Source organism: Lissotriton vulgaris, chromosome 7, assembly GCF_964263255.1.
Source record: "Lissotriton vulgaris chromosome 7, aLisVul1.2, whole genome shotgun sequence".
In the NCBI taxonomy this organism is placed as follows: Eukaryota; Metazoa; Chordata; class Amphibia; order Caudata; family Salamandridae; genus Lissotriton; species Lissotriton vulgaris.
In genome coordinates this window covers 1,373,253,089-1,373,325,177 of record NC_141695.1, presented here as the reverse complement: position 1 = coordinate 1,373,325,177, position 72,089 = coordinate 1,373,253,089, and positions in this window count along the sequence as shown.

Below are 72,089 nucleotides of genomic sequence, written 5' to 3'. Positions count from 1 at the left end.
CACCACGTACATGTCCACCACCACCTCGTCCACCACATCCACCACCACTATGTCTACAACATCCACTGCCACCGCATCCACCACCACCACTTCCACCACCACCATGTCCACCAACACCACCATGTCCACCACCACCATGTCCACCACCACCACCACCACATCCACCACCATGTCCACATCCACCACCAACACCATGTCCACCACTACCATCACATCCACCACCACGTCCACCACCACCACGTCCACCACCATCACATCCACCACCACCACATCCACCACCATGTCCGCCACCATGTCCACCACCACCACATCCACCACCACATTCACCACCACCACATCCACCACCATGTCCACCACCACCCACATCCACCACCACCACGTCCACCACCACCATGTCCACCAACACGTACACCACTGCCACCACCACCTCCACCACCACCACCACCACAATATCCACCACCACCACCACATCCACCACCATGTACAACAGCACCACCACGTCCACCACATCCACCGCCACTATGTCTACCACATCCACCACCACCACCACTGCATCCACCACCACTTCCACCACCACCATGTCCACCAACACCGTCCACCACGTCCACCACCGAGTCAACCACCACCACCATGTCCATGTCCACCACCTCCACGTCCTCCACCATGTCCACTCCAACGTCGACCACCAACATGTCCACCACCATAACCATGTCCACCACTGCCACAAACTCGTCCACCACCTCCACTGCATCTACCACCACCACCATGTCCACCACCACATCTACCACCACCACCATGTCCACTACCACCACGCCCACCATGTCCACCATCATGTCCACACCACCACATCCACCACCACCACATCCACCACCACCATGTCCACCACCACCACTTCCACCACCACACTACCACCACCACCACCACATCCACATCCACCGCCACCAGGTCCACCACGTCCAGCACCATTGCATCCACCACCACGTCCACCACCTTCACATCCAATACCACCACCTTCACATCCACCACCACCATGTCCACTAGCACCACCACATCCACCACCACCCCGTCCACCACCACAACATCCACCACCACCCCATCCACCACCACCATATCCAACAGCACCACATCCACCACCACCGCATCCACCACCACCCCCACCACCATGTCCACCACCCCCATGTCCACCTCCACATCCACCACCACCACATTCTCCACCATATCCACCACCATATCCACCACCACCATGTCCACCACCAACTCATCCACCACCACCACCTCCACCACATCTACCACCACCACCACCCCATCCACTACCACACCAAGTACACCACCACCATGTCCACCACCACCACGTCCACCACCACGTCCACCACCATATCCACCACCACATCCACCACCACTATGTCCACCATGTCCACCACCACTTCCACCACCACGCCCACATCCACCACCATATCCACCACCACGTCCACCACCAAGTCCACCACCAGCACCACATCCACCACAACCAAATCCACCAGCATCACGTCCACCACCACCAAATCCACCAGGACCAAGTCCACCACCACCACATCCACCATCTCTACCATGTCCACCACTACCACATCCACCACCACTTCAACCACCACATCCACCACCACCACGTCCATCACCACACCACACCCCGTCCACCACCACCATGCCCACCACCACCACCATGTCCACCACCACATCCACCACCATGTCCACCACATTCACCACTATATCCACCACCACACCACATCCACCACCACCACCATGTCCATATCCACCACCCCCACGTCCACCAGCACTATGTCTACCACATCCACCACTACTGCATCCACCACCACCATGTCCACCAACACCACCACGTCGTCCACCACCACCACCACATCCACCACCACCACATCCACCACCATGTCCAGCACCATATCCATGTCCACCACCACCACGTCCACCACATCCACCACCACTATGTCTACAACATCCACCACCACCGCATCCACCACCACCACATCCACCACCACACTGTCCACCAACACCACCACGTCCACCACCACCACCATGTCCATCACCACCACCATGACCACCACTATGTCCACATCCACCACCAGCACCATGTCCACCACCACCACCATGTTCACCACCACCACCATGTCCACCACCACCACTATGTCCACCACTACCCACATCCACCACCACCACATCCACCACCACCAGGTCCACCAACACGTCCACCACCTCTACCACCACCACCATGTCCACCACTACGTCCACCACCATGTCCACCACCACCACATCCACCACATCCACCACCACTATGTCTACCACATCCACCACCACTGCGTCCACCAGCACTTCCACCAACACCACCATGTGCACCACCACATCCATCACCACATCCACCATCACATCCACCACAATGTCCACCACCATGTCCACCACCACGTCCATGTCCACCACCACCACGTCCACCATGTCCAACCCCACTATGTCTACAAAATCCGCCACCACCATGTCCAACAACACCACCACGTCCAACACCACCACCATGTCCACCACCACCACCACATCCACCACCATGTCCACATCCACATCCACCACCAACACCATATCCATCACCACCAACTCGTCCACCACCACCACCACCACATCCACCACCACCACATCCACCACCACCACATATACCACCACCACATCCACCACCACCACATCCACCACCATTTCCGCCACCATGTCCACCACCACCATGTCCAACAACAAGTCCACCACCTCCACCACCACCATGTCCACCACCACCACCATGTCCACCACCACCATGTCCACCACCTTCATGTCCACCAACACCACCTTCACGCCCACCACCACCACATTCACTACCTCCACCACCACATCAACCACCACTACCACAACCACCACCACATCCACCACGTCCACCACCACCATGCCCACCACCAACACATCCACCACCATGTCCACCACCAACTGATCCGCCACCACCTGCACCACATCTACCACCATCCCCGCCACATCTACCCCCACAACCATGTCCACCACCACGTCCACCACCACGTCCACCACCACGTCCACCACCACCACATCCACCACTACCACATCCACCACCATGTCCACCACCACCATGTCCACCAACACCTCCACCACCACATCCACCAAGTCCACCACCACAATGTCCACCACCTCCACCACTACATCCACCACCAACACGTCCTCCACCACCATGTCTAACACAACACCCACCATCACAACCACCTCCACCACCACCACGTCCACCACCACCTTCATGTCCACCACCTTCATGTCCACCACCACATCCACCACCCCCTCGTCCACTACAACCAGGTCCACCACTACCACATCCACCACCATGTCCACCACCACCATGGTGGGTGGGAGAAGATGGGAATAGGGGCTACATTATAGGGGGAATAGGGGATACATTATGAAGAAGCGCAATGTCACATGGGCTCCTCTAAAAGCACTCGCAGCATCTCCACATCACAGTGGCATACCTACGTCCACCACCAACACGTCCTCCACCACCATGTATGTATGTATGTATAGGCATTTATATAGCGCACTACTTACCCGTAGGGTCCCAATGCGCTTCGACCGCTGCGAAACCCTTCCTGGCTTCCCTGAGAGATGGTCCCTTAATGGGTATCTCCAGGGTGAGACCAGGCATCCCGGCGGTCTGGTGGGGCCGTTAGTGAAGATGAGGCAAGCTAATGCCCAGAGTTGCCGAGTGTGATCGCTGATCAGAGTGGGCACCGAGGCGAGAGAATTATCGAGTCCGCTGACCCTGGTCCAGAAACCTGCCGCGCCGGGAATCGAACCCTGGTCCCGGGCCGTCCTTTGCTCTCGGGTCTGCCGCCTCTAACCAGTGAGCCACACTACTTCACCACACCCACCATCACCACCACATCCACCACCACGTCCACCACCACCATGTTCACCAACACCACCCCGTCCACCACCATCACGTCCACCACCACCATGTCCACCAACACCACCATGTCCACCACCACCACCATGTCCACCACCACGACCACGTCCACCACCTCAACGTCCACCACCACCACATCCACCACCACCACATCCACCAGCACCACATCCACCACTGTGTCTACCACCACAACATCCACCACCACATTCACCACCACCACGTCCACCATGTCCACCACCACCACCATGTTCACCACCATGTCCAACACACCACACCACGTCCACCACCACCTTCATGTCCACCACCACCACCTTCACGTCCACCACCACCACATCCACTTCCACCAACACCACCAACACCACATCCACCTCCACTACCACAACCACCACCACATCCACCACGTCCACCACCACCGCATCCACCAACACGTCCACCACCACCATGTCCACCACCACCACATACACCACAAACACATTCACCACCACCACCATGTCCACCACCAACTCATCCACCACATCCTGTACCACATCAACCACCACCACCACATCCACCACCATGTCCACAACCACGTCCACCTCCAAATCCACCACCACATCCACCACATCCACCACATCCACCACCACAATGTCCACCACCACCAAATCCACCACCACTAAGTCCACCACCACAATGTCCACCACCTCCACCATCACGTCCATAACCATCACGTCCTCCACCACCATGTCCACCACCACACCCACCCTCACCACGTCTACCACCACCTTCACATCCACCACCACCACCACCTTCATGTCCACCACCACGTCCACCGCCATGTCCACCATCATGACCACCACCATGTCCACCACCACATCCACCATATCCACCACCACGGCATCCACCACCACGTTTCTCCACCACTTTCACCACCACGTCCACCACACCACCATGTCCACCACCAACATGTTCACCACCACCACTATGTCCACCACCAACACGTCCACCACCACTATGTCCACCACACCACACCACATCCACCTTTACCACCTTTATGTCCACCACCACCACCTTCACGTCTACCACCACCACATCCACTACCACCACCACATCCACCACCACTACCACAACCACCACCACATCCACCACGTCCACCACCACCGCATCCACCAACACGCCCACCACTACCATGTCCACCACCACCACGTACACCACAAACATGTCCACCACCACCACCATTTCCACCACCAACTCATCCACCACCACCTGCACCACATCAACCACCACCACCACATCCACCACCATGTCCAGCACCATGTCCACCTCCACCACCACGTCCACCTCCAAATCCACCACCATGTCCACCACATCCACCACCACAATGTCCACCACCACCATATCCACCACCACTAACTCCACCACCACAATGTCCACCACGTCCACAACCATCAAGTCCTCCACCACCAAGTCCACCACCACACCCACCATCACCACCACATCCACCACTACCACGTCTACCACCACCACCACATCCACCACCACAATGTCCACCACCACTATTCCACCACCACCACCACATCCACCACCACTAAGTCCACCACCACCATGTCCACCACATCCACCACCACAATGTCCACCACCACCATATCCACCACCACTAACTCCACCACCACAATGTCCACCACGTCCACAACCATCACGTCCTTCACCACCATGTCCACCACCACACCCACCATCACCACCACATCCACCACTACCACATCTACCACCACCTTCACATCCACCACCACCACCTTCATGTCCACCACCACCACCTTCACGTCCACCACCACCACATTCACTACCACCACCACCACATCCACCACCACCACCACAACCACCACCACATCCACCGCGTCCACCACCACCGCACCCACCAACACGTCCACCACCACCATGTCCACCACCACCATGCCCTCCACCAACACATCCACCACCACCATGTCCACCACCAACTGATCCACCACCACATGCTCCACATCTACCACCATCACCACCACATCCACCCCCATCACCATGTCCACCACCACGTCCAACACCACATCCACCTCCACCACATCCACCTCTACCACATCCACCACCATGTCCACCACCATGTCCACCAACACGTCCACCACCTCCACCACCACCACCACATCCACCAAGTCCACCACCACAATGTCCACCACCTCCACCACTATGTCCACCACCAACACGTCCTCCACCACCATGTCTACCACAACACCCACCATAACAACCACCTCCACCACCACCACGTTAACCACCACCTTCATGACCACCACCACATCCACCACCACCTCGTCCACTACAACAAGGTCCACCACCATGACCACCACCACGTCCACCACCACCATGTCCACCACCACCATGTTCACATCCACCACCAGGTCCACCACCACATTCACCATCACCACGTCCACCACCACATCTACCACCCACACATCCACTACCACCACATCCACCACCACCACGTCCACCACCACCACCACATCCACCACTTACACCACCATGTCCAACACCACCACCACCTGTGACAAGTAAAGTGTCACTGGTAGCTGGGGTAATAGGAGTGTCAACCCCGGCTGTACATGGGACATTTAACGATGCATTGGATGGGAGAAGATGGGAATAGGGGCTATAAGTATTACACCAGACCCAAGATACATTTTGAAGAAGCGCAATGTCACAAGGGCTCCTCTAAAAGCACTCGCAGCATCTCTACCTCACAGTGACATACCTACATCCACCACCAACACGTCCTCCACCACCATGTCCACCACCACACCCACCATCCCCACCACATCCACCACCACCACGTCCACCACCACCATGTCCACCAACACCACCACGTCCACCACCATCACGTCCACCACCACCATGTCCACCAACACCACCACGTCCACCACCACCACCATGTCCACCACAATGTCCACCACCATGTCCACATCCACCACCACCACCCTACTCATCACCACCACCACGACATCCACCACCATGTCCACCACCACCACCACATCCACCACCACAACGTCCACCACCACCACATCCACCACCACCACGTCCACCATCCACCACCACATTCCCCACCACCACGTCCACCACCACCACCATGTCCACCACACCACACCATGTCCACCGCCACCACCTTCATGTCCACCACCACCGACTTCACGTCCACCACCACCACATCCACTAGCACCAACACCACATCCACCACCACTACCACAACCACCACCACATCCACCACCACTGCATCCACCAACACGTCCACCACCACCATGTCCACCACCACCACATACACCACAAACACGTCCACCACCACCACGAACTCATCCACCACCACCTGCACCACATCAACCACCACCATCTCCACCACCACGTCAACCTCCAAATCCACCACCACGTCCACCACGTCCACCACATCCACCACCACAATGTCCACCACCACCACATCCACCACCACCACCACATCCACCACCACTAAGTCCACCACCACAATGTCCACCATCTTCACCATCACGTCCATAACCATCACGTCCTCCACCACCATGTCCACCACCACACCCACCATCACCACCACATCCACCACTACCACGTCTACCACCACCTTCACATCCACCAGCACCACCACCTTCATGTCCTCCACCATATCCACCACATCCACCACCACAATGTCCACCACCACCATATCCACCACCACTAACTCCACCACCACAATGTCCACCACGTCCACAACCATCAAGTCCTCCACCACCAAGTCCACCACCACACCCACCATCACCACCACATCCACCACTACCACGTCTACCACCACCACCACATCCACCACCACAATGTCCACCACCACTATTCCACCACCACCACCACATCCACCACCACTAAGTCCACCACCACCATGTCCACCACATCCACCACCACAATGTCCACCACCACCATATCCACCACCACTAACTCCACCACCACAATGTCCACCACGTCCACAACCATCACGTCCTTCACCACCATGTCCACCACCACACCCACCATCACCACCACATCCACCACTACCACATCTACCACCACCTTCACATCCACCACCACCACCTTCATGTCCACCACCACCACCTTCACGTCCACCACCACCACATTCACTACCACCACCACCACATCCACCACCACTACCACAACCACCACCACATCCACCGCGTTCACCACCACCGCACCCACCAACACGTCCACCACCACCATGTCCACCACCACCATGCCCTTCACCAACACATCCACCACCACCATGTCCACCACCAACTGATCCACCACCACATGCTCCACATCTACCACCATCACCACCACATCCACCCCCATCACCATGTCCACCACCACGTCCAACACCACATCCACCTCCACCACATCCACCTCTACCATATCCACCACCATGTCCACCACCATGTCCACCAACACGTCCACCACCTCCACCACCACCACCACATCCACCAAGTCCACCACCACAATGTCCACCACCTCCACCACTATGTCCACCACCAACACGTCCTCCACCACCATGTCTACCACAACACCCACCATAACAACCACCTCCACCACCACCACGTTAACCACCACCTTCATGACCACCACCACATCCACCACCACCTCGTCCACTACAACAAGGTCAACCACCATGACCACCACCATGTCCACCACCACCACCACATCCACCACCACGTCCACCACCACTCCCGCCACCACATCCACCACCACCACCACGTCCACCAACAACACATCCACCACCACCACCATGTCCACCACCAATACATCCACCACGTCCACCACCACCATGTCCACCACCACCATGTTCACATCCACCACCAGGTCCACCACCACATTCACCATCACCACGTCCACCACCACATCTACCACCAACACATCCACTACCACCACATCCACCACCACCACGTCCACCACCACCACCACATCCACCACTTACACCACCATGTCCAACACCACCACCACCTGTGACAAGTAAAGTGTCACTGGTAGCTGGGGTAATAGGAGTGTCAACCCCGGCTGTACATGGGACATTTAACGATGCATTGGATGGGAGAAGATGGGAATAGGGGCTATAAGTATTACACCAGACCCAAGATACATTTTGAAGAAGCGCAATGTCACAAGGGCTCCTCTAAAAGCACTCGCAGCATCTCTACCTCACAGTGACATACCTACATCCACCACCAACACGTCCTCCACCACCATGTCCACCACCACACCCACCATCCCCACCACATCCACCACCACCACGTCCACCACCACCATGTCCACCAACACCACCACGTCCACCACCATCACGTCCACCACCACCATGTCCACCAACACCACCACGTCCACCACCACCACCATGTCCACCACAACGTCCACCACCATGTCCACATCCACCACCACCACCCTACTCATCACCACCACCACGACATCCACCACCATGTCCACCACCACCACCACATCCACCACCACAACGTCCACCACCACCACATCCACCACCACCACGTCCACCATCCACCACCACATTCCCCACCACCACGTCCACCACCACCACCATGTCGCCCACACCACACCATGTCCACCGCCACCACCTTCATGTCCACCACCACCGACTTCACGTCCACCACCACCACATCCACTAGCACCAACACCACATCCACCACCACTACTACAACCACCACCACATCCACCACATCCACCACCACTGCATCCACCAACACGTCCACCACCACCATGTCCACCACCACCACATACACAACAAACACGTCCACCACCACCACCAACTCATCCACCACCACCTGCACCACATCAACCACCACCATCTCCACCACCACGTCAACCTCCAAATCCACCACCACGTCCACCACGTCCACCACATCCACCAGCACAATGTCCACCACCACCACATCCACCACCACTAAGTCCACCACCACAATGTCCACCATCTTCACCATCACGTCCATAACCATCACGTCCTCCACCACCATGTCCACCACCACACCCACCATCACCACCACATCCACCACTACCACGTCTACCACCACCTTCACATCCACCAGCACCACCACCTTCATGTCCTCCACCACGTCCACCACCACGTCCACTACCACCACCACATTTACCACCATGTCCACCACCACGTCCACCACCACATCCACCATATCCAGCACCACTGCATCCACCACCACGTTTCTCCACCACTTTCACCACCATGTCCACCACCACCACCATGTCCACCACCAACACGTCCACCACGACTATGTCCACCACACCACACCACATCCACCTCCACCACCTTCATGTCCACCACCACCACCTTCACGTCCACCACCACCACCACCACGTCCACTACCACCACCACCACATCCACCACCACTACCACAACCACCACCACATCCACCACGTCCACCACCACCGCATCCACCAACACGTCCACCACCACCATGTCCACCACCACCACATACACCACAAACATGTCCATCACCACCACCATGTCCACCACCAACTCATCCACCACCACCTGCACCACATCAACCACCACATCCACCACCATGTCCACCACCACGTCCACCTCCACCACTATGTCCACCTCCAAATCCACCCCCACGTCCACCACCACCACATCTACCACATCCACCACCACAATGTCCACCACAACCACATCCACCACCACCACGTCCACCACCACCACCACATCCACCACTTACACCACCATGTCCAACACCACCACCACCTGTGACAAGTAAAGTGTCACTGGTAGCTGGGGTAATAGGAGTGTCAACCCCGGCTGTACATGGGACATTTAACGATGCATTGGATGGGAGAAGATGGGAATAGGGGCTATAAGTATTACACCAGACCCAAGATACATTTTGAAGAAGCGCAATGTCACAAGGGCTCCTCTAAAAGCACTCGCAGCATCTCTACCTCACAGTGACATACCTACATCCACCACCAACACGTCCTCCACCATCATGTCCACCACCACACCCACCATCCCCACCACATCCACCAACACCACGTCCACCACCACCATGTCCACCAACACCACCACGTCCACCACCATCACGTCCACCACCACCATGTCCACCAACACCACCACGTCCACCACCACCACCATGTCCACCACAATGTCCACCACCATGTCCACATCCACCACCACCACCCTACTCATCACCACCACCACGACATCCACCACCATGTCCACCACCACCACCACATCCACCACCATAACGTCCACCACCACCACATCCACCACCACCACATCCACCATCCACCACCACATTCCCCACCACCACGTCCACCACCACCACCATGTCCACCACACCACACCATGTCCACCGCCACCACCTTCATGTCCACCACCACCGACTTCACGTCCACCACCACCACATCCACTAGCACCAACACCACATCCACCACCACTACCACAACCACCACCACATCCACCACATCCACCACCACTGCATCCACCAACACGTCCACCACCATGTCCACCACCACCACATACACCACAAACACGTCCACTACCACCACCACCAACTCATCCACCACCACCTGCACCACATCAACCACCACCATCTCCACCACCACGTCAACCTCCAAATCCACCACCACGTCCACCACGTCCACCACATCCACCACCACAATGTCCACCACCACCACATCCACCACCACCACCACATCCACCACCACTAAGTCCACCACCACAATGTCCACCACCTTCACTATCACGTCCATAACCATCACGTCCTCCACCACCATGTCCACCACCACACCCACCATCACCACCACATCCACCACTACCACGTCTACCACCACCTTCACATCCACCAGCACCACCACCTTCATGTCCTCCACCACGTCCACCACCACGTCCACTACCACCACCACGTTTACCACCATGTCCACCACCACGTCCACCACCACATCCACCATATCCAGCACCACTGCATCCACCACCACGTTTCTCCACCACTTTCACCACCACGTCCACCACCACCACCATGTCCACCACCAACACGTCCACCACGACTATGTCCACCACACCACACCACATCCACCTCCACCACCTTCATGTCCACCACCACCACCTTCACGTCCTCCACCACCACCACCACGTCCACTACCACCACCACCACATCCACCACCACTACCACAACCACCACCACATCCACCACGTCCACCACCACCGCATCCACCAACACGTCCACCACCACCATGTCCACCACCTCCACATACACCACAAACATGTCCATCACCACCACCATGTCCACCACCAACTCATCCACCACCACCTGCACCACATCAACCACCACCACCACATCCACCACCATGTCCACCACCACGTCCACCTCCACCACCATGTCCACCTCCAAATCCACCCCCACGTCCACCACCACCACATCTACCACATCCACCACCACAATGTCCACCACAACCACATCCACCACCACCACATCCACCACCACTAAGTCCACCACCACAATGTCCACCACCACCACGTTCACAACCATTACGTCCTCCACCACCATGTTCACCACCACACCCACCATCACCACCACATCCACCACTACCACGTCTATCACCACCTTCACATCCACCACCACCACCATCTTCATGTCCACCACCACGTCCACTACCACCACCACGTCCACCACCATTACTACCACCACGTCCACCACCACATCCACCATATCCACCACCACCGCATCCACCACCATGTCCACCACCACTTTCACCGCCAGGTCCACCATCACCACCATGTCCACCACCAACATGTTCACCACCACCACCATGTCCACCACCAACACGTCCACCACCACCATGTCCACCACCACCACGTCCACCACCACCACGTGCACCACCACCATGTCCACGTCCACCACCAGGTCGACCACCACATTCACCACCACCACGCCCACCACCACCACCACATCCACCACCACCACATCCACCACCACCACATCCACTACCACCACATCCACCACCACCACATCCACCACCTACCCCACCATGTCCAACACAACCACCACCTGTGACAGGTAAAGTGTCACTGAAGGGCAGGGTTAATAGGAGTTCAACCCCTGCTATAGATGGGACATTTAAGGATGCATTGGGTGGGAGAAGACAGGAACAGGGGCTATAAGTATTACACCAGACCCAAGATACATTTTGAAGATGCGCAATGTCACAGGGGCTCCTGTAAAAGCACTCTACCACCACCTTCACATCCACCACCACCACCACTTTCATGTCCACCACCACGTCCACCACCACATCCACTACAACCACCACATCCACCAACATGACCACTACCACGTCCACCACCTCATCCACCATATCCACCACCACCGCATCCACCACGACGTCCACCACCACTTCCACCACCACGTCCACAACCACCACCATGTCCACCACCAACATGTTCACCACCACCACCATGTCACCACCAACACGTCCACCACCACCATGTCCACCACACCACACCACATCCACCACCACCACAACCTTCCATTCATCCATTTATCCTTGCCTCTTAACACCCTTCTTACCTTTTTTACCCTTCCTTCCTTCATTTTTTCATCTTCCCATCATTCTTTCTTCTTCGCTTCTGCTAGCCTGCCTATTTTATCATGTCTTTTCCCATTTTCTTAAAAGTATCTTTCTCGCCCCTTCACGGTCACTGGTATGCCGGCAGCATTGTATATACAAGAGGTTCATAAACAAAACAACCCCCACAGTAGCTGCTAGAGTGGGGGGAGGGGTGGGGGGGTTCACAACACCCCTGCAAAAAACACTGACAGTGTGGCACTAGGTGAAATTAAAAGCAACTGTTACACTCTGTATAATCTTCTTTGTTGAGATGAAAAAGTCCTCTACATGGTAATAGATGTGCACTGCTGGCCTGAGTGCCTAACTGTACTGATATCTGGATCCCTAATGCTGATTTTTGTTGTTATAGGCAAACATGTATCATGTGTGTGTGCCTTAACATTGGCCTGTCTCATGGATTGCGGTCTTGTTGAAATGGAGGGGGTCCAAAGCATTTCTCTCATAGTGGTGGAAGGCTACTGCCTTTGTCAGGAGCTAAGTAGCACTAACGTGGGGTGGCTGCCAGCCGTGGCCCGTGCAGGTAAGAACGGTGGCGCAGGATGAGGTGGGGGGGATTTTGACAGACGATGCCAACTGAATTCTTTTTTTTTTTTCTCATTGTCATATTTCAAAATACCCACCCCCCAATCCGGCCCCACTGCCCCATCGCTCTTACCTGCACCTGCCGCGTCTGGTGGCAGCATACCGTGTAGTGATCAGTAGGAGTGAACAGGCATTTTTATGTCTCGCCTAGGCAGTGCTCGCACTGTCTCTTCAAGACATGCTGTATTCAGGATATGAGCATGAAGCTCCATCCACTTTCTGCCCTTCTTTTTAATTGGTTCCTGTCACTGTCCTTTGCAACTGGTGGCTTTTCATTTGTCAATAGGCTTAGTAGTCCCTCCTTAGTACCACCCTTTCTCTTCTTGTAATCTCCCTTGAGTACACCCCCTTTTACGTGTGTAGTTACTCAGTACGCTTTGATTACAGCCTCAAAGCACTATTTTCCTAAATGACTTTCTCTTGCCTGCCATTGCAGGCAGTACATGCACTCCTGCAACCTTTTTTTTGCCAATATGACATGCCTTGTGCCCGCTGAATTTACTGTAGCAAACAACATCCTCTTTTTTATTTTAAAGCGCACTGTGCTATGCTTTCACTTTAATAGGACTGTGCCCCTTTCTTTAGACATGGCTCGCTGTATTCAGCCTGACAAACAAATGTTTTTTTTTAAAGTGCCCCATTCTGCACTTTTACTTAAAATGGCAGCCGCACCCGTGTTTAGATGCACCGTTATTCAGCTTGACAAACAAATGTTTTTGTTTTTTTGTAAATGCGCACCATGCCACGCTTTCACTTTAATTATGGCTGCGCACCTTTCTTTAGAAGCCGCTCATCTAAAGAAAGGGGTGCGGCCTCCATTCAAGAGAATAAGCGGCATGGGACACTTTTACAAAAAGATGCTGACAAACTAATTATTTATTTGTAATAGCACCTCATGCCGCACTTTCACTTTAATGCAGAACAACAGACCTTTCTTTTGTGCAAAAAAGAAAAGATCACCTCTACTTTCTATTTGCTCTTGTGTTTTCCCCTTCGTTCCTGGCTATATCACTTATTTGCCCTGGGGAACCCCCTTCTATTGCATTTAGACCTTTCTTTTGTGCCTAAACAAGTTTTGTTTGTTAAAAGAAAAGTATCAGGTCTCTAGCAATGTATAGCAAGGGTTGAAATTTCATTTTTTCCATGACCTGAATACTAAAACTGTTTGGCCAAAAATTCCCCCCTGGGTTTGTGTTATCTCTTAAACTGATAACTGTGGTGTTTCTTTCCACCTTTCCTTTGGGTTTCTTATTCATTCTTCTTTCCTTCTTTTTCATGTAGTGGGATTTGAGCTTTTTTAAATTCATATTAAGTCTTTAAATGAGTATATGTATTTATGTATTTGTCATGATGTAAAGTATCTGTTTATTGGTTGTATTAATTTGTGGTTTGCTAAAAAATAATATGGACAATGCTCATGAAAGTAATAACATGAACTAGAGAGTCCTTTTGGAGAATAATCAACTGTATCTACTGTATTTAAAAAAAAATACAATATTTATTTATTCATTTTTTCAATCACTTTAAGTGTCACGGGTGATTTTGCATGTGAATGAGATGTTAAGTACGTTATCAGTCCCGGCTGTTGTTTTGTTATAGTTTGGTCCAGCCTTACTGATTAAAGGCCAGAACCCTTTATTGAATGTTTTTTTTCACTTTCATGCAGCTGCGCCCCTTTCTTTAGATGTGGCTCGCCGTATTCAGCAGCCCCAGGTGGCATGATTATCAGCTCTGTACTGCCCAGGGCTGCGTGCTCCTTTTCAACGCCTCACACCCCACCCTTTCCTAAGTCGTCAAAGGATGGGGTCTGGTGTGTAACTATCACACCTTATGACGAGTAAACAGCAAGTTTAAAGGCAACAGCATAACAAGCATTGGCAAAGCCAATAGGTCTAGCCTATAAGACTAATTGGCATAATGGTTTAGCCAACACCTACAATATCACGGCTGATGTGTGACATGACTTTAAAAACAAGCATTGGCATAGCCAATAGGTCTCACCTTTGGAGCCTTAGTGAGACCTATTGGCTATGCCAATGCTTGTTATGTTTGTTAATTGGGTTTCAGTCTCTGCACCAGCCCACCCTCCTCTGATTATTCCTGCTACTGCAACTTTCAGTTGAGTGTTTCTTCAGCGCCAACATGCACGTTAAATGTGCTCTGCAGAGGAATGCATTTTATGCTAAGCAGCATGCAACTTAATATACATAGAAATGCACAATACCCACTGGAACTGATATAGATGAAATCCGTAAATAAAACTCTCTGATTAAACGTTGTGCTGATGTAAGCTTTTTTTAGTCTGCAGAAGTGGTCAGGGAAAGTGCTTATCTGAGCAAGAAGGTCATTAAAGCACACGTATATGCGTCTAATATAAACTTACTTTTATTGATCAGGTTACAGAACACCAGTGTAAAATGCTTGCAAACAAATAAACATAAGTACAAAACGTTGTCATCTACAATGTCAAAAGCTCTAAGTTTCAGAAATACGAGACCGATTGCATAGCAAATGCTTGTTTTTTTAAGTTGTTATAATGTTTTTCAGTGACATTGCGACAAAGTGGCTGCCGGAGATTTGAGTGGTGATTAATTATTGTCTCTTTCATGGGTAACAAAATGCACGGCGCACTTAAAAATCTTGCGATTTTAAAAAAGCACTAGTAATAAAAAGTTGCATAATTTTTTTTTTTATAAAACATTTTCATTATAAGCCTATAGAAGCCACCCTGCAGAGGTAGAATGTAGTCTTGTTTTCTATTTCATTTTTATGGTGCATACTTGCACTAAAAATAAAAATTTAAAAATGCACCAGCTTGCCAGTGCCAAACCTGTCGGCTTTGCCAATGCATTTATTTTTGGATTTTTTATATTGCTGGCTTGAGGCTTCTCTTCTGCTTCTTGCAGAGATGAAGGTGACCTTCCAGTGAAGAACACATTCCATTCCATCAGTGGAAGTCAATTGCGTCCATCTACAACAAGTATTGGCAAGGCCAATAGGTCTGGCCTTTAATGGCTGCCTGTTAATGTATGGCAGAGCTATTGGCTTTGCCAAGGTTTACACAGTTATGTTCAAGTCAACAGCACAACTATGGTGTAATCTCATGTAGGAGAAGTCCAGTAAGTCACAGGTGCAAGTAGGGTCCATCACCTCCGGAGCTGAAAAGGGAAGTGAGAGGTTTTTGGAAGTCCGATTGCTGTTGTTTTTGTTCTCAGCGATGCATCATGGGAAACGTAGTAATTAGAAGCACGTGTATATTCCTAGTAACTGGAAGCAAGTGCTTTTTACTAACTTTCATAGTTGTTGGCGAGTACAGGAAGAGGCCAGTGGGAGTTTACTATGATAATTTGAATGCGAATTTGCCTAGCCTTGGTGCTGGTAAGTTCCAATTCTATTAAGGACTCGGAGGCGAGGATTATGCCATTCTTTCATCGCTTTATTCTCTACAGCAGCAAGAAAAAATAACACAAACTACTTTTCCCATGAACATTTAGGGAAAAAATAAAGTCAAACATGAGTCCTATCACAGTGTCCATGCACCGGTGTCTCCCATCATGCTCCGCTGTACTTGTCTCCTCCTCTTTCTTCGCGCGAAGCCTTAACATCAGTCCACTCACGCATCTTGTTTTGAATTATCCGCTCCTGCAAGAGAACACACCATCAGATCCATTCTGTTCTAATAGAACGTCAGCAGTAAAAAGGAAGAGCATTATACCGCAGAGCAACAAGCGCACATTCTACGAAAAGGAACATAAACGCTTTACTTACATTGCATACGGGTAGGGTCCACTTCCATGAAGTCACTGGGAGGGATAATCCTCGCCTCCGAGTCCTTAATAGAATTGGAACTTACCAGCACCAAGGCTAGGCAAATTCGCATTCTATGTCAGGACCGGAGGCTTCGGATTATGCCAGTTCAAAGCTTATCGACCACCAACCTGGCCACATCAATAACTGGCTTGAAATAGAACCTCTTGAACGTGGAGTCCGAGGACCAATCGGCCGCTCTCATCAGGTCCTCCAACCTAGCCCCAAGGGCAAAAGCTTTAGATGCCATGGCTCCTCGCGTAGAGTGAGCCCCAAATTGCTTAGTATCAATCCCTGCCTCCTGCATTATCCAACGCACCCAACGGGCGATCATCGGTGAAGCAACCGCCTTATACGGTTTTCGCAAGGCAATAAGCAGCTGCCGCTCACCCGGAGGGCAAGTATCTTCAGTCATATCTTCATAAGCACGGAGGCACTGCACTACGCACAGTTTAGGGGAGTCCTGAAAAGCTGGGTACGAAATGACCCTAGTATGCATTTTGGTCCGCCTGCTGATGGTAAAAGAAACCCCTTCAGGAGAAAAAACCCTGGCCGTTATATCCAGCGCCCGCACGTCCGAGACTCGTCTGCAGGACACTAGGCACAACAACATGGCCAACTTAGCGTCAACTCCTTACGAGATAAAAACCTGTTCGGTTGCCAGGAAAGGAACAAATTCAGCACCCTGTTCAAATCCCACAGGGCGGAATACCGAGGTTCCGGCGGTAAGGAAAGCCGTATACCTCTCAAGAGCCTGCAGACCAAAGGGTGTTCGCCAACCGGGGATCCCTGAACCAGGTCATGCCCCGCCGACACAGCTGACCTGAAAGTGTTGATTGACCGGTAAGCCAGGCCTTGATCAGACAGTTCCGCCAGGAAATTTAGGACACGCACTACGGGCGCCCCCACGGGATCAAAACCCCGTCGCACACACCAACGGCTCCACCGGAGCCAAGCCGATCGGTAGCGTTTGGTCGTGCTGTCAGCCCAAGCCTTGGAGAGCAAGTCCTCTGCTGTTCTCGAAAGGCCAGGCAGCGTCCAGCGTCGCCGGAGAGCCTCCACGCCATCAGGCGCAACGAGCCTTCCAGGACCAACCTGTGGGGCGCTCCCTCTGGATTCAGCAGAATGTGGGGAGACTGGGGGAGTAGGATCGGAGAATCCCAGGAAAGTTCCAGTAGAACCGGAAACCAAACTTGCGACCTCCACCGTGGAGTGATCATCACTACCTGCGCCAATTGGCAGCGCAGCAACGCCGACACTCGCGTTATCATCGAGAACGGTGGGAACGCTTAACCCTGCACACCCGACCATTCCTGGAGGAACGCATCTGTCGCTTCTGCCAACGGGTCGGGGCGCCAGCTGAAATTCCGCGGGAGCTGGTGGTCCAGGCGGGACGCGAAGAGATCCACCGAGAATGGACCCCAACGGCCCGAGAGCCTGGCAAACAGAGTAGGATCCAGCTTCCAAACGCTGGCGTCCAAGATATTCCTCGAGTGCCAATCGGCCACCTAGTTCTGGCGACCCGGCAAATACTCCGCCGTAACCGATACCTGGTGGTCCAGACAGAAGTGCCAGAAGTCCCTGGCCAGGTCCGCCAACATCCTGGACCTGGTACCACCCAGGTGGTTGATGTAACAGACCGCCGACACGTTGTCCATCCTGAGAAGGACGCAAGATTGTACCCTGTCCTTGGTCCAAGATTGCACTGCGAAGGAGCCCGCTAGCAACTCCAAGCAGTTGATATGCAAGGACTGTTCGAGAGCAGACCAGGCGCCGCCCGTGGAGAAATCTCCGCACCTGGCACCCCAGCCTGAACGGCTGGCATCCGACTCTATCACGATGTCCGGGGCGGAACCGAAAATCGCACGGCCATTCCAGGCCTCCATGTGCGTGAGCCACCACCGCATTTCGTCCCTCACGTCGTCCGATAAAGGAATCAATTGAGAGTACGTCAACCCCCTCCGGAGATGGTACGCCTTCAAGCGTTGCATGGCGCGATAATGAAGGGGTCCCGGGAAGATAGCCTGAATCGAGGACGACAACAGGCCTACTAATCTCGCCAGATGACGCAAGGAAATCAGCTGCTTCGCTAGAGTTTGGCGCAACTCGTGTCTGATTTTCGCCATCTTCCTCGCCGGCAGACTCAAAGTGGATGCCACCGAGTCTATGGTGAAGCCGAGAAACGTAGCGCACTGCGTGGGAACCAAAAGAGACTTTTTCTCGTTGATCACGAACCCTAGACCCTGCAAAAGGTTGACCGCAGACTGCAACTGTGACTGAAGCCTTTCGGGGCACTGGTCCATGAGCAGCATGTCGTCCAGGTACACTATCATTCTGACCCCCTGAGCCCGCAAGGCCTCCACCACCGGTCGCAACACTTTTGTGAAGCACCATGGCGCCGAGGAGAGCCCGAAAGGTAGAGTTGTGAACTCGTAGACCTGACCGTCCCACCTGAACTGGAGGAAACGCCAGTGAGGGGGAAAGATAGGAACCGTCAAATAGGCGTCTTTCAAGTCGAGCCTGACCATCCAATCGGACGGGCGTAAGACATCCCGTAAGAGATGTATCCCCTCCATTTTGAAATGACGATACACCAGCCACTCGTTGAACTCTTTTAAATTTATCACAGGGCGACTGCCCCCATCGACCTTGTCCACCAAGAAGAGATTGCTGATGAAACCTGAGGGATGTTCGCAAGCGCAACAAATCGCCCCTTTGTGGAGGAGGGCCGGGACCTCTTCGCTCACCAAAGCTGCATCGCGCTGGGAAAAGGTAATGGGGCAAGGACGTTGTAGCTGACAAGGACGGCCATGGAACTCCATTTGGAAGCCCTGTACCGTCTGCAGCACCCAAGCATCGCTTGTAAGGGAGGCCCATGCAGGAAAGAAATGCGCCAGCCGCCCCCCCACTCTCAGGCTCACGGAAGGCAGTACACTCACCTCTACCACCGCCTTGTTGTTGGCCACACTGACCTCCACGTCCTCCGAACTTTTGCCCTCTCCTGGGGTAGAAATTGTTGAACCTGACCTTGTCCTGGTACTGGCCATGTCCGGAGCCTTGACCTCTATCCGAGTTGGTGCCCCGGCCGAACGAGCGGCCCCTGCCTCGTCCGGCCTTGTCAAAAACCTGAGGCGCGAAGACCTTCTTGATATTTGACTGAGCGCGATCCAGGGAAGTGAAGGTAGCCACGAATTTCCCTAGCTCCTTAATGAATGGGTCACCGAACAAGCCCCCCTGGGCCACTGCACCTGCCTCCTACGAGGCGAGATCGCCCAGCTTGGGGTCCACCTTGATAAGTAAGGAACGCCTCCTCTCCATAGAGAGGGCACAGTTCACATTGCCGAGGAAAAGGATGGCCCTCTGGGCCCAGTTGTGCAGTACCTCCGGAGAGATCACGTCGCCCGACACCTTGGCCTCCTCCGCCATATCCAATATTTTGGTCATGGGTCCGACAGCGTCCAAAAGCTTGTCCTGGCAAGTGTGCCAGGACCTGTCGATCCCCTTCCGGGGGTCCTTGACGAACTTCTGGAGAAAGGTCGCCATCTTTGGGTCGATGTCCGGGGTCATGGCCACCTTACCCTCCAGCGAGGGCCGGGGACACTCCGCACGCAGGCGGCTCCTGGCATCCTTGTCCACCGTCTTCCTCAGTCGATTAGCGATGTACTGGGCCACCTTGTCACACGGGACCCACTCGGAGGACATGGGGTGGACGATGTCGTCCGGGTCCAGCATGTCAGACGGGCCCGCGGAGGATGAGGGCTAAGAAGGCAGCCACGACCGGGAGGAACAGGCCTCCTCCTCCGAGTCCGGAGAGTCGTCGTCCTGCTGAGGGTACGGAGACATAGCAGGGGGAGAAAGCGGGGGAACTTCCGAAGGAAGAGGCTGAGGAGGTTGCGAGTCCTCCAAGGCCTTGAAGGTGCTCTTCACCCTAGCGAAAGCTGCCGAATCAACTCCTTCAGTGCAAGGCTTCTTGGGAGGAGGGGGGGAGGGGATGAGTCTGCTCCGGAGGCCGGAGCCGGCGCCGGAAGAAGGGCGGCAAACTTGGCATAGGCCTCGTCCAGGCGTGCTGAGAGGCGCTGCTCCAGGGGGACCATGGCCTGGTCCACCGCGCGATAGATTGAGTCGTCGACCGCCTGGTAGAAATCGTCGTCCAACGGGACGTAATTCAGAGGGTCTTCCTCTGGGTACTGGTCCGCGTTCCCCTGCATCTCGAGGTAAATTAGGCTCTAGCAGTGTGAACGGAAGGGAAAACCAAATGACCCTCCTCAGGGCACTCTACTGTCTGTGGAGTCCCAGCGATATGGGTGGCCGAAGGCACACAATTAACGGGCTAGGCCCTGGAAACGCTGTAGCCCTCAGAGTCTTGGGGCGCCCGCCGGCAAAGCGTTCCCACGCCGAAACGGCACAATTTCGACCCTGAAGGGTGTTCGACAAATAATACAACCCAAAGGGCGTCCAGAGAAACAGGGAAACCTAATTGCGACCCCGCAGGGTGTCAGAGCCGGGACCCGCTGGTGACAGGAGCGCGCCAGAACATTCTAGAAGCACCTGGGAGCGGCCCTTCAGCAGACGAGACACCGGCCCCTGGTGGCAGCGCCACCACACCGCACACTACTGGGCAACCAATCGCGTAAGGAGCGCACTAGGCATCCCGCGACCAACAAAGGGAATCTGTGGAGAAACGACAGAAAAAAACAACACCCGGCCAAAGGCCAAAGGCACCACACAGAACCCAAAACCCAGGAGAGAAGGAAAAAAACAACTTAACTTGCTGCGAGCAGCGAAGAAAGAGGAGGAGACAAGTACAGCGGAGCATGATGGGAGACACAGGTGCATGGACACTGTGATAGGACTCATGTTTGACTTTATTTTTTCCCCAAATGTTCATGGGAAAAGTAGTTTGTGTTATTTTTTCTTGCTGCTGTAGAGAATAAAGCAATGAAAGAATGGCATAATCCAAAGCCTCCGGTCCTGACATAGAATCTATTTTTTGAATCCAGCAATGTCCGCATCCGTTCTCTGCAGGGTGGACAATGCACTCTAAAGAGCGGTATAGGAACGTTTCAGAGTTGCGGTGGTCCCTCAGATATATCCAACCAATTTCAAATTAAAGCTCTTGCAGTTTACGTTTTTAAAAGTTTGCTATATGCACTGCAATAATTGGTGCAGGTAGTAATCTCGTTGCCTTGGCGCACAGTCTAATCAGCTAACATAACAAACATTCACATCATAAAAGATGACCCCGTCTAACGTGCTTAATAACACAACAGTTTGCTAATAACATCAGAATGTAAAGTGCAATCCTGTGTTTGAATCTCTACCAGGGTAGGGTCTCTAAGCTTGTCATCCTTCTGAGTTCGATTACCTCAAATGCATTAAATTGGACTATAGCAAAGATCTTATTTCCAGCTTTACAACGCAGTTGGAGCGAGGACAAAGGGGGAGGGTGCATAAACACGAGACCCTCAGCCCACACTAGGGCTTGTGCCGGTATGTACGAAACTGACCGATCCTAGAGCACACAAAGGGCGCTGAGGCAGATGAACATATACAAGGTGCCTGCGGAGGCAGCACACACAGCCTGGTGACACTGTGGTTGTGAGCTGATAATGCTCACTGCAGCTACACTCTGTGCCTGAAATTCCTCCTATGTTTCCTCAGCTCATGCCACTCCTTTAGCACACAGACCAGTATTTTTAAACCAATCAGGGGTGAGAGATTTTGGGTAAATGCTGCCTTTTATTATCAGCCTGAATAAAGAATGTCAAGTGCTAATGTATATCTTCTAGGTCTATTCTGTAACAGGTGGTCTTAGGTTTCTGGAACAGAAGGGAAGGAGGGCAGCAAATGAGAAACACGAGGGAGACAGTAAATAAAAATAAAATAAACAAATTACGATCATGGAAGCGGGAGAGCATGTCATCCCGGGTCCGGTTGAAGTTTACCGCACACACAGAAAAAAACAAGCATAGGCTGCGTGCGAAAGTGAAAGCAGCGTGACGCGGCGAGGGAGGGGCGGAGAAGCGTGAAAGCAATCAAGTGAGAGGAAAGACAGATGGCGCCTGATCGGGCGCTGAAAGCTGGCGGTTGCGCATGTGCACGCGCAAGTGAACGCAAGCGCTAGACCAGCCAAAGCAGCTTGTAGTAGCACTTTTTAAAGCCCCTACTAAATGTCTCGCAGATCAGTGCATGCACTGGCTCTAGCAAGACCAAAAAAAGACCAGATGAAGCATGTGCATGCGTTCAACACATATGCACACACCAACTAAGGACATGGCTTTGTGTATCTATTTACCAATCTGAGAGGAACTGGTCAATTAAAAAAAAGTTGTGTGAAAGTACTTTTATAATACAAAGCTCATAAGCACGTATAAAACAAATATTGGCAATGCAATAGGTCTCGCATTTGCGAACGTTTGACCTATTGGCATTGTAAATGACAATGTTTTTATTTATGTGCCTTGAAAACCTGCAAGCGGTACATAAAAACGCACTTTGTACTTATAGTCGCTGCTTATGAGAGGCAAGGCTGGCAGCAACTGCATCTCTTACTGCCAGCCTTGCTTCTCGTAAGCAAGGACTATAAGTACAAAGTGCATGTTTATGCACTGTGTTAGAAACGGGACCCTGGCTGGCCAAGACTCGCGTCGAGGTCAGTCAGGGATCACCATTCCTAAGGTCAGGGCAAGGGAGTTACACGCCAAGATAACCCCTACTCGCCCTCTAGGTAACGTGGCGCGAGCAGCAAGGCTAAACTTGGAGGCGATATGAGTTAAGTATCTGCGCACGCACCCCAGCAACAACACCCAAGGCCCACCACAAAGGAAACTCCACACAAGGGTATATATAAAAATAGCCTTTGTATTCCAATAAACATACATTAGATAAAACACACACTTTACATTGTGCCAGAGGCACGGGCAGAATTTACAAGGGATATTTCCAAGACAGGGCCACCTGGACCACTGTCAGGAATCAGCACTTTTAGAACACAATACTTGTAGGCCTAGAACTTAAACATAGAGCCTAACGGACAGTACCTCCCGACCTGGTTGCAAGGATAATGCGAGTGACCTTCTTAGTAAACTTGAGCGGGCGGCCCAGCGAAGCGGCACGACTCAGGGGAGAGTGGTGCGGCTCGAGGCTTGAGCGGGCCACCGGCAAGGTACAAGCGTTTCTCTGGGGCGACCAATGTGTGCGGCTCAGAAGAGGAGGGGAAGGCAGGATGCAGGCGACCCAGCGAAGCGGCGCGGCTCAGGGGAGAGCGGTGCTGCTCGAGGCTTGGACGGGCTGCCGTGCACGAGCTGCCGAGGGGAATGAGCGAGGCACATTTCAGCGAGGCCCCAGGGGCCCAAGAGAGATCAGACAAGTCCCAGCAATTTGTCAGGGCAGGCACAATAGAGTCCACTGGTCCTGGGACTCTGGTCAGGGGGCGAGCTCAGTACCACGCCCTTGGAATAGCACTTAGAATATAACAGAAAATCACTGTAGCTCAATACAAGTAACTACTGGTAATCAGGTAAGTACTCCCTACGCAATCCTAACCACCCTAGGAACAGGTCACGCAGGGAACCAGGACCTTACTAGCACCACCTGCACTAGCAAGAACAACCAACTAAATATCAACATACATTTAGGGGTATAGACCTGGGGACAAAACACATGATGTATCAACAACACATTCAGCGGTGTAAGGAACACATGACGCATCAACACACGTTCAGCGGTGTAAGGAAAAAGGCACATGATGCATCAACAACACATTCAGAGGTGCAGAGCACAGGGTGCGCAAAACATACTACACATTGTACATTTCCTAGCACCCAATAGCAATAGAACATAGATCATAACAACATCTAAACCTCAGTTAGCGCATAAATCACCTTTAGCGCAGAACTCACAAAGTCCAGGTTGCGCCACTTGCGCCAGAACCTAAACGTAGCAATAGCAAAATCCACATTAGTCACCAACTGTGACTTTCCCTAGGCCAACTGGCCTTGTTGGGGCTAGGACGCCCTGTGTCTCAGAGTCAGGGTCCTAAACGTGGCAGTTGCCCACAAAGTGCTGGGCAACTGGGTAAGGGTGGGGCAAAACACACGTGGGAGCCTCGCAGGCTCTGTGCCCTAGAACAAAGATGTGCCCAAAAGAGCCTTGCTGGGCTCTTAACACAAATGTGGCGCTGTGGAGCCTCTCTGGGCTCTTAAACAAATGGGGCGACACCATGGGGAGCGACCCACTGCCAAGTGGGGCCGCTCTATCACCCCTTGCGCCCTTCACAACGAGGGAGTCCCTCACGGGGGACTCTAAAATCAAGTATGCCCTTCAGAGCCTCTCTAGGCTCGAGATACTGGATGCCTCCGTGGGGGGAGCTTCGCTCTGGCGGGGGGAGCCTCCTAGGCTCAACAAAGGAATGCCCCTCGTGGTTCCCAAACAAGCACCAGCGCGGGACCGTGCTAGGTGGGGGCGGACCCCGACAATGGGTCCCGGTGCCCCTCCCGTCTATCTGCACTCACCGGGTTCCTGGCGTCACGCTGGGTCTCGGCGGCGTCTCTGCTCCGCCGGCGCTTCCCCTCTCCCCGGGGCTGTCCTCACTTTCTTGGAGCCTCGGGGGGCGGGGGGGGGCTTAGGACAGGTGCCGGCTTCTTCCTCTCGCCTTGGGGGGGGGTACACCGGGTCGCAGGGTAGGCTCCTGCCTGCCCCGGTGCTCGCAACAGCCGCTACTCCTCTTGCGTGGGAGGCGGGGTGGGCTCCCGCCCTCCCACTTCCGGTTCCGGTTGTCCCGGAGGCCCGCCCCCGGCTTGCCTGACTTCCTGGTCGGGCGCCGGGCGGCGGCAAAAGCGATTTGCGGGCAAATGCCGGGTGGGCACCGGCTCTGGGGAATAAAGCGCCTCCAAGCGCAAAAAGGGGAACACAGCGCTCCCAGCGCTATACTCCAAAATAAAGGGGCTCCTCCAATCACGGCGCCGATCGCCCGGCGAGCCTCCCGCAGCCACAGCCAATGGCAGCGCGGCTCCCGGGTGACGCCAGCAGCTGCTCCTCGGCTTCTCCCCGGCCCCGGGCTGCAGCAGTGATTACGGGGACGAAATCGAGGTGGGCACTCGAACTAAGTCACTTAAAAGGTGAATCTGCGGCGTGGGCAGCCGCCAGCGAGACAATAAAGAGCTCCCAAGCGCTCCTCAGGAAAATGAAGCGCTCTTAAGCGCTAGGGGAGAAATGAAGCGCTCCCAAGCGCTAGCACAAACAAAGCGCTCCTTGCGCTAGGAGGGGAAAGAAAGGACTTTCAGGCGCTTGGAGGGTAAATACAGCGCTCCCAAGCGCTATGGCAAACAAAAGTCCAGCAAAAGTCCTTCAGGAGTCCAGGGGCTGGGCAGAGCCCAGGGGAGGCAAGCCTTCCCCTGGGCCCAAGCAGCAGCACGCCCCTGGCAGATTCAAGCAGCAAACAAGAACATCTTCATGGGGTCACAGCCCCTCTTTTATACACCTTTTTCTTTTGTCTGTAGGTGCAGGGTGGGGGCAGAACCAGTCGCAGCTGGTCTGTGAGCACTGTTGATGGCTCAACCACCCCTTTCATTCATCAGGCAGGCTAGGGTCATCAGTCGCACCACAGGGGGCGGAGCCAGCATTGTGTGGGGGAAACCCAGCCTCATTCAGGACACAGGCGCAGCCCCTCCCTCACATCAGCATGCTAATCTCTCCATTCACCACCGGGGCAGACCCACACAGACTTCCTGGAGCCTGGCATCCCAGCCAGCTCCAGCCAATCACACGCCAGCACCTTCACAGCACATACACAGTCATGTTTAGAAGTGGCGCTTCCGCACAAGACACAACCATGTCACATACATCGTTGCGAAGCATTCACTCTCCAGAGTTCGCACATACCAAACTTGAGCATGCACGCCTCACGCATCAGGAACTACCAGGGACACAGGCATTCCCCATGCATTCCTATGGGAGAGCGGGCCAATCTCACACACGCACTCAGGGAGAGCACGCACTTTACACTGCGCCACAGTGTCAAAGTGCGCAAAGACCAGAAATCACTAGGCAAAAAGTTCAGGGGTGAACCTGCCAGAAGGGCCAAGTCCAACACGACCCCCTTCCAGCCAAAACGCAGGGGAGAACAATCACCACTGTGATGGACTTCCCTGCTTGGGGCGATAGAACACGGACGCGGGCCCGCACTGCAGGGACACCCTCCGGTTCTACGCCACGTTGATCCATAAGACAAGCACATACTTTAAAAAAAAACAGGCCCAACTAGGCTACCCCACTGGTACTCCTTAGTTGTCCACGGCTAGGACCAGGCCCTAGGCCACCCAGATACCACTGGTCCTTGCCAATCCACAGAGTGGGGGGTAGTAACCCCTGGCCTACAATAGCCATTCTCCACTCCCTTTCTCAGTGTAGTTCCAAACTACCACTGATCCTCCAAACTAGGGTCCGCACCCTCAGGCTGACCAGAGGTCACGGGCAAGAATGCCCCACCCTACCTCTACTTCTGAAGCACCCTCCAGAACAACTCTCCCACCAGTTCGGGACCTTTACTCCCTCAGCAGCAGTGACCACGGTCAGACCAGCACAAAATCGGTGTAGTGAGGCGTTGCACTTTGCGGGTTGCCAGGTGCGGCGCAGGCGGCGGCTCACGGACCGCGTCGAGACGGGGACGGCGAGCGGCATAGGCTGCGCGGCCAAAGGCAGACGCGGCTCAGTGCGGTGCCTACAGGACACCAGGCTGGTCATGACAGAGTCACAGCTCCCTTAACTGGTCTACCACCTGGGATTCGAATTCACTCCTCCTTCAGCAGCAAGGCAACCACTGCAGGTCAATCCCCCATACAGCTTACCCGGTTCCTTCTCTTCAGGCAGGAGTTCCTTCAGGACACTACATACAGTTGCCCTTACGTCCAGATCCGGACACACCGGCTACTGGCTCCCCAACCGAGGGACGTACCCCTTTGGTCAGATGCCTGGCGCACCAGGACTTCCTTGAGGGTGACACAACTAATGTGTCGTGTACAAGTCTGCCTGACACTTAGGACAGAAGTGGCAGCACCATGGTCACTCCCTGGTTACTCCACTGGGGAACCTATCCCCCTCGCACCCCTCTATCTGGACTTCTGCACCCTCCCAACTGGAGCGGTACTGCCAGATAACAGAACTACTAGAGCCCTGCTTACAGGCGCTCCACGTTCTCTCCACACTGGGAGATCTCCCTAGAAGGACGCTCCATACGGACATGCTAGGCTCCCTCACCTGGTGTTCCTAAGAAAAAAAACACCCAGACTACGAAGACCAGGCTTGTGCTCCTCTGAGCCACTTCCACCACACTGGGCTGGAAGACCAGAACCTTTCCTTAGGGTCACTCCCCAACAATTAACACCATGGCGCAGGGGAAACTCCCATGAGCTTCAGGCCCACCCATGAAATCCTGTTCACTGATGTTCTACATTCTTCAAACACTCTGGGAGATCTTCCTCAAATGACCTATTGGTACAGCCTAGGCCCCCGACCTGACGTTCCCTTCAGAAACATTCCAGGCCCTGACACTGGGTTTCGGGCACCTGGAGACATGCAGTCCCACCCACTCCTTCTCCTCTTGAGACAGGACGTGAGCCCCTACACCGAGACCTAGCTGGGCTACACTGCACCTCTTCCACCACACTGGGCTGGAAGACACCTCAGCCACTCCTTTTGGAATCACTCCATCCCCTATGCCTCTCTCCTCCCAGAACATTACCAACTCCAAACAACTGTCTCTAAATAGACCACAGAAATCCAAAAGCAGGCTCCACTGTCTGCAGACGTTCTTGGGAAAAGTTTAACACACGGAACTTTAGGTATCTGAGCAAAGCAAGAGTACACAAGCATTCAGCAAGCTCCCCATCCAGAGAACTCACACACATGTCCAGTGCCACACCATTCATCCACACACACCCCTCCCCAGACTGGTAAGGCAGTTTCTACCACCCCTGATTTCTCAACCTGACCACACGTGACACAGGTACCATTACTCCAGGACAGGGACGGGGGGCACATGCACTGAACACACTTATGCTGCCACCACTGGATCCCACCCTCCTGGTGAATCCAGAAAACACACTGCACTTAGGGGGATAATCTACCCTCCCGAGCTAGGGACACCTAACTCAAAGTGCACAAGAAACACATTTCCACAGAAATGACATTTTTAGCAAAAGCACCATACAATAATCCCCAAAATGTGATTTATCTAAAATGTAGAGTTTTGTAGTGCGGCCAGTTGCCACTGTGGTACATCGCAAACACAAATCCTTATCCTCTCGCTGCTGCCAATGTTAGAAACGGGACCCTGGCTGGCCAAGACTCGCGTCGAGGTCAGTCAGGGATCACCATTCCTAAGGTCAGGGCAAGGGAGTTACACGCCAAGATAACCCCTACTCGCCCTCTAGGTAACGTGGCGCGAGCAGCAAGGCTAAACTTGGAGGCGATATGAGTTAAGTATCTGCGCACGCACCCCAGCAACAACACCCAAGGCCCACCACAAAGGAAACTCCACACAAGGGTATATATAAAAATAGCCTTTGTATTCCAATAAACATACATTAGATAAAACACACACTTTACATTGTGCCAGAGGCACGGGCAGAATTTACAAGGGATATTTCCAAGACAGGGCCACCTGGACCACTGTCAGGAATCAGCACTTTTAGAACACAATACTTGTAGGCCTAGAACTTAAACATAGAGCCTAACGGACAGTACCTCCCGACCTGGTTGCAAGGATAATGCGAGTGACCTTCTTAGTAAACTTGAGCGGGCGGCCCAGCGAAGCGGCACGACTCAGGGGAGAGTGGTGCGGCTCGAGGCTTGAGCGGGCCACCGGCAAGGTACAAGCGTTTCTCTGGGGCGACCAATGTGTGCGGCTCAGAAGAGGAGGGGAAGGCAGGATGCAGGCGACCCAGCGAAGCGGCGCGGCTCAGGGGAGAGCGGTGCTGCTCGAGGCTTGGACGGGCTGCCGTGCACGAGCTGCCGAGGGGAATGAGCGAGGCACATTTCAGCGAGGCCCCAGGGGCCCAAGAGAGATCAGACAAGTCCCAGCAATTTGTCAGGGCAGGCACAATAGAGTCCACTGGTCCTGGGACTCTGGTCAGGGGGCGAGCTCAGTACCACGCCCTTGGAATAGCACTTAGAATATAACAGAAAATCACTGTAGCTCAATACAAGTAACTACTGGTAATCAGGTAAGTACTCCCTACGCAATCCTAACCACCCTAGGAACAGGTCACGCAGGGAACCAGGACCTTACTAGCACCACCTGCACTAGCAAGAACAACCAACTAAATATCAACATACATTTAGGGGTATAGACCTGGGGACAAAACACATGATGTATCAACAACACATTCAGCGGTGTAAGGAACACATGACGCATCAACACACGTTCAGCGGTGTAAGGAAAAAGGCACATGATGCATCAACAACACATTCAGAGGTGCAGAGCACAGGGTGCGCAAAACATACTACACATTGTACATTTCCTAGCACCCAATAGCAATAGGACATAGATCATAACAACATCTAAACCTCAGTTAGCGCATAAATCACCTTTAGCGCAGAACTCACAAAGTCCAGGTTGCGCCACTTGCGCCAGAACCTAAACGTAGCAATAGCAAAATCCACATTAGTCACCAACTGTGACTTTCCCTAGGCCAACTGGCCTTGTTGGGGCTAGGACGCCCTGTGTCTCAGAGTCAGGGTCCTAAACGTGGCAGTTGCCCACAAAGTGCTGGGCAACTGGGTAAGGGTGGGGCAAAACACACGTGGGAGCCTCGCAGGCTCTGTGCCCTAGAACAAAGATGTGCCCAAAAGACCCTTGCTGGGCTCTTAACACAAATGTGGCGCTGTGGAGCCTCTCTGGGCTCTTAAACAAATGGGGCGACACCATGGGGAGCGACCCACTGCCAAGTGGGGCCGCTCTATCACCCCTTGCGCCCTTCACAACGAGGGAGTCCCTCACGGGGGACTCTAAAATCAAGTATGCCCTTCAGAGCCTCTCTAGGCTCGAGATACTGGATGCCTCCGTGGGGGGAGCTTCGCTCTGGCGGGGGGAGCCTCCTAGGCTCAACAAAGGAATGCCCCTCGTGGTTCCCAAACAAGCACCAGCGCGGGACCGTGCTAGGTGGGGGCGGACCCCGACAATGGGTCCCGGTGCCCCTCCCGTCTATCTGCACTCACCGGGTTCCTGGCGTCACGCTGGGTCTCGGCGGCGTCTCTGCTCCGCCGGCGCTTCCCCTCTCCCCGGGGCTGTCCTCACTTTCTTGGAGCCTCGGGGGGCGGGGGGGGGCTTAGGACAGGTGCCGGCTTCTTCCTCTCGTCTTCGGGGGGGAGTACACCGGGTCGCAGGGTAGGCTCCTGCCTGCCCCGGTGCTCGCAACAGCCGCTACTCCTCTTGCGTGGGAGGCGGGGTGGGCTCCCGCCCTCCCACTTCCGGTTCCGGTTGTCCCGGAGGCCCGCCCCCGGCTTGCCTGACTTCCTGGTCGGGCGCCGGGCGGCGGCAAAAGCGATTTGCGGGCAAATGCCGGGTGGGCACCGGCTCTGGGGGATAAAGCGCCTCCAAGCGCAAAAAGGGGAACACAGCGCTCCCAGCGCTATACTCCAAAATAAAGGGGCTCCTCCAATCACGGCGCCGATCGCCCGGCGAGCCTCCCGCAGCCACAGCCAATGGCAGCGCGGCTCCCGAGTGACGCCAGCAGCTGCTCCTTGGCTTCTCCCCGGCCCCGGGCTGCAGCAGTGATTACGGGGACGAAATCGAGGTGGGCACTCGAACTAAGTCACTTAAAAGGTGAATCTGCGGCGTGGGCAGCCGCCAGCGAGACAATAAAGCGCTCCCAAGCGCTCCTCAGGAAAATGAAGCGCTCTTAAGCGCTAGGGGAGAAATGAAGCGCTCCCAAGCGCTAGCACAAACAAAGCGCTCCTTGCGCTAGGAGGGGAAAGAAAGGACTTTCAGGCGCTTGGAGGGTAAATACAGCGCTCCCAAGCGCTATGGCAAACAAAGGTCCAGCAAAAGTCCTTCAGGAGTCCAGGGGCTGGGCAGAGCCCAGGGGAGGCAAGCCTTCCCCTGGGCCCAAGCAGCAGCACGCCCCTGGCAGATTCAAGCAGCAAACAAGAACATCTTCATGGGGTCACAGCCCCTCTTTTATACACCTTTTTCTTTTGTCTGTAGGTGCAGGGTGGGGGCAGAACCATTCGCAGCTGGTCTGGGAGCACTGTTGATGGCTCAACCACCCCTTTCATTCATCAGGCAGGCTAGGGTCATCAGTCGCACCACAGGGGGCGGAGCCAGCATTGTGTGGGGGAAACCCAGCCTCATTCAGGACACAGGCGCAGCCCCTCCCTCACATCAGCATGCTAATCTCTCCATTCACCACCGGGGCAGACCCACACAGACTTCCTGGAGCCTGGCATCCCAGCCAGCTCCAGCCAATCACACGCCAGCACCTTCACAGCACATACACAGTCATGTTTAGAAGTGGCGCTTCCGCACAAGACACAACCATGTCACATACATCGTTGCGAAGCATTCACTCTCCCGAGTTCGCACATACCAAACTTGAGCATGCACGCCTCACGCATCAGGAACTACCAGGGACACAGGCATTCCCCATGCATTCCTATGGGAGAGCGGGCCAATCTCACACACGCACTCAGGGAGAGCACGCACTTTACACTGCGCCACAGTGTCAAAGTGCGCAAAGACCAGAAATCACTAGGCAAAAAGTTCAGGGGTGAACCTGCCAGAAGGGCCAAGTCCAACACACTGCTTGCAGGTTTTCAAAACACATATATAAAAGGCATTGTCATTTACAATGCCAATAGCTTAAACTCTTGCAAATGCGAGACCTGTTTCATTACAAATGCTTGTTTAACCTGTGTCACTGAAGTGATGCCTACAGGCTCCCTCACTTTTAAAGTTCTGCTGCTGTGTGCTTATCTCGCTATTGACAAACATCAGATTGCTGTGAATTGCTTCATAGTACAAATATGATGTATCTGCGCTGGATGTATATGTGCCTGGGGACTGTACAATACAGGGATAATGCATTGCTGTGCTTGCAGGTTAAATGCATGTGCTGGGTTTACATCTACCTGTGAGGGGTACAATATCTGAAGGATGTAGTGCTGTGCAGGGCGTGCAGGTTAAATGAATATGCTTGGTGCACGTGTACCTGTAAGTAGTACAATACATGGAAGATGTAGTGCTGTGCAGTGTGTGCATGTTAAATGCATGTACTGGATGTATGGGTGCCTTTGAGTGGTAGAGTAAATAACAGATGCAGCGCTGGGCAGTGTGTGCACGTTAAATGCATATGCTGGATGTATGTATACCTATGAGTGGTGCAGAATATGGAGGATTCATTACTGTGCAGTGTGTATGTGGTGTACACATGCACTAGGTGTATGAATGCTTGTAAATGGAACAATTAGTGGAGGGCCCTGGGTTCCATTTGGGAGCCCAGGCCTGCATGATGAAACATGGTGGATAGGCAGAGAGATTCCCCCAGATAGTTTTGTGAACTGGTGGCATCCTGTAAGCTCGTGGGACACACACTGGGGAGGGGAAAACCAGGATTCCACTGTACACTTCAAAGGGCGCACCTTGATTCAGTTAGCGGTCATAAGGAAAGGGCCTGGGCACGTCTCAGGAAGGAGATAGGGCTGAGATGAGAATCATAAAGAGTAGGGCTGGGCCCTGGGTTTACCTTATGATATGCATATCAATGGCTGACATCAAGGTGTGAATTCTAGTCATTATCATGGCCTGTGTTGTGGGACTATCAGATTTGGAGACGTCCCTGCTGTGACAGAGTGCTTTTCAAGAGGAGAAGGGAGCAGAGGAGTTGGCACTTCCAAAGAAGCAGAACCCTATTATAAAATTTCAAAGGCTCACACCCTAAATCATATTTGGTGTCTGGAAATGGACTGCTAGAACAGGCGTTTGGAATCCCAAAAATTGTGATCTGCCAAGCAGCCAGACAAGCTGTGCGAGGAGGGGAAGCTCTGAAAGACTTCTGCCTGTGACCAGGACTGGGGGCCAAGACCTGCTAGTCTCCCTGCTGTTTGAGGGAATATCACCCAGGGAATCCAAGTTCACATGCGCTGGTACTGGAGCACCCGCACCTGACTGCTTGTCAAGACCGGGTGCCCTGTGAAGAAAAGTGAGCATTGAAGGGAGCGAGTTCCAGTGGGGAACCCTGTTGAGTGGCTCCCTGTGAAAGGTGAGAGGAAATGGCTGCTCCACTAATTGGATTGATGCCTGTGGGCAGGACAGAGGCAGAGACCCCCATTTGTCAAGAGAGGGTGGCTGTGAAATAAGCTGTGTGTCATGCTGCACTGATTGGGCCGTAGCCTATGTGTAGTAGCAAGGTGGTGACCCCATATGCCTGAAGGGGCCATTGTGGAAAAGACTGCTGTGCAGTAATGGGCAAAACCTTGGACAACTTTACCCCACTGATTGGACCGAAGCTTGTGGACAGTGAGTTGCAGTGACTGTGACCCTGTATGTCAGAGGGAGTCACCAGGAGCACCAAGGACTGCATCTTGTTCTTCCCCCTGCCGGAGAAGTGAGTGTGCACCTTCACCCAGGCAAGGGACTCAAGACAGGATCATTGTAACCGCCCCCCATCAGAGCCCCAAACAAACACTTAGTACGCTGGAATAGCTGCAGAAAGCCTCCAGTCGCTACAGGAGGTTGGCACAGAGTGAGAGAACACACACCTGCTAAGTGCAGCTGCATGGGCCCGGTGCAGCCTGCTCATCTGAACATGGCTGCAGCCGCTGTGAGCGGGGGGGGGATTGCTGCTAATTTAGCACAATAGCTCTGGAACACTATTGACTACATATTAGAGTCATAGGAGACTCTTGAGACTTGGACAGCTAGTGGGGCATACCCTTGATACCAATATTAATTAGGGAATATCCATGATTGCTAATGCGAAGAGTGAATGGGACGGGGAACAGCCCAAAAAACTTGATGTATTGCTTCTGCTGCACATGTTGAGTTCTGAGCCCATGTTCACTATCTTTTATCCAGACCTCTCCCCTAAAGAAGCCTTGGACGGCTCGGACCATGCTATCCTGAGAGTCAAGTGCAGAAGAGAGTACTTGGCCCATTTGTTCAGGATCAATAGTAAGACGGGCCCCTGGACATCAGGAGTAAAAGGGCCCAACCCCCCACGGTTGTGCCCAATAGCCCCTGCATGCCCTGTGGCCCTCTGAAAGGGGTTGTGGCATTTATTAACTAAATTGCCTTCTACTAAGGGACTTCAAACCAGTCCTGTACCCTGTTCTACTTGAAAATGTGCCCCCATCTAAGTCCAGTAGGCTCCCACTCGGTTCTAATTTACTGACATTTGCTGGGATGGTGGAGTAAACATGGGACTCCGGCTGACCCTGCACACAGAGTACACAAACAGATTGGACCAGAGCTCTTTGCCCATTCCTGAACATTTGCTTACTCGCCTGGGGACTGGGGGTGAGGCTGTTTGATCACGGACACAAACTTAAACAGTAACATTTTGTAATATAAATAATGGCAACCCTGGAGCCCATCTGGAGCGCGTGGGCAAGCGAAACCGCGCCTTCGAGCAAGCCCCAGCCGTGTGAGCACCACTAGCGCCCGGCCGGCCGCCACCCTCCTGCGCCACAGTTCCCAGCTGGCAGGTGAGATCCGGGCCGGTGATATGCGCGGGCAGTCCCTGTCACTTTAGGGCGGCCTTATGGCTCCGACGGGCCTCAGCGCCGGCCGTCATGAAGGCGCCAAACGATAAGTGGGCGGTGCGCGCAGGAGTAACAGATGCCTGTCGCAGTGAAGCAACCTGTAGACGCCAGTGCTCCCTCAATTCTGTCTTTCTGTTATCTCCTAGTGTGTTTTAATCCCTTATTTACTTTATTATTTCCAACGGTCCTTACTTGACCCTTCTTTTTATCCCACCCCCGCTCTCTCGCCTCATTGACACCACACAATGTCACCCACCCATCGCCCCTGCCTCCTGCCGTCCCCCCTTCCTACTCGTTTCTTCCCATGTGAATACTCAGTACACGCGCAGCAAGAAAATACAAATAATATTTAAAAAAACGAGTTCGAAAACTGAGAATCTAGCATAGTTTCTTTAAGAATGTTGATTAGACTAATAACAGCAACAACAATAAGAATATTATAAATATTAATAACTGCTGGGAGCAATAATTCACTGAGCCATCAGACAGGCTACGTTAAAACTACACCTTCGTTTATTTTTCTTTCTTCACTCACTGAACAGTATAGAGCGAATTACCATAAGAGCCCCCCCCCCCCCCCCACCCCCGCCCACAGACAGGAAGCTTGCTGGTCTTGGTTGATTGTGCAACCAGGGGTTGTTTTCAGAAGCATTAAGAATGTAAATGTGTTTTGAGAGAGGTATCAACTGCCCCATTATTCGTTAAGAAGAATGTAGGGTAACTAACGTGTGTTCAACTGTTCGATCTCAATGTTCAAAATTATTCAATCTATTCTAAGCAATTGTAGTTTGTGATCATATGATCGTTGTACTAAATACATTTTAAAAAGATTTGATATAAAACTATTTTTCACAATAAGTGTGTCACAAATCGCAACGTATAAATCAAGAGAAGGGAGGGACTAGGCACTAGGCGCTTATTGTGGTCCAGTACCCGTGCTCCTTGTGCTGAACACTAATCAAAACAAGCATTGGCTTAGCAAATAGGTCTGTGGGACCTTATACGTTTTTAGCCATGCAGCACACTCTTCTAGGTACTTAACATTTACAGGTTTTAGTACGTGTAGCACTGAGTGAGAGATTGCAAGCAAAACAAACATACGCTGCATGAATGAGAAGAGGAAAAACTTATCTTTAATTTACTATTTATACCTTGAAATACAAACATCAAAGAATTATCTACGCCTGCTCTTGTTGCTGGGGGGGAGTAAAGAGGTGATGGGAGCTCTTATGCCCCTTTGTGTTAGCCTTCCTCAGCGCGAGTTGTAGGTGAGGCAACCAGTGTCCCGCAAGCACACTATAATATATAATGATTATAAGTTTACATCGACATAAGGTTCAAACTTCACCCTTTTAGGTTAACAAGAAGGTATATCTTTCACCATTTGCATATTTTTCAGTTATACATACTTGAAGACCGGCGTGTCGGATCGATAAACACTACCATGTCTGCAGTTAAAGGTGTCCGCGTAATATGAATAACAAGTGATGTTCCATCTTGGTAAGCACCAACTATTTCTTACGCTATAACGTAAGAATATGTACCGTGTGATTCCAGAGAAATAAATAGGATTAATAGGCCTAATAGTGAGTGAATCTAGTCGGATTTAGGCGACAGTTCCCAACATTTCCTTTCTGAGTTTGTCCATCATTAATGTGCAAAGACCCGTAATGATAGCTTTGTCCGTTAATACTGTCATTTAATAAACTTATCTCCTAGATTACAAATCGTGGATACACACTTAGAAAGGAAGACAAGCCGTATCTGTCACCTCCTTTGCTTTATGCTTTTTGGTAAGTGAGCTCAAATACTCTAAACCTGGGCCCCTTCAACTATCTATTTTTCGATATCCTCTCTGAATGTCTATATTTAATGAAACGTGGGGACCATCCATGACCAGTAAGAGGTGTTATATGAACCGATCACTCTTTTAGATATTAATTCCCCTTTTATACATATTTTTGCACCTCATAGAGACTATGTGAACCTTATCTAGGCTTGCACAGATCAAAGTCACTTTATATGGTAATAATTGTTACCTCTCAGATCAGATCAGTTACGAAATCACGATCTTCATTCACAATTGTTGTGACTCCCCTGGTCTTAGGGTTACCACTGCTCAAAATATAATGATGTTAGTTTGTACCTTATATAGCTATATTTTGTCAGCTATATAAGTAGGGAGTCATTGTGATTTAGGCACTATATATCTTTCTAGGTTAATTTTGTATGCATTTTCATGTTCTTCATTTTTTTAGATTAATTTCACATATATTTATTTTTGCTCACCTATTCATGTATTAAATATGTTTTGTAGATACTGTGGTTCCTGAAGAAGGCGTTCCCAACAAACGCCGAAACGCGCGTCGAATAGATTATTATTGCTTGCCACTAGTAAAAGTTATTTTATATAATTTATTATGATTTAGCAAATTTGGTTGTTTGTATAACTGATTTATATTGTGTGTTTTTATTAATTGTTTTTAATGTCAAAATTATAAAATATTAAATAATAAGTCGTTTTTTATTACCTAGTTATGTGTCTTTCTTACAATTTCTCCCTCGAAATGTGTTGATATTATGCTATTTTGTTTACACTGATTTTTCAGAAAGACACACATTCACTGGATGGTGTCATCAGTGATGTCATGAGTGATGTCACTGACCATGTCATGAGTGATGTAATATGTGATGTCATCAGCAGTGCATTACACGCGCAAGTTATAGTGAGTCCAACTAACTATAACGTTGAATTTCAATGGTTTTATGTCAGTAAAATTTTCAGCAAACTATAACTGGTGTGAAACCTATGGTTTTTTCAGTGAATTTAATCGTTTTTTTATATGCTAATTCCTAACTATAACTGGTGTGAAACCTATGGTTTTTTCAGTGAATTTCATAGGTTTTTTAAATGCTAATTCCTAACTATATATAAGGCCCCAAACCTATGTTTTTTTTCTTTGAAGTTCAAAATTTGGTTAATAGCAAATGTCTATAGCTATGAAATGTAATATTTTTGAAAATGATTGAATCCTATATTTTATTTGTATTTTAAACAACTTTTTTTTTTTTGACCCTGGAGCGCTCCCGGGGCGCGCCCCGGTGAGCGCCCCGGAGAGCGTAGTCGTTTGAAGCGCCCTGGTGCGCGAACCGGGAAGCGTCCCGTTAGCGCCAATGTCACGAACAAAAACATCATCGTGACGTATCGCGTAGCCGCGTCCGCGTGATTCGCACGGCGTAAGCGCATCCGGAAGCACTCGAGCGAATACGATTGCGCAAAGTAAACTTCCGACGCGCTTACGCGACGCGACCCGGGGCGCGCCCGTGGGCGCGTCTCGTAAGCGCGTCGGTCATGTGACCTGAAAATAACACTTTTAATTGGTGCAGAACACTTTTACTTTCATAATGATGAAATCCCTGGTCTTGTGACCTGAAAATAACACTTCTCATTGGTTCAGGCCTTTTTTTTTTCCAAATGATGAAAGACCCCACCTTTTTTCCTTATTCTGACTTTGTCCTTTGACTGAGGAAGACCTGATTGTACCTCTCTGTACCTTTTGGATCTATAGCATGGCTTCAGTAGCAGCAGCAGCTGGTGCACCTGCACCACCACCACCACCACCACCACCAAGAGGACCACCACAACAGTACATTGGTGGTCAAGAAGAGGAGGAGGAGGAAGAGGAAGAGGAGGATGGGAGAAGATGGCTGCCTGAACAAAATACCCCATACAAGCCCAAGTCACACATTGTATGGGAGTTTTTTTCACTCCCAGAGGGAAAAAAGAAAGTGAATGCGGCAAAGGTGACTTGCCTTATCTGTAAGGAACAACTCTCAAGGGGCAACCCAAACAAAAAGTATTCCTTTGGTAACAATACCATGATTCGACATATGATCCGTAAGCACCCTAACAACTATTCTCGTGCAGAACTCAGGGAACTGGCCAGTAACCCCCCCCCCCCCCAGTCATCAAGGACCACCTCCCAAAGAAACAAACCCACTTCATCAGGACCAAAAACATCAGAGATGATGCCTTGTATTCAGCAACGATTTGCTGATTTTAAAATCACTTGTACTGCATGTGGCAAGCTTATCGCCTATGGTGAAAAGAGCGTAAAGCTCATCGTCCTTGCAGGTGACAATCACAAGTGCCCCAAAAAGAAGTAATTTTTTTCGTTTTTTGTTTTTTGCTCCAGTTGAGCCAGTTTCAATTTCTCCCCATAAAAAAATACTAAAAAAATATAAAACTGTTTTGAAAAGCCAAAAAAAGTACAAAATGTTCAAAAACATAAAAAAATATATAAAACAACAAAAAGAAGAAAAAAAACAGTTCTTTTCAGAACTACCTCCAATTTATAAAAAAAAGGCTTCATTTTTAAAAAACTCTGTCATTCTTTTTTCCTCATGGAACGCTCCCCGGTGCGCGTACCGGGCGCTCCCCCCGCGCAAAACGAAAAAAAATTCCTTTTAAAGCCCCCACATCAAACCTAGGGGGTCAGGGAGGGTCTACCCTGGGAGGGTCTACCCTGCCCCCTTATGGTCATTTCCCCCTTTGTTTTGGCCACCTCTTGCGTCTCGATCCTACCGAGACACAAGATGGCGGACGCTCCGGACTGTTTCGAATGTTTATAGACACCCGAAAGCCAATCAGATTTCCGTGCGCACCTCGTGTGTCGCGCCCGGGGGGCTCCCTGGTGCGCGTACCGGGGTGCTGCCATAGATATATATATTTTTTTTTAACCTAAATTACTCAAAATCCACTGGAGCACATATCTTGAGACATAGCAAAGGCACATCGGGCTACCAGTCCCTACAATTTTGCCAAAAATTTGGTGGAAATCCATTCAGTTGTTCGGGCTAAAAGTGAAATCGACCGCCCTATGGAAATTAACATGAGGAAAACGCGTTTTGGGACCCCCTTTTATCTCAGCCCCCGCTTGACGAATCCCCCCCAAACTTTCAGGAAAGGACCGAAACGCCGCGAGGCCATTTTGAGGAAATTTTCAGTCAGATTCGTCAACCGGCGCCAAAGTTATTCCAAATAGAATTTTGAGATTTAACATTGAAAAAAATCCTAACTATAACTACCTACTGGCGACCGCCAGTAGGTAATATATATATATATATATATATATATATATATATATATATATATATATATATATATATATATATATATATATATATATATATATATATATATATATATATACATATATATATGAAAGAATGCCCAAAAAAGGAGAGGTCGCATGTGGAAGGGAAACAGCACACGGCCCCTGGCAGTCACAGCACAGTGCTCCCTGTTCACTTCTCTTGCAGTCTGCCAAACGCGTTTCGAGCCCAGATGGCTCTTGATCACTGGCCTCTGCAGAAATACAGCGAAAACACCATTGTTTAGCTTGGTAGCCATTTATTGCATCATAAGTCCCGCCCTAAGGGGCGTAACCTCAGGGAATGCTGGTTGCGGTAGTCCGCCTGATATTGGATCTGAAAACCATCCCTTGTATGGGTAATGCTGTCCCCCTTTTGTATCGCTTTGTTCGCCGTAAATTGGCAGGGTATGCTCAGACGTGAGTCCCTTGCTCACTTTGCCACTGGACTCAAGCAAGCCTGGCTGAAGACGGCTGTAATGTCAGAAACCGGTCCTAGGAAGCTAGTTTCCGATCCAGGGAAGGCATGGCTTGGCAGTTCGGGCTGGACTGTTCCCATGAGGTACAGGGTCAGACTGATTTGCATATGGCCATGTCTGAACTGGGGTGGCAGAGTGGGCTAAAGAACGGTGATGGATTAAACCCAGATCGGTTGACTGGGTGTGAGTGTTTGATTGGTTCAGATGCTCCGTCCATCACCACCCCCTTTTGTACCGCTTTGTTTGCCATAAGTTGGCAGGGTATGCTCAGACGTGAGTCCCTTGCACACTTTGCCACTGGATTCAAGCAAGCCTGGCTGAAGACAGCTGTAATGCCAGAAACCGGTCCTAGGAAGCTTGTTTCCGGTCCAGGGAAGGTATGGTTTGGCAGTTCGGGCTGGACTGTTCCCATGAAGCACAGAGTCAGACTGATTTGCATATGGCCATGTCTGAACTGGGGTGGCAGTGTGGGCTAAAGAACGGTGATGGATTAAACCCAGATCTGTTGACTGGGTGTGAGTGTTTGATTGGTTCAGATGCTCCGTTCATCACCACTCCTTTTGTACCGCTTTGTTTGCCATAAGTTGGTAGGGTATGCTCAGACGTGAGTCCCTTGCTCACTTTGCCACTGGATTCAAGCAAGCCTGGCTGAAGACAGCTGTAATGCCAGAAAACTGTCCTAGGAAGCTTGTTTCCGGTCTAGGGAAGGCATAGCTTGGCAGTTCGGGCTGGACTGTTCCCATGAGGCACAGGGTCAGACTGATTTGCATATGGCCATGTCTGAACTGGGGTGGCAGAGTGGGCTAAAGAACAGTGATGGATTAAACCCAGATCTGTTGACTGGGTGTGAGTGTTTGATTGGTTCAGATGCCTCGTCCATCACCACCCCCTTTTGTACCGATTTGTTCGCCATAAGTTGGCAGGGTATGCTCAGACGTGAGTCCCTTGCTCACTTTGCCACTGGATTCAAGCAAGCCTGGCTGAAGACGGCTGTAATGCCAGAAACCGGTCCGAGGAAGCTTGTTTCCGGTCCAGGGAAGGCATGGCTTGGCAGTTCGCGCTGGACTGTCCCCATGAGGCTCAGGGTCAGACTGATTTGCATATGGCCATGTCTGAACTGAGGTGGCAGAGTGGGCTAAAGAACAGTGATGGATTAAACCCAGATCTGTTGACTGGGTATGAGTGTTTGATTGGTTCAGATGCTCCGTCCATCACCACCCCCTTTTGTACCGATTTGTTCGCCATAAATTGGCAGGGTATGCTCAGATGTGAGTCCCTTGCTCACTTTGCCACTGGATTCAAGAAAGCCTGGCTGAAGACGGCTGTAATGTCATAAACCGGTCCTAGGAAGCTTGTGTCCAGTCCAGGGAAGGCATGGCTGTCATGATTCTCAAAACTAGTGGCATGGTTTAGGTAGTGACATAAAATCTGGTGTTCAGTTTTATTAGAAAATCCCGCCCCATTCCAGTGCACCTGCACCACCTGTGAGTTAAAGTGTTTTTATTTACTTGTATGCTCATGCCAAGTGTTTGTACGGTTCATTATTAAGACATTGTATGCGGATAGATGTTTTGTATTGCTTGATGGAGGCCTTTGCATCCTTGACTTTCACAAGTGCCATCCCCGTGCAGTTCCTGTAACCACTAGCTTCTTTCTCCCCATCTGCTGCTCTGATCGGTGCCTGACCTTTTATACACACAAGAGTCATGTGACCTCGCAAATAAGCCCCCCGTTTGCCCTCAACACACAGTAGCGGTGTGCACCGTCTTCCCGCCCTCTACCCAGTATGATGGACAGCTCACTTGAGGGACCCCGGCGCCCTTTGGCGCAATGGCAAAGTTAATCAGCCCCAAAAAATAGTGCGCTTTGTCGAGGCTGGGCAGGTGTGGTTTCTCCCCATATCTACAGTCGAAAATTAGCTATGATGCTTGATGGAGGCCCTTGCATCCTTGACTTTCACGAGTGCAATCCCTGTGCAGTTCCTGTAACCAGTAGTTTCTTTCTCCCCATCTGCTGCTCTGATCGGTGCCTGTCCTTTTAAACACACAAGAGGCATGTGAACTCGCAAAAAAGCCCCCCCATTTGCCCCCCACACACTAGCAGTGTTCACCGTCTTCCCGCCCTTTACAAACTATGATGGACAGCTCACTCGAGGGACCCCTGCGCCCTTCGGTGCGATGGCAAAGTTACACACACATGGTCACTGGAGGCAACTCTTCTGGCCCTACGCAGCTGTAGTGCAGGAAAGGCACTATACATTTACCCAACGAGGTAGCACTTACTGATTAGCCAGTAGAAAGTACTCCAGTTAAGTATAGTGCAAAATCGCAAAAAAAACAGCAATTTCGCGGGGAAATTCGCGAATTCGCAGATTTTTTTGCGAATTCGCGAACCGCTGATTCGCAAAATTCACCCATACCTACTCTAAACCTTAAATGCACCCCAGCACGTTCTCCTAAAGTACCCAACCACAACTGTACTTTGCTAGAACACTGCCTCAGCACAACCCTCTACACTACACAAACACCACTGCAGTACCATAAACTCTAAAACACTATCCCTAGTATGACCCTGTACACTACATAAACACCACTGCACTACCTTACAACACTTCCCCAGCTAAACCCCCTACACTAACCAAACACTATTCCACTACCCTAAACGTTAAATCTATCACAGCAATATCTCTTACACTACCAAAATACCACTGTACTACCCTAGTACTCCATTTATAAGAAATATTGTTATCTGTCTAGAATCACACTGTGAGTCAGTGCCCATTTGGGAAAATTGACAGACAATGATTTGGTTGGTTTATGTGCTTGCAGACATATAAATAGATGTACTCTACTCTACTCCACTCTAGCTTTAAGGGACCTACACTGGCTGCCGGTGTACCTGCGTGTATTGTACAAAGCGGCGTGCCTGGTGTTTAAGGTGGTATATCGACAGGGCCCAGTGCCCCTGCAGAATATGTTTGCCTGGTACTCTGCCCCGCGGCTCCTTCGCTCTTCTTCGGCACAACTGCTTGTGGTCCCGAGGTTCCAGAGAGTCAGGATGGGTGGCCGCTCGTTTAGTGTCGCAGTGGCCAAACTTTGGAACTCCCTGCCACTCTCTCTGAGAAGCCATAGGGACTACTTCCCGTTTAGGAAAGCCCTAAAAACGCATCTTTTTCCTAGAAATGTCTGAGCAGCGAAAAGTGTTGTTGACTCACAACAGTGTTGTTGACTCACAGGTAGCAAACTTGTTTGCTACCTGTGAGGCTCCCTAGCGCCTCGTGTCTCCTGAGCGCCTTCCTCCTTGAAACGCTACTGCTCGCAGGACCCGTTCCGCGGGTCCCGCTTCGCGGCGCTTGCTGTTTGGAGAGCGCAGAGGAGGGGAACCTTGTGTGGACTGTGCTGGCGATAAGCGCTGCAGGGCTGCGAGCGTGTTGTTTGCTGGACTCCGAGTTCCAGGAGTCCCTGCTGCGGACCCACCGAGTCACCTGGGCCACTCTCCCTGTCAGCCACGCCCCCCTGTGTAAAAACTATATACCGGTCTTGCTGCCTGCGTGGGATTGCTTCATTTCAAACTGTAAGCGCCTGCTGGAAACCTGTTTGCTACCTGTGAGGCTCCCTAGCGCCTCGTGTCTCCTGAGCGCCCTCCTCCTTGAAACGCTACTGCTCGCAGGACCCGCTCTGCTGGTCCCGCTTCGCGGCGCTTGCTGTTTGGAGAGCGCAGAGGAGGGGAACCTTGTGTGGACTGTGCTGGCGATAAGCGCTGCAGGGCTGCGAGCGTGTTGTTTGCTGGACTCCGAGTTCCAGGAGTCTCTGCTGCGGACCCGCCCGAGTCACCTGGGCCGCTCTCCCTGTCAGCCACGCCCCCCTGTGTAAAAACTATATACCGGTCTTGCTGCCTGCGTGGGATTGCTTCATTTCAAACTGTACCCGCTTGCTGGAAACCTGTTTGCTACCTGTGAGGCTCCCTAGCGCCTCGTGTCTCCTGAGCGCCCTCCTCCTTGAAACGCTACTGCTCGCAGGACCCGCTCCGCGGGTCCCGCTTCGCGGCGCTTGCTGTTTGGAGAGCGCAGAGGAGGGGAACCTTGTGTGGACTGTGCTGGCGATAAGCGCTGCAGGGCTGCGAGCGTGTTGTTTGCTGGACTCCGAGTTCCAGGAGTCCCTGCTGCGGACCCGCCCGAGTCACCTGGGCCGCTCTCCCTGTCAGCCACGCCCCTCTCATTTAGACTACTATAAATCTCGCACAAGACTTCCGCTGCGCGGGAGCGCGCGGGAAGCGCCCGGGAGAAGCCTGGAACAAGGGCGGGACCGTCTGCGGCCGTCAGAGGCCAAAGTAGGCTGGGCTGGGCCCCGTCCCTTTGAATTTTGTTACAATTAATATTGTTTACTTCTCCCTATTTATCTCTCCAGGTCTCATACGGTGTATGTGTCCTGATAGGCTATTATTGTGTCATTGCTCTTTTTAAATTCTATAGTATCTTCCCTAGCTAACACATGACGGCAAAAAAACTCCGTTCTGGTCGCGTCTTAGTGGGGAGATCTGGTTCTAAAACTAAATTGAACCCTTTACGTAATAAAATCATGTCCTCAATGCAATTGAAAGGCCAATGTCAGCATTTTAATTTATGGGAGAAAGGGAAGGACAAGGCTTCAGAGTCCCACCCCCTCACGGAAGCTTTAGAGGATAATGTTCCTGAGCTAGTTAACATCACTAACAAGGATAACTCTATCCTGGTCACGGTTCCTGTCCAGCTTCAGCTTGCATCCCCCTCTCCCGAAACAGTGGGGGGTTTCCCTTTGGTGTCCACTGATTCGAAACGGAAAATGGAGCTTCCTCATGAGGCCTTGGGGTGTAATGTTAGAAAATCTGACAATGCCATCTTCCCCCAATCTTCTCATTTGGTAGCACCTAAATCTATAGAGAATCCTAATATTTCCTTAGTTTTGCCTACTAATTCTGCTATTCCGGAGGGTGATTTTACATTACCAGATATTGACTTGATAGCTCATAAAGGTTTGTTGAGACTCCCCCAGGATAATGTCAGGGTTAATTCCAACACTGCTGAAGCTATTACAATTTTTAGTCCCTGTCCTCTTAGTAGTACCCCTTCAAACAAATTAGATTTTTCTCTAGCTCAGTTAAATTTTACTTCTTGTTCTGGCCCCAATCTGAACAATTTGCCTGTGAGCCCTCCAAGTACCAACGATAAGCTAATCTCCAATTCCTTGTCTTCTTTGGAATCTTTATTATCTTCTATTCTGAGTTTACTGGAAAAATTTGTTGGAGGTTCGGATTGCATCCTTGATACTGTAACTCAAATCCTAAGAGTACTCTTACATACTAAGAGCGGGTCAGTTCTTGAATGCCTTTCAATGCCCGTTAATTCCTTGGAGATTCCTAATAAGAGATTCCCGAATGAAATAGTAACATTAGACCCAGTTGAAACGCTGTTATATCCTGAAGGTCAGAAAATAAATAATCCAGTAGTCATGTCAGTTGATCCTAAGGTTGACAAGGTGGTTTCAGCTGGAGCTAATTGTATAGTTCCTCACAACGATGAGATAGACGTGTTACCTGTTTCCCCTGTCATTCAAAATTTGGAAACGCCCTCTCTTTTCCCTATATTCTCGCTACAGGCAAAAAAAGAGGATGAGGCCCTTATAGCTTCTCCAGGTAATGTTGAAACGATAGTTTCGTCAAAACAAAAAAAGAATAGAATAAAAAAGAGAAAACCCATCCGAAGATTTTCTAAAAAAAGACAGAGGAAACTCCTGTTTGAAAAAAATTTGGAACCGATACTAGAAAATTCTGCCCGGACTGAGCAGTCCTTTGCTACACAGGAAGATATAATTGTTTCTCCTAAAGTGGATTTAGTGACCATAGGGTCTGGTCTTATAAGTTCCTCTAACCACTCTCACCCTAATGTTTTATCATTCCCTGCTAATCCTCTCCCTGGCACACTTAATCCCTTGGCTAGACCTTTTCAAGATTCATCCACAATTGCTCCTATTCCCTTGGTGCCAACTAGGGATAAAACAAATGTAGATACTTTTTTTCTAGATTTTTCTCCTTTATTTGATACTGATCTAATTCTAAATAGATCAGCCTTGCTCATTTGTTTCCAAGAGATTGAAAGCTTAAAATTAATTCAAACTTCGGACCTGGATGTGGTACTTCTTCTTAACACTACAGTAGGGAGAACAGCAAGGGTGAAATTTCAGTCTAAAGTGGTGTTAAATCATATTTTACAGTGGGCTGAGGAACTACAAATCAGAGGGATTGATGTTACTCCATATTTTGTAGAAAAACGAAGTGAAAGTTTACTCACTAATTTGTCATCTACCTCTAATATTAATTTGAAGCCTTCAGATTGGTCTTCAGTTAGATCTGAGGACTTAAAAATATGTGTTTCCAAAAATGAAAGGCAAGTTCTTTATAAAAATCCCCCCCTTCCTAAGCAAACTTTGAGGGATGATAATTCAAAATGGAGTTGGTTACCGGGAGTTCTCTCTAGTAAATCTTCTTCCTGCCCTAAACCGCATTCAAATTTTTAACAGAGATTTGAAGTTTATTTCATGGAATACTGCGGGTTTTAAAGATCATAAGGAAAAACTATGTTTCCTACGTTCCCTAGAAGCGGACACAATTTGTCTACAGGAAACGTGGGTGGAAGGTAAATTAATACTAGAAAAAGAGTACTTTGTCTTAGAAGGTAGTGCAATCCATTCTAGGAGAGGTCATGCGAAGGGTGGAATAGCATGCCTATTATCTAATAGAATTAATTGGAACTATTCTCACTATCTTGATCCGGATAAATTTTTCAGGCAATAACTTTAAAAAACTTATTCAAGGATTGCCCCAATAGATTGCTTGTTTTGATAAATACTTATATTCCCCCAAACTGCAGTTTCAATGATGGTTTAAAAGTACTCTTCTCCTTCATAACTAAAATTATGAACACTACCCCCTCCTCTTATATATTATTATTCGGGGACCTGAACTGTAACATATCTAATTGTGGGCTTGATCTGTTTAGAAATAAACTTAGGGAAGAATCTCTTATCATACCTCAGGCCTTGTTTCCATCTAATATTAAATCCAATAAAAGAGGTAAATTAGTTCTGGAAGGTCTTTATAAAGCGGATTGTCTAATAGTAAATGGGAGACTCCCTTCTGACATCCCGGCAGCTTTTACTCACAATTCAAAAAATGGAAATTCTATTATTGATTATGTAATTGCAGATTGTTCTTTTTTTTCTTTTTTGAAAGATCTTTCGGTTATAGATACTAATCTCAGTGACCATAATGCGTTGATGCTTACAGTTTCCCTCAGCCCACCTATGGCGGATTCCTGGAACATCAACACGGATATGGTGAATTTTGGCGCCAGTTCAGGGAAATGTTTTTGGAATCACCGTTCTTTTGAGTGCTTGCTGTCTCTTTTAATCTCTACCGTGGAGAATTTATTCCGCTGGGATGGGAGGGAACTATCAGGATTTGCAGATTTTTTAGAATTAGTGACTTCAATAGCCAAGAAGAGCCCCTTCGTTAAAAAATCCTTAGTAGTCCCCCAATCGCTTCGGTTATTAAACATAGAAATAAATAAAGTAATAAGGGGGCAATATTTATCATTTAGTCAGGAAGCCCACCAGAAATTAGCAATACTAAAAAGAAGGAGAGCAAGGCTTAAGGCCCGATTAAAAAGAAATAAGGAGGATTCCGTATGGATTCAACTCAGGGAAGCCTCATATAACGGCCAAGCTAAGACATTTTGGTCATTAATTGGTAAAGGCTGCGGTGCTAGAGTCAGTCCTACGCCAATTGCCATCGATGAGCAGATCTGGGTTCAGTATATTGAGAATTTGTACAGTAATAATAATCCACAACTAAATAATGATGTAACTTTCGTTGACTCTTGTGTGTACGATTCCCCATCTGAAAAGGAAATTGAATTTGCTATTAAGAGTATGCGCTCCTCCGGTGCGATGGGTCCCGACGAGGTTCCCATCTCTGTGCTAAAACAACAGAGTGAGCTTTGGAGCAAAATTCTTTTTCCTGTGTTTAAATCTTGCTTTGCTAGCGGAATAGTCCCTCCATCCTGGAAAGGGAGTATCCTTGTCCCTTTATATAAAAAAGGGGCAAGAGATCTTCCTCAAAATTATCGTCAAATTGCTTTGCTTGACGCCATTGGCAAGGTTTTTGCAAAATGTATTCTCACCTTAATCAACGATTGGGTAACTGAGTTCAAAATTTTGCCTTTTGAACAAACTGGTTTCAGGCAAAAGCATGGAACGTTAGATAACTTGACTGCACAGGTTATTACGGAAAAATATGTGAAAGTCCGTGGAGGGCATGTCTATGGTGCATTTATCGACTTCTCCACAGCATTTGATAAAGTGGACAGAACATTGCTGTGGAGAAAGCTATTTGATTTAGGGATGCCCCCCTTCCTTATTAAATTAATCCGTGCCCTTTATTCAGATACCTGGTGCAGAGTGCTGCTTGGCGGTGAAAGAGGTTTATCTAGAATAATACCCACATCCAACGGGTTAAAGCAAGGCTGCCTATTGGCTCCTTTACTTTTTTCGCTTTATACAGTCGATTTACCTCGGGCTCTCTCAGCATGTTCAGGTATTGCCCCGACTCTGGGAGGCGCTCCGATTGTATGCCTCATGTATGCTGATGATATTTTGATTCTTGATCTCACTCCCAAGGGCCTGAATAATCGCCTGCAGGCTCTATATGAATATGCTGGAAACCACTATTTGTTGATAAATACTGCAAAAAGCAAAGTGATGTGCATGTCCGGAAGGAAGAAACCTAAATTTTCTAACTTTCCATGGGCAGTAGGGGGTCAAAAATTGGAAACCGTGAAATCTTATGCCTTCCTTGGTAAAATTGTTATGAGTAATTTAAGTGAGAAAGCTCATATGGCCAACAATTCCCGGAAAGCCATTTCTCAGGGAAAGAGTTTGGTATCCTTGTATAAGGCTACAGGTAGAAGGCATTTATCTATACTACTGGATGTATTTAGAGCAAAAGTTCCTGCCTCCCTACTCTATGGAATAGAGTTAATCGATCTAAAAAATTGGAGCTTTTTAAATTCCTCGGAAGGAAAAATTTTACGTAGTCTATTATCCGTCAGCTCAGCTAATTCAACTGCTGCCCTAAGACAGGAACTCGGCTTACGTAGTAGCTGGGTCCAAGGTCTTGCAGGAATCGTACGCTGGGTTGTTAGCCTTGCAAGGAGTGAGCCCAATACACTAAGACATCTTTTAAAAAATGAGTTGTTGGGAAACTTTAATGACTATTCATTGATCGTAAAAAATTTCAGATATACTGTGGGTCAATTACAACTGGATAAAGATGTTTTATTTTCCTTATCATCTTATCAGTTAAAAACCCTTTTGAAGTCCTCCACGTGGGAACTAGGATTCAGTCTGGATAGAGATTTCCGGATGTTGAAAAAAGGCTGCACTCCTGTTATTGATTCCTGCCTATTGAGGAAAGCTCAACCATATACTCAATGGAACATTCCTCATGGCGTTAGACGCCTATTGTTTTTGGTAAGACAGGATTTGCTCCCGTTGAAATCTCTTTATTGCAGATGGTATGGCCATTCAGCGTCTGTGATTTATGTCAGATGTACGAGCAAGATTTGTCTCATGTCATTTTCGTTTGTCCAGCCCTGATGTCTCTAAGGGGAAGATGGTTAAGGCCAATCTGCCTTCAACTGAACATTTTGTCTGCAACTGCTTTCAGTGCGGCTATGATTAACCCTCCAAATGAAATGTTTTGTTTTAAACTGTACACATTTTTCAAATGTTTTTTGGATCTGTATTAAGTTGGTAATTTTTAGATTGTTGTGTATTTTGATGCTATGTACCTGTTTGACATTCTACGTTTAATGCTTTCTCTGTACGTATATTTTATGTCTTTTATGTGGACCTCGTAATGAGTTCCGATATCATAATAAACTAAACTTGAAACTTGTGTTGTTGACTGAATCTCAAGCGCCAGGATGCCCTTTGGGTGACAGGACCGCGCTCTATAAGTACACCTACAAATACAAATACAAATGTACTCTTACAGTGATACTATTCCTAGCATGACCTCCTACACTACACTAACACTACTGCACTACCTTAAAACCTAAGCCACTATCCCTAGCATGAAACCGTACACTACATAAACACCACTGCACTATGCTGGAAGACTACCACAGCATGACCCCCTATACTACCCAAACACTATTGCACTACCCTAAACCTTAAACATACCCTAGCACGACCCATTACACTACCCAAACACCGCTATACTACCCTACTACTCCATTTATAGGAAATATTGTTATTTGTCTAGAATCACGCTGTGAGTCAGTATCCATTTGGGAAAATTGAGAGACAAAGATTTGGTTGGTTTATGTGTTTGCGGGCATATAAATACATGTACTCTTGCAGTGACACTATCTCTAGCACGATTTCCTACACTACACAAAGACCAGTGCACTACACTAAAGCCTTAATCTACTTCCAACACGATCAACTACACTACCCATTCACTACTGCAGTATCCTAAACCCTAAAACACTACTCCAGCACAACCGCCTACACTATTCAAACACCATTGCACTACACTAAACCTTAAATCTACCCGAGCACAACCTTCTACACTACCCAAACACCACTTTACTTTCCTAGAACACTACCCTAGCACGACCTCCATCACTACACAAACAGCACGCCACTATCGTAAACCCTAAAGCAGTATCCCTAGCATGACTCCACACACTACATAAATACCACTGCACTATGCTAGAAGACTACCCCAGCATGACCCCCTACACTACCCAAACACCATTCCACTACCCTAAACAGTAAATCTATCACAGCATGACCTCTTACACTACCCAAACACCACTATACTACCCTACTACTGCATTTATAGGAAATATTGTTATTTGTCTAGAATCACACTGTGAGTCTGTGTCCATTTGGGAAAATTGAAAGTCAACGATTTGGTTAGTTTGTTTGTTTGCATACATATAAATACATGTACTCTTGCAGGGACACTATCCTTAGCACAATTCCCTATACTACACAAAGATCAGTGCACTACCCTAAAGCTTTACTCTACCTCCAGCACGATCACCTACAGTACCCATTCACCACTGAAGTACCCTAATCCCTAAAACATTACTCCAGCACGACCACCTACACTATCTAAACACCATTGCACTACACTAAACCTTAAATTTACCTGAGCAAAACCTTCTACACTACCCAAACACCACTTTAGGTTCCTAGAACACTCCCCTAGCACGATCTCCCTACACTACACAAACAGCACTGCACTATCTTAAACCCTAAAACAGTATGCCTAGCATGACTCCACACACTACATAAACACCACTGCACTATTCAAGAAGACTACCTGAGCATTATCCCCTTACACTACCCAAACACCATTCCACTACCCTAAACATTAAATCTACCACAGCATGACCTCTTACACTACCCAAACACCACTATACTATCCTACTACTAGATTTATAGGAAATATTGTTATTTGTCTAGAATCACTCTGTGAGTCAATGTCCATTTGGGGAAGCTGGGAGACAATAAGTTGGTTGGTTTATGTGTTTGCAGACATATAAATACATGTACTCTTCCAGTGACACTATCCCTAGCACGAATTCCCACACTACACAAAGACCAGTGCACTAGCCTAAACCCTTAATCTACCTCCAGCACGATCACCTACACTACCCATTCACTACTGCAGTCCCCTATTCCCTAAAACACTACTCCAGGAGGACCGCCTACTCTATTCAAACACCATTGCACTACCCTAACCCATAAATCTACCCCAGCACTACATCCTACACTACCTGAACACCACTCTACTTTCCTTGAACACTACCCTAGCATGACCTCCTACACTACAGAAACAGCACTGCACTATCTTAAACCTTAAAACAGTATCCCTAGAATGACCTCGTACACTACATAAACACCCCTGCACTATGCTAGAAGACTACCCCAGCATGTCCCCCTACACTACCCAAACACCATTCACCTACCCTAAACCTTAACACTACCCTAGCATGACCCCTTACACTACCAAAACACCACTATACTACCCTAGTACTCCATTTATAAGAAATATTGTTATTTGTGTAGAATCCCACTGTGAGTCAGTGTCCATTTGGGAAATTAATAAACAATGATTTGGTTCTTTTATGTGTTTGCAGACATATAAATACATGTACTCTTGCAGTGACACTATCCTTAGCACGATTTCCTATACTACACAAAGACCAGTGCACTACCCTAGCCTTAATCTACCTCCAGCACGATCACTTACAGTACCCATTCACCACTGTAGTACTCTAAACCCTAAAACACTACTCCACCACCACTGCCTACACTACTGAAACACCATTGCACTACCCTAAACCCTTATTATGCCCCAGCACATCCTCCTACACTACCCAAACACCACTGTTCTTTCCTGGAACACTACCCTAGCACAACCTCATACAGTACACAAATAGCACTGCACTATCTTAAACCCTAAAACACTATCCCTAGCATGACCCCGTACAGTACATAAACACCACTGCACTATGCTAGAATATTACACCAGCATGACCCTCTATACTACCCAAACACCATTACACTACCGTAAAGCTAAAATCTATCACGGCAGGACCCCTTACACTACCCAAACACCACTATACTACCCTACTACTTCGTTTATAAGAAATCTTGTTATTTGTCTAGAATCACACTGTGAGTCAGTGTCCATTTGGGGAAATTTAGAGACAATAATGTGGTTGGTTTATGTGTTTGCATACATATAAATACATGTACTCTTGTAGTGACACTATCCCTAGCCCAAATTCACACACTACACAAAGACCAGTGCACTACCATAAACCCTTAATCTACCTCCAGCACGATAACCCACACTACCCATTCACTACTGCAGTACCCTAAACTCTAAAACACTACTCCAGCAGGACCGCCTACTCTATTCAAACACCATTGCACTACCCTAAAACTTAAATCTACCCCAGCAGAACCTCCTACACTACCCAAACACCACTGTACTTTCCTAGAACACTACCCTACACGACCACCTACACTACACAAACATCACTTTACTACCTTAAACCCTAAACCACTACCCCAGCACGACCTCATACACTACACAATCAGCACTGCACTATCTTAAACCCTAAAACAGTATTCCTAGCATGACTCCAGACACTACATAAACACCACTGCACTATGCCAGAAGACTACTCCAGCATGACCCCTTACACTACCCAAACACCATTCGAATACCCTAAACATTAAATGTATCACAGCATGACCTTTTACACTACCTAAATACTACTGTACTACCCTAGTACTCCGTTTATAGGAAATATTGTTATCTGTCTAGAATCACACTGTGAGTCAGTGTTCATTTGGAAAATTGAGAGACAATGATTTGGTTGGTTTATGTGTTTGCAGACATCTAAATACATGTACTCTTGCAGTGACACTATCCCTAGCACAATTTCTTACACTACACAAAGACCAGTGCACTACCCTAAAGCCTTAATCTTCCTCCAGCACGATCACCTACACTACCTATTCACTACTGCAGTACCCTAAGCCCTAAAACACTACTCCAGCACGACCGCCTACACTATTCAAACACCATTGCACTACCCTAAATCTTAAACCTACTCTTACACTACTGAAACACCACTGTACTACCCTAAAGGAATAATTCAGCACAATCCCTTAGTTTAATTGTGGGTTTCTAACGTGCTAGAATCGACTCCCGAAGGAGTATCTCTGCGCAATAGACCGCTGGGGAACCCGGCCTGGCTTTCCCTGTGAGATGGTCCCTACTGGGTATCTCCAAGGTGAAACCAGGCATCCCCGGCGTATGTGGGGGGCCATTGTGGAGATGAGGCAAGCTAATGCCCAGAGTTGCCGAGTGTGGTCCCTGGTTAGAGTAGGCACTGAGGTGAGAATTATCGAGTCCGCTGACCCTGGTCCATGACCCTGCCATGTCGGGAATTGAACCCTGGTCCCGGGCCGTCCTCTGCTCCCGGGTCTGCCGCCTCTAACCAGTGAGCCACACCACTCCACTTACACGTCATAAACACCATTGTACAACCGTAAACACTAAATCTACCTCCAGCAAGACCCCCTACATTACTCATTCACCACTGCACTAAGCTAAACGCTAAAACACTACCCCAGCACAACCTCATACACTACTCAAACAGCACTGCACTACCCTAGAACAGTACTCCACAACAACCCCCTACACTACACAAACACCACTGCAGTACTCTAAGCTCTAAATCTGTACTGTTGCTAAACGATAGTGACTGTTTATGTACCATGTAGTAATGTATTTACTAAAGTAAAAGTGGACCAATTATAAATTCACTCAGTGTCTCTCCTTATAGTATTGTGGTAATTTTCTTGATATGTATGTACTCATAAAGTGGTTCAGGTTTTAGTGTTATGGAGTGCTTCAAACCGGTAATGTACCATGTATGCACTGCTGTTACCAACTTCACAGTTGTGCTTCAGGCCTACAATGTCTTAGTTAGTATTTATATGGAATGTGTTTGTATAGTAATAAGTAAAGTTATTAATAAATACTTATTTATGATTATTTTTTACAGATACTGTTTATCATCATTAAAAAAAGTTATCATGCCAGAGAAAAAAAGAAGAAAAGCTCAGAAGAAGGATACTGACTTGAAAAAGACTCAACCACAAGTAGTGGAAGACCAACATAAGGTGTCTAAAGAAAGAAACATTTCTGGTAAGACCACAAAGGATTTCATACAAAATGTTACTAGATTCAGAAAAAAAAAATGCAAATGTACACAGCATTGAAAATGTTCCAAACACAAAAAAGTGCAAACATTAGGAAAGTAAAAAAAGGCAATGTACATACAAATGATACAACTTATAGTAAAATTTGAGAAAATTAATATAAAGAAATGTGCAAAAAAATATTTACCAACAGAGTAGTCCATAATTTACTGAAACATACAAAGAGATGTAGAAAGAGAACACTATTTTATAAAAAGAAGAAGCATATCGAATGTATTGTTGAAAAGGCTTTTGAAGTAAAGAGGAAACTATTCATTTTAGTATTAAAGAGAATTTGATCACTAGATAAACCAATCCATTTAATGAAGGCCAAAAGTAAGAGGAAAAGAGTAATTAACAGAAGTCATTTTTGTGATATTTTCTTAGGGGAATGGAAACACACTTCAAGTTTTGAGCCTTTTTTTAATGAAGAGAGTTATTTACAGAGCAATGATTTGTTGCATGCAGTTGACACCAGTGGTCGAGCATATGTGGTTTAAAATGGTTGTCCAATTGAGAAAGATCAAATGGTTCCTAGAAATGCAGAAGAAGTGATAGCTGATGAAGTTCTAGGCAGACGTCTTAAAGCTCCAGTGTACACTTGGGATTGCAGTAGTATTTGTAGTGTACGACAAGAATCTATTGATAAATTACGCAATTTCTTACAAGCATATTGTAAAAAAAGTGTAAAACAAAAGATTAAGGTGTTGCGAAGACTAGACCCTTGCAGAGTGAGAAAACATACTGGTTTGCAAGGTCATTCTCTGGCTTGTCTTTCTAGGAAAGTTTGTCAAAGTGTTTTTCATCATTTAGAATGTTGGCAGTACATCATACTCAAATGCGGAAGTTAGTGAGAAGATTGTATTTTGCAAAAAGTCCAGCACTAAAATTAAATGAGTTGAACAGTGCTCTTTTGCGAGGTTCGGTATCAGATGTGAAAAAGGTCTGTGATGATATTGAGTTTTGTTACTTTGGTCCTGAAGAAGAGAGTGAAGAAACTCAGACATTAATTGAAGAAAATGTTGTAGAGAATGTTGAACATAGCTGTACAAAAAATTTGGAAAATGAAATTACAAAGTTTAAGGTGATTTTAGGTGAAAGGCAACATTTTTCTTGTATGTGTTGTCGCTGAACTCACTACAAAAATCAGACTAGGAGTGTTGATTTGTATTTAAAAAATGAAAAAGAAAGCAATGATAAGTGGAAAGAATTTTCAACTTTTTTGTTGGTAGAGAATTGTTTTCATTTGGGTTATGATCAGCGTATTTGTAAATATTGTTATGACAAATTAGATGAGAATAAAATGCCCGCTAGAGCTGTTCATAATAATCTAGAGTTGGTAGCTATTCCTCCAGAACTGATAGATTTAAACACGTATGAGTCTATTCTCATTCGATGTGTGCACCCGTTTCAGGCTATTGTTCGTATGGAGCCTAAAACAGGTAAATTGACTCCTTCATATTTACAAAGAGGATTAAAAGGGAGAGTTGTGTATTTACCGTTAGTTGTAAAGAAAATATTGAAACTATTGGTGTAGAGAGTGTAAAAAGTGAACCACCAGTTATTCTTGTTAATGGTGTGCCGATTAAGAATAAGAAAATCTGGCAGGAGTTAGTGGATGTTAGGAAAGTGCAAAAGGCAACATTGTATTTGATATTGAACATTACATACTATAAGAATGTTTATATGGGAGAAGAAGAAATAGTTTTAGCAGAAGATACTGAAACGTCAAGTGGACAAATTGAAAAAGTGGATATGTTAAAATGTGAAGAAATATATGAACATTACAGTGTGCATCCACTTCATTCAAAAGAAGTGATGGGGAACACTATTGATTTGTTCCAAATGAAAAAAGGAACTCCCATGATTGTATGGGAAGAGAGCTTAGAAGCTCGTTGTTTTCCACAGTTGTTTCCAACTGGAAAAGGAGGATGATATGATGAACGTCCTGTGCAGATTCCTGCATCTGAATATCAAACAACAAGATTATATGCAGAAGATCCAAGATTTCGACAATGTATTCCTTATATATTTCATCTTTTGTTTGAAAGTGACTTGTCTGGACTTTCATATGCAGTCAATCATATTCTAAAACCTGGAAAACATCTGCAAAATGTATCTGCAAAAGATTTTATGGATAAAGTGCACCAGAGAGATGATCATCTAGAATCTCAGCTCATTAATTTAATGGCATGTCAGCGTGGGACTAATGAATATTGATACAGTCGTCATGGAGAACTGAAATGTATGCTACGATACTTAGGAACTCCAACATGATTCCTTATCCTAAGCTGTGCTGAGTACGCTTGGAATGATTTGCTAGAATTTCTTCGAGAGGCAGATTATAAAATAAAACATATTGAATACAAGACACCTGGAGAATTGTGCTTTTTGGATCCTGTTAATGTATGCAGGTATTTCAATCATAGATTTGAGGCTATGATGTCTTTTATCTGCAATAAAAAAAATCCTCCTCTTGGATGTGGATGATACTTGTGGAACGAAATCGTCCCCTACCTCAACAGCGAGGCGCCATAGCAAGCAATCCCGGGTCCCAGATCCCGATCCTGCGGCGTCTCTGGCAACCCCGACTCTACCTCTCTGTCCTCCCTTACAGGAACCTATGGCAGCAAGCGAAAGACCGAAAGCACCCTTCCGCGACCCCGGAAGTCCCTCCCTCCAACCAGAGCCAGAACCCCTCAAAAGCCGGCAGAAGCGAGGGAGAAGCGTTCAATGTGGCGGATTCGTGGCAGGAGACAGCGTGCGGAGAACCTGAGCCAGAGATCGGAGGGAGCGTGATAGAAGGAGAAACCGAGGAATGGAAGACCGGAGAAGAGGAGGACGTTTGGACCGAAGACTGGTGGAGTCCCCAGGAGGTAGCTGGAGAGCGGCCGCAACTCACGGGGAGAGTTGCGGCGGGGCATGTGAGTACCTTGTCTCCTGGTCTCCAGGCCAACTCGTATATTGGTGTATATAGGTGTATATAGAGTACCCCCTCAAGTTGCAAACCTCACTGTATTTATAGCCGAATCACTGTATATACGCTACAGCCGAATCACGTCACAAGCACTGTTGTATAGAGAACCTTTGCACTTACCCCTCACCGCTATCACCCTCTTCCCTCCAGCTCTTCGTATCCCATCTCCTATCCCCCTTTCCTTATCGCCCCGCTCCTCACGCTTGCTTTACCCTCCACACGCCCCGGGTGTTGGTAACAGGACTCAATCGGTCCAACGCTCGAGGACTAACCCCCCTGTTGTTTTTTCTTCCTCATACCTCCGAGGACACCACCGGGACTAGCCCATGAACAGGATACAGCCCGAGACCTCCTGCATACCAGAGAACAACGCGGACCATCGTCCACCCGACACCCGACGACTCAAAACAAAGATCCTTTTCCTTCATTTCTCCACTCTACATTCTTGCCCTCCAACCACTAACTGTGTAAAACAATAAACTACGCTAAGTCATAGCACACTATATCCAGCCTCCACGCCTGTTATTCCGGTCTGCCAAAACCCCAAGCCCACAATACTGTTTTGAGTTTTATTGAACAATATGCAGCATGTGATGTACCCAAAAGCACAGAAGAAAACAACTTAATAGCACAAGTGTTACAATTCCAAAGCCACCGATGTGGAAAACACTGTAGGCGAAAGTACAAATCTAAGGACAAGTTCTACACTAAATGTCGTTTTGCATTTATACGGCCTGTTGTGTCCAAAGGAAGAGTGAACAGTTTTATGTCATCTTTGCGACATACTATCACAAGAAAGTCTCCAAATAATACCTACAACTTAAGAAGAAATGAAGAGTCAAAAGACATAAATGACTACAACCCAGTTATTTTGTCCATGTGGAATGCTAACATGGATATTCCAGAAAAATAGAATTTGGAAATCACAATCAGATGATACTGGATATGATTACGATCTGCTTGACTAGAAATATCTTCATGTTTGGGGAAGAAATATACTGCCAAAACAGCGGGACAGCGATGGGATTTTCCTTTAGTCCCAGCTATGCCTGTTTAGCGATGGGATGGTGGGAGAAGGAAGTAGCATGGAGCAACAGCAACGAGGCATCACTAAACAAAGTGATAAGCTGGACACGATATATCGATGATTTACTCATCATTTGGGATGGCAGCAAAGAGGAATTTCAGAAATACTTTGAAATCATGAACAACAGTATACCTAATCTAAAGTTCAGCTATGTAATAAGCAATGAGAGAATTGTATTTCTGGACACAGAGATCTACATACGAGGAAACCAGATACACACAACACTGCATCGTAAGTGTACTGCCACCAACGCTACCTTAGAAGCAACCAGCTTCCACCAACAATCCCTGATTACTAGCATCCCCTACGGGGAATATTTGAGAATCCGTAGGATTTGCAGCGAAAATGATGAATGGGTTAAACATAGCGCAGCAACCTCTGAGAGATTCAAACGACGCAAATATAACAATGGCGTAATCAAAAAATGCTGGGAAAGAACAGATCAAAAGACCAGAGAGGAATGTCTCCAAAGAAAATCCAAGGAACCCACAGAGGATTCTGAACCAATACGGATGATAATGAACTTCTCGAATGAGAGTAAAAGGATTGCCAATATTCTGAAACGTAATTGGAAAATTTTGCAACTGGATGAGACAGTTAAAGACATTGTGGGACCACACCCAACAATTACATACAGAAGGGCAAAGAACTTGAAAGATCACCTTATCCATAGCCATTTCAGAAAAACAACAAAAAAAGACAAATGGCTAAAAACAACTGTTTTTGTGAAATGTTATGCATGCAAAGTCTGTCAGATTGCTAAACCGACTAAGAAGGTACAAATGTCAAATAAGAAACATTGGGAGATCAGAGAACTCATCACTTGTAAAACAACACACGTTGTATATGTCGTGGAATGTCCGTGCCCCATGAGGTATGTGGGCAGCACGGTGTGCGATTTAAAAAAACGCATCTTGGAGCATGTTTGAGCGACCATTCACAAGGACAAGGCAAATGCAATAGCTAAACACATGGAGCAATACCATCGGAGTGACTGGAGTCAATTGAAATTCTTTGGCCTCGAAAGTGTCTCCAAAAAAGAAAGAGGGGGAGACAGGGAAAGACTTCTGAGACAAAAAGAATCACGCCATATTCTAAACCTAAGAACCCTAACCCCTTATGGGCTTAAACAGTCAGAAGAGTTATATATACACTTGTAAGGACTTCGCTTTGACAATTTGTTTGTTGCCCAACATACGCTTACAATACCTGCAGGGGGTATGATATATAAACTGAAAATTGAGACAATGTATATGAAAAGACAAGATTGTCTAAGTATAGCAAATAGTGGTTGTTTGTTATAATGTTACACGGGTAACCGAAGGGACCTGGCGATGAAAAGGATTCAGAAATGTTGAATAGCCATAACAGTAATGTATTCCCACTTGAGGGAATCATATAACTAGTTTAAAATAACAACTAGGGATACCTGTGTCTGAAGGTTTTTGTAATATTCCTAACCGTCAGTGATCAATGTATACACATACATAAGAGTACATGTAATGTCATCCCACTAGAGGGAATTTATCAGGTTATAACATTCTATCCACTTACTAGTCGCTGTCTGAAAATGTGGGAAAAACTCTCAATTGTCAGTGACCAATACATAGACATACATGAATGAACTTGTAATGTCTTCCCACCAGAGGGAACCTTCCAGTTTATTTTACCTTTACTACTAATTAATCATTGTTTGAAAATGTATGGTAATGGGCAAAAGGTAATAAGTTACACTTCGTAAACTATCAAAAAAACTACATCTCCCAGAAAGCACTGAGGCACTGGCAACCCCCATTCAGGAAATGATGTAATGTATACATTCAAGTATATCAGGGAGGGGGAGCCAAGTGGTCGGTTGATCGTGAGCAAGGTATTTGTAATACCGAAACGCGTAGATCGGAACATCTGCCCTTGTTTGTGGAATGTAATGGAAAAATGAAAACTGCAAAAGTGACCTGTGGAGTGCGACCCGTTTTGTTCCTTTCTGGAGGAATAGTGGTGAATATATATATATATATATATATATATATATATATATATATATATATATATATATATAGTGATGTCACTGACCATGTCATGAATGATGTAATATGTGACATCATCAGCATTGGATTGCGGATGCGCGAAATATATAGTTAGTGCACCTAACTATATGTCGAATTTCATTGGTTTTATATCAATAAAATGTCCAGCTAACTATATAGGAGGAATTTCAATGGTTTTTTATATGTTAATTCCTAACTATATAAGGCCTAAAACCTATGGTTTTCTTTAGTGAATTTCATTGGATTTTTAAAGGCTAATTCCTAACTATATATAGTGTATAACCTATGGTTTTTTCAGTGAATATATATATATATATATATATATATATATATATATATATATATATATATATATATATATATATATATATATGTATGATGTAGTGAGCAAGGCTAACTTGTACGTCGAAACGCATCTGGCTGTATTGCATGGAATAAATATTTTCTTTTGATCTTCATCCCACGGAGTCGGTGCCTGTTGCTTTGACCTCAGAAGCAGGATTGGATTGAAGGCCCTGCTCGGGGTTCCAAGATGTCCGGAGACCACCAATTATTTAAGACCAACACGAGAGGAGCGAGGTATTTCACCTCCATTGGGGCGCTAAACTGCCCCCTCACCATTGCGGGCTTAATCTACTTGGTAGCAGCAGTCCAAGGGGACCCAAGGATGTGGTGTGGAAGTTGAAGAAATTGATGTACATAAACAGCATTCATTTCCCTTCTTCTCCCACTCCTCTCCCTGTGAGCACCATGAATACCGTAAACTATTGACCGTATCACTCTGCCAGTGAGAGCCCATACCCCTATGCATATGTACCGCCATTCTAGGCACCATGGCCCTTTACCCATTGGAATCCCCGGCTTCCCTCCTGCGCGTATCCTAAACCCTCTCTCTCATGCATAGGCCATGAAACCCTCTCCCCCTGTGCGACCCTGCTGCGAAAGGCAACTCTCCTGCTTGACCCGCACAAAACCCCCCCATTCCCTCTTGAAGAGGCATCCTTCGCCTTAGCTGACGTAGCCCTCCCCAGCTGCACCTGACTGCCCCCGCTCTCTCTTGTACTGGTCGTAAGATCTCTCTCTCTCTCTCTATGTGACTCTGTCCCCGTGTCCACCCTGGCTCTCCCTCCCTTCTCCTCACATGGGCAAGCCGTAAAACTTCTTCTACAAGATCCCGTCCTTGAGAGTCATGGCCGCGCCTGACCAACACCTCCTTTCTTTCCATGAATGCCCCTCTGTTGACAAGCCTTCCCTCCGTGCCCGACTGTCCACGCGGCATGACTACCACTCCTTTGATGACCCCTTCCCCCGAGTCCAGCTGACCACACGTGTCCGAGGCCATCGCCTAAGCCAGGAGATACCATTTACTGCCCTTATTGTATGAAGTCACTTCTCTTCAAAGGACCCACTATTGATCCTAGCCACCCCACCCCCTGGGCTATGATCAGGCGCACACATCCTAAACAGTTGACGGAACACTCAGCTGCGTGATTGCCCTCCCCTCTTATCAGCAGGTCAAGGGTTCCTATTGTGAACATATGTGGGGTAGGATTGACACCAGGATTACAGGGATGTCTTTCTTTTGCGTCACACTGTCCTGATTGTACTATCAAGTGTTTTGTAAGGTATAAAAGAAAGAGTCTCAGCTCACTTGTTAGAGCACCTCCCGAAAGACACTGTGTTTCGTGTCCGAAATGACTGGCTCTCCTCATGAGAATTAAACTCTGTTCTTGATTCCTGCTTCCAGCGCCTGTCTCTTTATTTGGTAATTATTCAACATGGGAACCAAGAGGCGGTTTGCGCCAGCGGCCTGGGCATCGATAGAATTATGGGCTCATGTTCCACAATTGGCGTCCCAACGCGGGGCCCATCAGTGACATAAGGTTCGGTAAGAGAAATCCAGACGAAGAAGTGAACATCTAAATGATCGGGGTATGCCTGCCTTGAGAGGGCCCTCGCCCGGCTGCCGATCGAAAGAACTTCACCAATTCTGAACGGACCTCCCTTGAGTGACCTATTGTCCTGACTGGAATCCCACAGGAATGCTACATGGAGTAAGAGAACGATCGGGCGCTGGAGGAGGGAGATGAAGAACTGTCCGTATGGTCCGGTCCGGGTAAGATTAAGTAGGGTGTTTTTACGCCTGATTGGTAGGGTGGTTCTATCCACCTGATTGATTGATTGTTTGTATTGAAATCGGTATTTGTATACTGATATTGTTGGTATTGGTTCATTTAGCTTTGAATGCTACTTGACATATTGGTTCTCTTTTGAGAACGAGACATTCTCTGTTTGCAAACAGCGGCGAATAGGAACGTCGTCCCTCTTTGCACATAGAGAAGGGTAGGTAATGCAGACTTTTGTCCCCGTTGTAATCCGTCATGCCTACTTTTCTCCCCACTGGATTGTTTGAAATCGATTAATAATCGATTGTTGCTCTTTGAGATCTTCCCTGTCTACAAACTGAGACGAGTAGAAATATTCTGTCTTCCTTTCTGGATAGCGAAGGGCAGGTAATGCAGACGTTTGTCCCCGTTGTAATCCGTCATGCCTGTTTTTCTCCCCACTGATTGGTTGGTTGCCTGGACATTGTTGTTCCAGGAATTGTTTCGTTTGAGGTATTTTCTGCCTGCAAACAACGTGGAGTAGAAATATTCTATCTAGTCTTTGCAAGTAGTAAAGGGTAGGTTATGCCCCTTTGTGAATTCGTCAGTCCTACCCACTCCCCACTGTTTGGTTATTTGGGGGGTAGCTCGCATGGTCCGCCCAGGAGACTACCCTTATGGAGGACATATGCTCCCCGCTCATGGGCCATTTAGTGGAAGTAGACCATCTGGTCCGTCCAGGAGGCTACCCTAGTAAGTGGAAGTACATCGCTCGGTCTGTCCAGGATGATACCCTAATGAAGGAATATATGTTCCCCTTTTTGATCGATAATCTCGTTCCACCCCGGACCATTTATTGGAGGGAACTCGTCTGGTCCGTCCATAAGTACCCCCTAGTGAAAAGGACACATAAAAATATGAAGTGATCACCGTTCCCTACTAACAGAAAACTTTAGCTCGAAACACGCTAAGGAAGAGAAAGAAAAAAAAAAAGAAATCAGGCTAAGTCAGTAACCCCCTGATGAGCTTTTGACTTCACTAAAAATAAGAAACATTAGAAATAGTTCGTAATAAGAAATATAAAATGGCGAAAAGTTTGGCAGCAAAGATAGCCACGAGGTAGCTAGGCTCTACTGTCTATTCCTGCTCCCAACATGTCTGCCTCATTGCCCGCCACGCCCAAATAACGGTCACATGAAATAGAAACAACTCAATAGGTACCTACCCCCATTCCGGAAGCTCCCGAAGTGCAACAGGTCCGCGGTTACGCCCATCCGGAAGGCGAGGCCTCGAGGTACGAGGGGCTCGCCTGGCCGCGGTCAGTAGGAGATGATGTTGGGCAGGCGGTCCAGAGAATGGCAAGGACCTCTCCATCTCTTCTCTTCTGCCGCCCTGCAGGCCGCGGGGAGAGAGGGGGCTGTCTTGCCTCGGCCACCGACCACCCCTCTCTCTCACCCGATCCGGCTTTCGTTGATGGGCGAAGCCAAGGCAAGGATGGCGGCATTTCTTTGTGCTATAATGGCCGCAACTACACCCAACGCCTGACAGTTGCAGGTAGTCCCGCCACATGCCATCGCCTGCATAGTTACAGGTAGTCCCGCCACATGTCGCCCCTGGAGAGTTGGAGGTAGTCCGGCCACCTGTCAAAAAGGAAGGGGGGGGGCTGTCTTGCCTCAGCCGCCGACCACCCCCCCCCCCCATCTTCAATAGCCAGCACGGCCAATGTCGAAGCGACGGAGCCGAGGAACGGCGCGGGGTCGCTGGAAGGGTGAGGCGGCGCGAACGAGCCTCCCCCACCTCCCTCCAGGTGGAGGCTTCCAGCGACACCCCAATGCTCTTACTTAAAGAGGGTCAACATCAAAAAGCGGTCTTCTGCCCAGGACGGGCACACGCCCCATGCCTTCTCTCCTCAACCTTGAAGATTCTATAAGAGCCGGGGGGCACCCCGATCCCTCCGCATGGGCGCCCCCGCCCCCTTCACTGGGAACCACGACATCGGTGCAACTCCTGCCGGCGCCAGCCTCGGATTGGAAATGGCTAAAATGCAGCCACGGCATAGACTTGTTCAGTTCCGGTGGAACACCAGAATGACCCGGTAGGAAAATTGTTGCCGCCCTCCCCACTCTTTGACTAATGGTCCATATTGTTAGAACTGTTAACCACATGATTCAAAACTTTTTGAACTTCCAACGGAAGGCTCCGGTCCAACCACGAGTCATTGGAGACATTCTGACTGTGCTGGAACTCGCCTGACCCCACCCAAAATGGCGCCGACACAAAATGAGACGTTTTGAATAAACTTTGTTGCACCCTGATTGCGCAGCTTTTTGTCCCGAGATATATATGCAGTTTTTGGATAATGAAAGTAGATATGAAGGATGTTGAGTATGTGCTTGGACAATGAACTGACTTAGGGTGGGTACTGATTATGATTTGGAAAATGAATTGGTGTAATTTAGGTAATGAATGAACATTGGATAATGAATTTATGAATTTATTAAAGATGAATTACTGACATGCATCATGCTTGCTCTGTAGGGAAGTTTAATACGATTTTATTGCACTGCTGCACTTTATGCAATGAACTGCCACCAGCTTCGTTCTTCTTATGTACAGTTTCAATCTGCTTCGTAGCTGGCCCACTGAGTTGTAGGCCTGTATTTGTACCTCAAACACTTTTTATTAAAGGTATTTTTAAAAAGAAAGCATGGTTGTAGCGGTTGCATTAATGAGTTTTGGATGTTTTTCTACTATGAGCGAAGAATAAGTATGATGAAAACTGAAGGTTAAAAAGGATCAGATATTTAGCAGCTACATTATGTGTCACGGGCAGCCGGAAAAGTGTTTTAGACGCCCTTAAGACGACACCACAGAAATGCCACCTGACCGTCACCCTTGCGCCCAACAAAGAGGGTTGCGACCAAGTAACTCATGTAGATACGCAGATCGTTGATGATTATCTATCTGACCACTGGTCCCTCTGGGCTTAAACTCCGAGATGGTAACGAAATGCAGTACGTGGAGATAGGTCGAGTAAGTGGTAGGTAAAAACGTTTTCGGACTACTGCATGCTGATGTGTTTTGAATGCTGCCCCCCCACCCCTTCTTTCTCCTCCCTTCTGCAGGTCACGTCAGAACGTCGACTGAAGTATGGGAGAGCGATGGTTGAACCACCGACGAAACAGGAAGGATGGAATATGTGCATAGTCCTCATAACGATAAGTTTTTTAAAGACGTAGACTTAAACATGACTGTTCCTCCTTGGAACATAGCGCCTGGGAGGATGGACTGACATAGAAACTGGACAGGTACTGAATGACGAAAAATTGACTAGAAAGGACGCGTTAAATAATGTAACTGGACGTTTGACTAGGTAGGGAAAGAAAAATATACGGGTAAGGGTTGCCACGGCACCACCCGTCTGGGAAGTTAGAAATGTTGCTGATGTTCAAAATGCACTGCCCCCCTTTCTCACACTCTTATAGATATAGCCAAGCTGCCCGACTGTTCTCCCGATCAATACTTGCCGTTGCCTCAGCCTGGAGAACTTCCCACCAAAGGAAGGAACTGAAAATGGTTTAAGATCCAACCATGGGTAACTAGCACGACCAGGTTAATTTCTGATCGACCAACCGAGGTGTGAGTATTGGCAATTGGGAACGCTCGCAGACGTGACAAGCGAGAAGAAAAAGGAGGGAAGGGTAGAAAGAGCTAAGCACGTAGATAAATAGGATAGTAAAGATACGTAGGATATATAAAACAGATCTTGTTGGCTAACAATTGTTTCCTGTCTTGTCGTGAATGTCTTATATATGTGTAATACATGTGCCGTCTTCCCTGTCTGAGTTTGTGTGTGTGTAATGTACGGATTTATGTCTTCCCTCTGTCTGTATCTGCGTGTTACCTGACCTTTGCTGTTCTGTGTTGTGAGCGCACTAAATGACCTATTTTCGTACACGTCTCTCTCTCTCTCTCTCTCTCTCTCACCACCCCCTTATCTCTCTCTCTCTCTCTCTCTCTCTCTACATGTCATACGTGTACCGAATGGCTCGTTTAGATTGCGGACGACTCTCACTCTCTATGAGAGTCTCCCTATTTTCTCTCCCTCTTTTTGGTAAAATTGTGCCCCACCGGCACCAGTCTGATTTGATACATATTGAACGCGAAGGTGTTCAGCGAAATTGACCGAAACTAAAATGATTGTATCTCGCCATATTACTGCCTCTCCTTTCTGCAAAATGAATGAACTTGAATTGGCTGAGAAGGAAAGGACAGGTAAGACGACTAAAGTCCCCCAAATCTGGCCATTTATAGGGGAACTGTATGTCCATGGCACCTTATGTCTGTTCTTCAGAGACGAACGCCAACGTCTAGATTGACCCTCAATGCCTAGATTGCCCCACCCCCTTTTGCACCCAAGCGCGAGCGCCCGAAGCATCCCCGCCCCATTTTGATAGACCCCAGTTGCTGTCCCGGATATAAACATAATGACCATGAGTAACTGTTGACCCTCGAGAAAACCTTGTTCTGCCTGACTCTCGATGATGGCACCCCCGCCCTGTTTGAAAAGATTAGCCAGTCCTGAAGTGAAATGCTCCGTAATGTTGAATATGATGAAATGCACAGTTGATGGGAATATCATTTACCCTCACTTGAGTTATAAATAGGACGATGAATAAACCTGCCATGAACTCAGTAGGAATGCTGACACATGCACTGCTTGGTAATGGACCTCTGACTGTGACCAATGAGCGTATCTCCCAAATGCGTAGAATTGAGGGAGGAATTCACATGCGTAGATATCTTCTTCTGCCATTTCTCTAAAACCTTGTCTTGTACCTATTCAAAGATTCACGATCACCGAAGGAGATGGGTCAGATGTGATGTACAGCCCGACTGCGGATCTTGGGACACGTGTGACCTCGACCAAAGGTGGAGCCGCAGAGCAACAGGATGCGGGACGAGACCGCAATTTCAACGTGGAAAATGAAAAATGATGGGCCGCCTTGAAGCCCTCCGTCTGCTAACCCACGTGTGCCTGGAGTCTCCGTCCCCCTCCTTTGGGCTCGATTGATGGGCCTGCCTGCTTGTTATCCTTTGCTCCCTTGGTCCCTTTTGTGTGTCCCAGGAACTCTGACCCCAACTCCGCTCGCTCTCTCTCCTATCGACTATTTGAACCATGCTCACCCTCTTTTCCACGTGACTTTTTGCCAAAAGGAAGAACTGCCTTCATATGGGAATAGGGTGTTGCCACAGAAATATAGGTGCCGAGCATAAGGCGCCACCAAACGGATTGTTTAGGGAACAGGACTGTGGTCTAACAGCAGAGGACTGACCGCACCCTGCAACGCGAAAGGATAGAACTGAGCTGGACCTATAGCTCCACCGCCGGTGCTCAACAGCGCCAACGAAAGTACTCGGACTAGAGCCTACCAGTGATGGCTCAATGATAAAAAGACACTGTGACGAAGAAATCTTGTGTATTGAACTGAATTCCGCTCTCAACTACCTGGTCAAAACTGTTCATTGGTCACATTTTTAAGTTAGAAAGATTTATGCTATGTAGTGCGTTTAATTGTCAGGAACACAACGAAAATGCAATTTCCTATGTGCTGCATTCTGCCCATTACCTCGACTGTCTATGATTATACGCCAAATGTTAGTATCGACAAAATGCTAATTCATCAACGATGCCTGACTACCTGTAAACCCATCAATTACAAAAATGACTGCTGTAATGTAAAAAGGGGCGACTGTGGAAGTTGAAGAAATTGATGTACATAAACAGCATTCATTTCCCTTCTTCTCCCACTCCTCTCCCTGTGAGCACCATGAATACCGTAAACTATTGACCGTATCACTCTGCCAGTGAGAGCCCATACCCCTATGCATATGTACCGCCATTCTAGGCACCATGGCCCTTTACCCATTGGAATCCCCGGCTTCCCTCCTGCGCGTATCCTAAACCCTCTCTCTCATGCATAGGCCATGAAACCCTCTCCCCCTGTGCGACCCTGCTGCGAAAGGCAACTCTCCTGCTTGACCCGCACAAAACCCCCCCATTCCCTCTTGAAGAGGCATCCTTCGCCTTAGCTGACGTAGCCCTCCCCAGCTGCACCTGACTGCCCCCGCTCTCTCTTGTACTGGTCGTAAGATCTCTCTCTCTCTCTCTATGTGACTCTGTCCCCGTGTCCACCCTGGCTCTCCCTCCCTTCTCCTCACATGGGCAAGCCGTAAAACTTCTTCTACAAGATCCCGTCCTTGAGAGTCATGGCCGCGCCTGACCAACACCTCCTTTCTTTCCATGAATGCCCCTCTGTTGACAAGCCTTCCCTCCGCGCCCGACTGTCCACGCGGCATGACTACCACTCCTTTGATGACCCCTTCCCCCGAGTCCAGCTGACCACACGTGTCCGAGGCCATCGCCTAAGCCAGGAGATACCATTTACTGCCCTTATTGTATGAAGTCACTCCTCTTCAAAGGACCCACTATTGATCCTAGCCACCCCACCCCCTGGGCTATGATCAGGCGCACACATCCTAAACAGTTGACGGAACACTCAGCTGCGTGATTGCCCTCCCCTCTTATCAG